Genomic DNA, 72,089 nt, shown 5'->3' with positions numbered 1-72,089 from the left:
GGCCTAGATATGAGAAAGAATGTGATTAATTCCAGGGCCTAGCAGAAAAGTACGTGGCCGAACCCACAGAGGGCAAGGGCAAGCTCAAAATGATGCCGGAGGGGCACAAGGCAACTATCTTAAGAACGTGGAATTTAATTCTAAGGGCAGTGGGAAACTATGGAAGGATTTTAAGTAAGGATGTAAAATGATCAGATTTGCCTTTTAAAAATTTCACTCTAACTTCTACAGATTTTAACTATTGCTCACCTCTTTTTTCCCTAAAACTTTCTCTAATTTTTTTTTTGAAGAAGATTATCCCTGAGCTAACATTTACTGCCAATCCTCCTCTTTTTCCTGAGGAAGACTGGCCCTGAGCTAACATCCGTGCCCATCTTCCTCTACTATATATGTGGGACGCCTACCACAGCATGGTGTGCCAAGCAGTGCCGTGTCTGCACCCGGGATCCGAACCAGCGAACCCCGGGCTGCTGAAGCAGAATGCGCGCACTTAACCGCTGCACCACTGGGCTGGCTCTTTCTTTAACATTTTTAACCCTTTGCTAATTTTTATCTCCACTTAAGTTAAGAATTCCAAAACTTAATTTCTTTCAAAGAAGCAATTTCATATAACTTCTCTCTTGCACACCCTGTGTTCTCTGGAACACAATTTGAGAAACACTGACTTAAATAATTTCCTCTGCCTGGGAGCCTCCTGGCCCTATTGAAATCCAGCGCATCTCACCAGACCCAGATCCAAGTCATCTTTCCAGTCCTGGCACAAATGTCTGGAGCCTCTCCCAGATCCCACTGTCAGCTCTAAGCCAAGGCCCCTTCCAGAGCTTAAAAGGCTACAATTCTAGGGTATTGGAGACCTCTGTCTTTTCTGACCTCCTGTGCTGGGGAGTTGACACATCTCCTGGGCACTCATCAGTGGAGCTTGCATTAGAGCAGAATGTGTGTGTCTCAATCTCCCCTTGAAGGCATGGGTTGCGGTTATTAGTTTCTGCATCTCTCTCACTCTCCCACTACCTTGTCCAGAGGAGGAACTTCATTGCTATTTAATTAATTCTCACCCTGTGAGAAGCCACCCTCCCACTACTCTAGGCCACATATAAATACAGCTCCTGTGTAGCTTTGACAGAACTGCCGTCCTCCCAACCTTGTCGGGGTGTCTGTCAGCGCCTGTGCCTGCAGGCATGCCAGAGGGGAGAGCTCTACAGAGCTCAGTCTGCTGGGATCCTAAAGCCCTGGCAAACTCCTGTCACCCACCCGATATTTTTAGCCCCCAGATTAAGGCTCTGGAATGCTTTCCAGAGGTCCCCAAGGATCTCTGGAATGCACAGACCCAGATGAGTACGTGAAGGGCAAATTCATCTCTCCACTTAATGCTTTCTCAGCTTCCCAGTCGGTGAACCAGGGAAGAGAAGGTCTGCTTCCTGTTGCGTCTTGGCTGTTTCTCAGCCTGCTCCTAAGAACAGGCTCCCTGTGGTCCAAAGGCTATCACAGCTGCGCTTCCCCTTTTGTGATAGCGTGTGTGTGGTGAAGGCAAGTGGGGAGTAATGGCTTTTGTCAAGGAGTCTGTCCTCTCCCGCGTCAGTGTCGGCTCCCCTTGCAGGGGCTTGTTCCTCCGGCTCCTTGTGGGAAGGACTGTCAAAGGATGTCAGGATAAATTCTCTGCTCTTACTTGTGCCTTTTCTCTCACTCTCTCTCCTCTCCCTCCTCTCTTTTGATTCTGTCTTGATGTCATCTCTTCAAAGTATACTACCTGTAAAATATTGATTCACAGCAGGCTGCATCTGCCAGGATCAGATTTCTCTTCTGCTGGCAGCAGTAATAAACTAGCACAGACACTGCAGACCTGGTGCCAGCTTCATCGCCGCTTCACACACATCCGTCTGTCTGTTCCCTGACTCTACATAATGAAACAGCGTCCGGAGACATTTCAGAGATAGAAAAACCAAGTAACGACCAGTGGGGACATAAAAGTGCCAGGGCAGCCTGCAAACAGAGGGGGTAACAAGTATCACCCCAAGCAGTAGATGAAACTGAAGCTCCCTGGTTTTCTTAGAACAGCTGGAAAAATAGCGGTGGGAGACAAGGCCGCCCAGCTAACCACCCATGGGAGCGTCACGGCAATGGTCCCCCACCTCCTTTCCGTCCTTCCTCCTTTCCTCGGTCATCTTTGGAAGCTTTGTGGAATTGCACCTTGGAGCACTGATAACTTATAAACCTGCTGGGAATATCAAACCTAGAAGAAGATCTTGTCTAACAAAGACGTGAATTTTATTTGTGTAGGAAAAGGAGAATTCATGGCTGGGCAGCAGGGCAGGGTAGTGAAGAGCTGGGACTCTGCAGCCTGAACGTGGGTTGGGTACTTGGCTCTGCTACTTACCGTCCATGTGATTTGGAGCAAGTTACTAAATATATGTCCCCATTTCCTTGTTGGTGTAATGGGATTGTTGTTACGATTAAGCGAATTAACAGTTGCAATGCGTTGAGCATAGTGCCTGGCATGTAGCACTATTGAAATGTTTCTTAAATACGTACATACAATTCCTCTTCTCTTTAGAGGTTGTAACTCATCCTCCTGGAAGGTTTCCAGCGCAGCTAGGCGGCTGGCACGACCAAACCCCCGAGGGGAGCCTGAACATTCTCCTCTTGCTTTGTCTGCAGATGTGCACTGGTTCAAAGGTGTCCCACTCTCCGGGAAGGTGACTCTTGATTCAGAAGCCAACAGTTGTGGGAAGGGTTTCCTGAACCTCAGTGGCACTTGTCTGTGTCATTCGCATCCTGGCTGGGGGAGGAAAGTATTAAAAAGAGAAGCGGCCATCCGAAGTCAGTAAATCCGTCATCAGACATGACAGCTGTGGGTTTGCATTCTTGTTTTACTGCGACTTTGAGCAAGTTGGTGAAGGTGGCCATGGCATCCGGCTCCAGCCTGTGAAGAGTTATGATTTTCCACTGTATGAAGCTACTGAAGGGACCCTAGCACTTAGCACCCTCCAGGGAGCCTTCCCTTTTGCAGTGCAGGGAAATTTACCCCTTGTGACCAACTGTTAAGCTTCCTTTGAAGCCCCTTTTAATTCAGATTTGGTTCCAGTCACGATGGCTTCAGAGTCAGTGGGGAAAACGTTTACGATATGACAAACTAGCAACCTGTATTTTTTACGTACTGTTAGAGAAATCATGGGTCTTTTATACTGGCGTTCTTTTACTTTTTGTTAGGAGAGGTGTCCTTTGAGACCCTCAGTTCCTCACTTTATACTCTTTCTCCTCTTCAAGCCTCAAAGCTCTCTGCACAGCAGCAGGTTTCCCTTTGATGAGGTAGGCTGGAGGAAGTTCCACCTGAAGCCTGCCAGAGTCAATGGCTGTGGTCAAAAGGGAGTCTGCTGAGTCCAGAGAAGCAGCCATCCCACAATGAGGGGTCTACTTCCTTCAGAACGAGGAGGCTTATTTCCATTCCCCAAAGGGTCTTGAAGGGCACTATAATCTCATGGGCTTTGTGTGGGCCCAATGTGCCCACCCTGTCGCCCTCACCATGGCATGCTCACAGAACGATCTAGTTCTTAAATTATTGTTTGTGGCCTTTTTCAGATATAGAGCAGAAGATTGGCACTGTGCAAAGCATCCAAAGGTGGGGCTGTGGGAGACAGAATGTCTGAGCATAAAGAGTGGTAAGGGAAGTGCCAGCAGAAAGACTCAAGGGCTAAATCTTGACCTGAGCCAGGTTTTGTCAAAGATGTGATATGGGGAGTGAATGTCCCGTATAAAAAAGGGAGGTGAAGGGAGGGCTACTCGGAAAGCACAGGAAGGGTTAGCTGCCTGGGTTTGGAGAGCAGTTCTGCAGTTGTGTGGCCTTGGGGACAATGACTTCACCTCTCTGTCTCTAGTTCCTCATCTTAAAAATGGGTTGTTATGAGGCTTGAACGTGGTAATCCACGTAAAGTGCTTAGCACAGAGACTGGTGCATAGTAAAACTCAGATTAATGTTAACATGTTAGTATAAAGAAGTGTTAAGAGTAAGGAATTCCTCAGGATAAAACCCCTTGGGAACACAATGGGGAAAACCATGGAAAATAGATTTTTTAAAGGCCAGTTAATAAGGAACTTAAAAGTCACCGTTGTATTTTATCCACCAGCAAAATTGTTCACACTCTTCCTCCTATTTACCTGCTTACTTCCCCGGTAAGCAGTAGGCACTCAATAAATATTTGTTCAATAAGTGAACAGATGTTCAGTCTTATATTTATATCTGTGAGCTCAGTGGTTAGCAGTAGCCTAAAAAATTTCACCATTGGCTCCACTGATCTGATTATAGTTTTATTGTTCTTTTCAACTAAAAGGAAATCTTTCTGTTGTTTGCTTTGTTCTAGGATCTGAAGCTTAAGAGTCCGTGTTAACTTGCATGACTGAGTTAACCTAAACCATGTTAAGTGTTTCTTATGCATTCATTTAACCAAATTACCAAAGAACAAAATAGACTAAACAATATTCCTTGGTAAATATTAAGACAGAGGTAGATGGAAGATCCTATGGAAACACAAAGAAAGAGAGTTTTACCCACCTTGTGAGTGTGTGCCTGTGGGGAAGGAGGAGCTCAGAAAGGTTTTCAAGAGGTGTTGGCATCCAACATTCTGGTGGTGATGTGTTACATTTCAGTGAATAGGTGGATACTATGGCAAGAAAAATGTTTGTAGACTAACTAAACATTTGGCGAAATATTCTCTGGTATAAGGGGATGAAAATCCTAGGACGTGGAAGTGTGACTCAACATCTAGCCTTGCAAAGTATAAAACAAAGAAATATCCTGGCTGAACTTCCCTAGTGTGAGTCTCTTTAACTTTTCTTTCTTCTCTTTCTTTTTTTCCCTCCCTCCTTCCTTCCCTCTCTCCCTCCCTTTCCTCCTTCATTCCTTCCTTCTTTCCTTGCTTCCTTCCTTCCTTCATCCCCGTTTTCTCTCTTTCTCTTTATTTTCCAGCTTTATTGAGATATATACTTGACATCTTTAACTTTTAAAAGCAATTTGGTTCTGTGATTATTCTATGGAAGGTCAATGAGAATTTGGAGAGCAGATTGATGGGGAAGATAAGTCATTTATGACTAGCTAAACTACAATTACAGATTCTGGTGGCAGGAATTAACCAAAGAAGGCAATGGTGTCACGTAGGGCATTTCTCTCATAGTTTCTGTAAGAGAGAGAATGAGCAAGCTTTATTTTATATTGACTGACTAATATCTGTCATAGAAGAACAATGCCAAGAGTTAAATAGAAATATCAGGAGATCACTTTTATTAATAACATTGAGACAGGACACACAGTGCCTGCCATATTACTTAAGAAATTGCTTGGATAACAAAAACCCTTTTACTTCATGAGTAAACACAGACAAGGGTATATGAGTCACAGGGAAGCTAGTTCAGGTAATGGCTTGGCATCTGCAATGGTAAAAAGAAATGATGAAGGGTTGGAAAGCAAAGGGAAAACTCATTTGAAGAGGGAGAATCAATAATCTTAGCTAGCATGTTTGCTCATCTGTAAAATGAGGAGTTTGGGGCTGGAGTGAGTCCAAACTTCTTGCCGTCTATGACACATCATGGAGCTATGGATCCAATAAGAAGCGGACAGGCAGTAGAGGGAATCGACTGTCTCATTTATTAAAACTTATTATGCTTTTCTTCTCAAGAATGGAAAGTTTTGCAAACAATGTTTAAATCCAGGGCATTATGAAAGATAAAAATGAAAATATAACAAATTAAAGGCAAAAATAACAGAGCACAAATAAAAGTAGTGTCACACTGTCAAACTGATGCTTTAAAGCATATGCTATTTTCTCTGGGAGTGAGATATGTGCAAAGTTCACTAAATCTTTGGGATATCAAATAACATTTAGTACACCATCTCTTTGTTGTACTAAAAAGTATGCCCAAAGCTCCAAAGAGTGGGGAATTTCAGAAAACTTCAGCAACTTATAGTCGTGGTGTAGCTTTGGCATTGAGAGAATCTGCTTCAAAATGAAAAATGAGATCAGTGCATGTTACAGGTTCCTAAAGATTTATATGTTCAGTTGAACACTTTGGAAGAGAGAGATGTTCACCAAAATGTGTGCTCTCCAATCACAGAGTTGTAACTGGAAAGTGGTTGCCCAGTCACGGACATCTTTGCCAAGCTCCTTGCCTCTTGGTGGGATTATGTGACTATTCTTGTCAGTGGGCTGTTAGTGGAAGTGATGTACATCATTTCTTGGGCCAGGATGTGAAGAATAGAGCGTGCCTGCATCACAGTCTCTGTTTGCCCTTATGATTGGAGGTAGTAGATTCCCCAGTCCTAGGGGATGTCAGAACCTGAGGATGGAAAAAGCCTAGATCCGTGATGCACTGCATGGAAGAAATCTGCTCATCTAGAAACCCCACATAGTGCTGTTAAATGAACAAGAAATAAACTTCTATTGAACTTTTGGGGTTTACTTGTTATAGCAATTACCTGGTCGATATAGGCACCAAATCCCTTGTTCAGTACAGGATGGCAAATTAGTTCATTGGAGAGATACACACATACTCTAATTTATGGGTGATGGAGCCTGGTGGAAATCCTGACATGTCCTGTGGTCTAAAGTCATAAGGAAATAGAAATTAGTATTCCTTTTTTTGTGGTGTTAAGCTCTTGTAAAGTAACTGGAATGCTCTGGCTTTCTTCTTGTCTAAGCCAAGGCGGGACATTTTGTTTCACCCATTCAGAAGCATCAAAGAGTTGCTTCTTGATAATTGCCAGCTTGATTTCAGAGAAAAAAAACAAATTTCTGATATTTCCTTGGTCATAATTGATGAAAGGGGACAAGTATGACTGGTATGAAGTGGGCAAAAAAAATATGATTAAGACTATAGCAGAAAATGCCATTCATTTTTACCCTTACTCCATGAGTTTAGAAAATGAACCACAGAATCTTCAATAGCCGCATTATATTTCTGCTATTGCTAACATTATAAAAACACAATGGACCGAATAACATGTGCAATAGATACATCTGCTGGTCAAAGGAATTTCCTTTTAAAACCCAAACTTCCCGCTTTTAATGGGCACTCACAGTTTTTGTAGCTGCTTGTGTTCAGAACACTCTTTAAGCCCTGAGCTAAAATAAACCCAAGAGTTAGATAAACAGTCTGATGTAGTCTTAAAGGCAGAACTCTACATACTTGTAAAGTTACAGAAATAGCACAATTGTAGAAATTGATAGAAACTGATCATAACCAAAACCTGGGCAGGGGAAAAAATTGATCACTATAAAAAAAGTGTGATAAAACAGTTTAATTAGTATGATGACAAGATGAAGGAAACAAGCACAATTATGGCCAGGACTGCTATAGTTATGTCAATATATTAAATACACAAGCTAGTTTGGGCAAAACTAATAAGAACCTCTCTGCTAGGGCAAAGCCGGATGTTTCAAGATACCTTTGTGTTTTGAACACCTTGAAGAGTCCTGCTTTCTCTCTTGCATGTCTTTTTGTGTGTGTAATTCACGGAAAGGCTTTATCAGTTTATGCTTACCTCACTTAACACCTTTTGTGTGAAGATTAAATGTTAAATCGCTGTTCTTCGAAACTCTCCAAAGCAGCTCAGTTAACATTTTAGTAGACTCCTAAAAATTTTTCATTTTCTTTTTTAATGATTGGGGATTACTTAGAAATAACAAGTTCCACCAGGGCCAGGACTAGGGTGAGGGAGTTAGATGGCTAGGGTGTAAAATTTAAGAAGGCATTCATGTTTACTCTGCACCTGTGTGACCCTGAGAGTGAGTTCCTCCTTAAATTTTGTGCTCTAGGCACTTCACTCACCTCGCCCTAGTCCCATCACTATATGCCACAGATTAACTAGTGTGAAAAGTGTACATCTAATGTGTGTGGATCAAGCTGAGATTGCTTAAACATAGTTTCTATCTGAGTTTGGATATCTGGTAGTAACTTAATGAAAATTGCAGGGAAATCAGCTCCAATGCCAAGGTGAGTTCCTGCTGAGCAAATGACACCAGGAAAGAAAAGCTCCTCTTTTGGTCTTTGCTTGAATAATAATAATAATAAAAAGACCTGTAATTGGATTTCCGTAAAGACTTGGAGAACTCACATCTTTATAACTTTTCAGATTGAAAGGTAGTCCTTTTGAATTCTATTAAATTTGCAGCCTACATTTTTCAGAAAGCAAGATTATGAAGCTTCTGAAGGAAACCAGGAACAATGAAGTGAGCAATATTTGCATTCACAAGTTATTCTGTGTTGGCAGATTGTCATCTTTTGTAGAAATATCACAATTTTTCAAAAAGGCCACTTTGAAGATAAAGAATTATAATTAATCTTTTTTTGCTGTTAATAAAAAAGTCATTTTGAATTCTCACTTTGACAATCAAAGATCCCATTGCCCTTTGCATGGGGCAGCCCGCTCACTTCAGGTAACCACGTTGCAATCAAGGGCACCAGCCCCCTCTCATCTTCAAATCTGCTGGAGTAATAGCCCACATTCACACCCCTGCCACTGAAGTGTCTAAAGGTTCCTGTTAGCAGAGGAATGAGAACCCTATTACCTAGGAAATTTTAGTAGCCCAAGAGCTAAAGAAATGGGAGCTAATAGCTTTAGTAAAAAAGAGTAAGTAGCAAATTTCATGGATGGATCAGAAAATCGTATATTTATATTCTTACCCTAGTTTAAAATCCTAAGCCTCAGTGACATGTGAGAGGAAATTGGCTACATTAAGTTCACTGAGGAGAAAACAAGACCTCTGAAAAGAATGCCTTTCTTCCCTGATTACTTACAGGAGTTTCGAGGGATCAAGATTGGTAGATTGAATCTTCTGTCTTAGAAAATTGTAGATTTTCACATCACATGAAAGATGGTGGCAGTTTTTGTACATATGCAACTAGACATAGTGACGTCACAGTTAGAGCTCAGAAGGTGGCCATCAATGTAACTGTTATGTGGAACGCATGGCTTCTAGGATACCATAAAACACTACTCTGGGTTTGCTTCTACTGCCCCGTTAAAATTTAGGCAGTGGGGAGAATCTTTCTCTGTCCCTGGATGGAAGATCACATGACTTTCACGCTTATTCTTAGGTGAAAGATTTGTATATGATCCCTTTAAGCCAAAAGCAAAGTCCAGAAATTAGATTTTTTTGGCCCAAATGTTAAACGATTGTTTACATCATCTTTTAAAGGTAAGACTTCTGCCCTGAACGCCTACTGCCATTCTGACACCTGTAGCTGACACTTCATTTTCTGCTTGCTAGCTGCTTTTCATCTCCACCAGCGTCAAAATTGGGGGAAGGAGAAGCGAGGGCATAGGATTCTTCCTTTAGGGTGCTTTCCTCATTCTTTTTTTTTTCCCCCCCAAAGATTGGCACCTGGGCTAACAACTGTTGCCAATCTTTTTTTTTTCTCCCTGCTTTTATCTCCCCAAATCCCCACTGTACACAGTTGTATATCTTAGTTGCATGTCCTTCTAGCTGTGGGATGTGGAACGCTGCCTCAAGGTGGCCTGACGAGCAGTGCCATGTCCGCGCCCAGGATCAGAACCCTGGGCCGTCGCATTGCAGTGCACAAGCTTAACCACTAGGCCATGGAGCCGGCCCCTTTCCTTATTCTTAAGAGAGTGCCATCACCAGGGCTTCTCACCTGTAGTTCCCTCAGTGTAGGTGGCGTTGCATGTGACCCATTCCTGGGCTCCAGGGCAGCGGTGGGTCATCTCCTGCCTCCTCCTGTTGGAGTCTAAGACCCAAGATAATCTTGCTCACTTGTGGACTCCTTCTGGTGCAAGAGAAACACTGGTGCTCTAGGTACAGACTGACCCAGGGAGCTGGTCACTCTGCCACCACGGTTCTCAGGTGTGTTGGGCATGACTCTCAATGGCTCTGTTGCAGAGAATGCTCTCACTAGGCTTGAGCTGAAGGAGTTGCACCCCCACTGAGGATCCTCACACTGCTAGTAGGTCACAGATAATAACTCCCTCCAAATAAATCTCTTCACAAAGTCCCCTCGCCCTTCTTTCCAGCCTTCACCCTTTTCTATCCTTGTATATAGTGGCTCTCTCATGCTCACGTTAGCGCCTCCTGCATTAGTCAAAATTGAGTAAAAAATGTGCTACCTCAATAAAACAGAATAATCAAGAGATTTTCTATTAAACAAACATAACTTAATAAAATGTCTAGTGATTTAATGATTTGTGTCTGCTTAATGTGATCTATGTGGTAAAAGTCCTTTGCTGAAGCCGGCTTAGTCCCGGCTGTGGTACAGCTCACACTCAGCTAGATTGTGTGGAGTGTGTCAATCCTCACCAAGTACTTTCACCCAAACCCCTACCTGCTTGGCCTCTCAAGTGCAGAGATGCATGCTCCCTACTCACCTGGGCCCAGCCAGGACATGGGTATCCCCCACCTGTCGTTCATTCCCTGGCTGATTTTAGGCAACTCTGCCTAGTCCCTCAAAAGATGGAGGTGCTTTCTAAATGTCTATTTCTTTTAAAGGGCAATAAATATTTCCCCCTGTTATATACTATATTAAATCTATAACTCACAAAAAAAAATTTCATAACCTATTGGCCTAATACCCTTTACACATAATTTAACCTCCTCAAGAAGGTGTCTTGTCGAGCATCAGGGGCATGAATACGATTGCTAGTTCTTCCAAAGCAGCCATACGCATGTTCAGAAAAGTAAACTGGATTCCACCCTGGCCACCTGGGGGGCAGGAGCTGAAAGCTGCTCCCTCTTGAGAACCCAGAATGTGTAGAAGGAACTCAGGTGAGTGACACAAGAGGATTATAATCTAGGGAACTTGGAGGAGCTACATTAATCAGTACCCAACACCTAAAGATCTTTCCTCCTTTGTACTTTCCTTCTTTTTTTCTTAGTTTTAGAACTCTACATTGGCAGGTAGGCCTCAGGAAGTATGTTGAGGCTGAGAGAAGAAGCTGGAAGCTGACTGTTTCAGGAGTGTTCCTGGCTGGAGGACTTTAGGAGGCAGTTGGTGTTTCTTACTAAGTTGTTCCCCTCAGCTCACCAGGGTGGGAAGTTGACATATACTGAAATAACACAGGGAGAGAAGGGAGCCTAGCATAGAATAAAATTTTACAGACAATTGTAATTCACTGCATCAGTATTCAAGCCACATACTTTTTGCTCTTGAAAGCTTTAATGTGGGCAAAATCTTACCTAAGCAAAATATTTTCCTCCAAAGAAAAGTGTGAATGACCAAAATGAAGTAATTCTCTATAATTTTCTGTTCTTTACCATAGATGATTCAATTCAATACATCTTATTGAATATCTTCTCTATGCTTGCAATGGAGACATAAATTTAAAGAGGATGCAGCCCTGCCTTCCAGGAGCTTACCGTGAGGAGGATATCGACTGGTGTTTGATAGTTAACCATCCACTGCTTTAAACCAGAATTGGTTTTCAGAGCAGCAATGAAACTACTAGTTTTCTACTATGTGATGATCATGACGAAGGAGGAGATTTCTAATGTCAAAAATTTCTCCTCCACAGAACCCAGAGGATGTTAATAGCGCAATGACATCTACAACCAAAAGCCATATACTCTATTCTTTTATTCATGAGAGAAGACTGAAAATTTACCTGAGATATGCATGTCTCCTCTTGCCAGCACTCTTTTTTATTATTATTATTTTTTATATGACTGTCTTTTTTTTTTAAGATCGGCACCTGAGCTGACAACTGTTGCCAAACTTATTATCTTTTCTGCATTATCTCCCCCAATCCCCCTGGTACATAGTTGTATATCTTAGTTGCAGGTCCTTCTAGTTGTGGTATGTGAGACGCTGCCTCAATGTGGCCTGATGAGTGGTGCCATGTCCGCACCCAGGATCCGAACCAGTGAAACCCGGGGCCACCGCAGTGGAGCGCGCAGACTTAACCACTCAGCCACAGGGCCGGCCCCAACTTTTTTTATTATTATCTTTTAATTCCAATAGGATACCTCCTGTTTCGGTGATTTAAGCAAAAAGTTATTTCTTAAATCTCATCCCCAGGGTTTATTCTTTCATTTACTAGGGAACGCAGTTTCGTGGCCTATTGTGCAACCCCACTATCCATTCTATAACTCAGCATATCGTTTTACTTTCAAGCTTATCAATCTTACATGTTTGGTGTAAAGCAAATTCACCTTTTTCTCCAGCATAAAGTTTTTCTGGAATGAACCAGCATCTTGTGTGCCAGTTAAGTGAGATTCTCCTCTATAATATTGCCTAGTGCTTTCCTACCTTCATGCTTTTTTGTTTCTTCCCTCTTTTCTTTCCATCTCCATTCGTTAAATCCTTCCTGCGTTCTATGGATAATGCAAAGCTGCCTTTCCTAGTTACCCCAAGTAAGTCTCCTCTGATCTCCCAACCAAAAGCAAACTTTTTTGTTGTGAATGCCCATTGTGTTAGTCATTAGTGCTATTCACTGTATTGGGTTCTCTCTCTCATTTGGGGCATGCTGTAAAATTGCTCCTCCCTGGCCCCGAACTCACGCATGGTCGTGGCACATTTTAAGCCAAGAAAATGTGAATGGAAGTAATATGTGTCACCTCTGTGTGGAAGCTTGAAGAGTCACTATATGCTTTGCCATATTCTCTTTTCCTTCTGCCATGGTGTTGAGTGATACTCCAGGTAGTGGCGGCTCCATCAGCCTGGATGTAGAGTGAGAATGATGATGATGTAGAATTGAGCCCCTAGTCAGTCTGCAATAGACGTGTAATATGAGGAAGAAATAAACCTTTGTTGTTTAGGCCGTTGAGATTGTGAGGTTGTTTGTTATTGCAGCAAAACCTAGTTGATTGTGACTGACAATATGGATACAAAATGCTGATATCTTTTTTTACCCAATTCACTTAGAAAATGTGTATTGCTATTCAGTCCCATTGAGCCTTCTGATAACTAGCAAATACCCCAGCTAATGCCTGACTGTAACCACAAGAGGGACTCCAAGGAAGAACTAAGAAGGAAAGCAGAGTTTTTGGTCACGAATTTTCTCAGTGGCTATAGAGATTCTTTTCAAAGGAGTCTTTTATACATAAGGACTGTGTGCAAGTTAGACGTGAATAAGGCAGACCTTCCTTGGCTGACCCTATAAGGCTGGTGTTTCCAAGCTTCTGCCCTTGGCCCTCTCCTTTTCTATGCATATTTCCCTTGAAAAATCCCATACTCCACCATGATTTCAACAACAAACTTTATGTCTATGACTCCAATGTCTGTTTTTCTAGTTCTAAGAAGACTTGCCTAGCTGAGCCCTTCCTAATTTTCTGACCTGCAATGTCATGAGCAAAATAAAATGGTTATTTTAAGCCACTAAGTTATGGAGTAATTTGTTATACAGCAATAGTAATCAGAACTGTGAATTACTTTCAGTGCTCCTTCCCTCACTACTGCTGGTCCTGTAGGGGACCTAGGGGCTGGCAGCCTCCTTTGTCCTTATCCCACAGCCCCTTACGCAGGACCCATCCTGACCTTGACCCATCCTCACATCCCCACACTTCATCGCTTCTGAGATCCTAATTCAGAATAGTCTGGATGGCATGTCAAGTGTGGATGAATCTAACCAGTCCTTTTTGTTCTCAAAGGTGTGTCCAGTAGTAATGTGCAATCTTGCTTTCCCTTTCAGGGTATTGGGATGAAAAGAGAAGAGTGTTGGCATAGGGAAGATTCTATTTATTCTTTGTCTGATTTTCCCTTGATTGTGATGGTAAAAAACTTTTAAAAAGTTTCTAAGAATCCATGTACTGGCTTCTGATGTAGGAACATGGCGGTACACCATTGCTCTGGATAGATTAGCTAGACTTTGTAGAGTATCAATGCTGATGAATAGTGGGAATGATGCTGTCAGGATAGGCTGTGGCCAGGATGTGAAGGACCTTGAAGGCCAGGCTAAAACATTTCAACTTCCTCCTCTGGGTGCTTGGGAGATATCAACATTTTTTAAGCATAGGAAGGCATGATTATAAGAAAGCAGAATTGGAGTCGGTGTGCAGGGGTGGATTCTAAAGGTATCAAGACTGAGATCGGGAGACTATAGCAATAGTCCAAGTAGGTATCCAGAGAAAGGAGAAGGGAACTGCAGTAAGACCTGGCAAGAGGATGGAGAAGAAGGCATAGATATGAGAGACATTGAGAAGGAGAATTGAGAGGAACTGGTGGCCACCTAGATTAATATATGCAACAGGCAGTGGTGGAGAAGGAGACAACATTACATCTCATCAATATGTATAGCTATTCCTATAACTAAGCATTTGTACAGTGTATACTATGTGCTCAGAGCTTTATATAGATACTTTTAGTAATCTTCACATTAACCTTGTGAACAGGTGTTCTCAATATTACCATTTTACAGAAGAAATATTGGAGGCACAGAAGTTACTGCCTAAAGTTATGCAGCTAATAAGTGGTGGAGACAGGATTTGAACCCAGGAACTTCATCTTCAAAGCTGATGCTCTTCACTATTGTTCTTTATCCCCTTTACTTATTTTGGGAACTCCCAGCCTTCTTTCTTTTAGTCTGATCACACTTGGAGGGCTTAATAAAACATTATTTGATGCTGAACTTCATTTTTCAATTGCTAATAAATGACCATCCTTCCCTGACTGAGGAAATAAATTAATTATACTCTGGGTCTGTGGATGCATTTTCTGAAATAGGGTTTGTGTGGGTCAGCCAAGAACATATTAAGTGGTATAACAACATCATTACCATTGTTTCACTGCTGTGGTTCTGTGTTGCCAAATATTTGCAGCAATTATTGCTCTACAAATCCATATGTAAAATCTGCTTTTTTAAAAAAAGAAAGAGATAGAACCTCAAGAAATGTGACTTCCCTAGGGTTCTCCACGTGCAGTGCAAACTTACATTTCAAGGTGACCTACACTGATAATAGAAATATCACTCATGGAAAAGATGATCAAAAGTACAACTACACACAGAAACAACCTGAAAACTACATTGTTAAGTGTCATCTAAAGAAATATATTTCTATTGTTCCCTGAAATTTGTGAGATGTAATCCAATAAACTAAAGCACCTGTGTGATTAAAATGTCTGTTTTTTTGGAGGTGGAAACAAGTAAGCAGTGAATTTTGAAAATGATTATAACTATTTTACATATGCATGGTGCCTTTGCTGCAAGGATCTTCACACACCTTAAGAATGACTTGCCAAACATGCATTAATCCTCCCAATGTCCTCAGAGAATATACAAGAAGTAAACAGTGTTTATCAATAAGTTTCGTTCTCTTGCAAAAAGAAACCCAACTTTGGCAACCGAAAGGTGACAGAAGTTGCTGTGACAATCTCTGTAAGCTCACTGACTGTGGACACAGCTGGAACAGCTGGACTGAACTGCCAGGTTCAGATGGACATTTGAATGAAAAGGACACGGAGGTCTGCTTCCTTCTTCCGTCCTTCCTCCCTCCCCACCCCCCTCTTTTCTTCCCTCTTTTGAAATGGTTTAAATTCTGACTAAGCACTGGAAAGAAATCTAATTCTTGCTTTATGTCTTTTTTCTTCCTTTATACTTAATATGAAAGCGCAATTTCATCATGGTAGTTCCTGATTTACATTTCTGCTCCATTGGTGGATTTCTCCCTTGGTGTTCAGCAACATCTCACTCCTAATGACTATTTATAGCCTCCCAGGGTGTCTGTGGCCCTAAGTATCACCGCTGAATTTATCAGAGTTCTTGCCTGTCCTGATTGCCTAGGCTCACCTGCTGTGGGATTTATAGCCTTGAAAATAAGTACCAAACACCTAGTGGCTTCTAAACTTTTTTTAAAAAAAATCAGTATTTCAAAATAGGTTGCTTCCCACCCTTTCCCTCCTTAGGAGCTCCACAGTAGCTGTTTCTACATGATGTTGAAGCATCTCTAGATGAAAAGTGAAAATTCTGTCAATCTCCTGTTCTCAGCTGTAGTTGAATGTAAGAGGCATTTTTGTGGTTTTTGCGATAAACACAAGGATGGGAGGGGGAAGGAGCTGTATCTCTGCCTCCTGGGCCTTCACATCTCTCCTCCTGAATTACTGGGCCCCTTTCTCCCACCACTGTCACCTTGAGACCAAAAGAGCTGCTGTCTCCTTTCAAGACCAAATTCTGGGTACCAATGTCTTCTGTCCCAGATCTGCCCCTCCTCACCCTGCCCTGTGTACTTGGTCCTACCGCACACCCCCTCTGTAGTCTTTTGCACAAAGCCTGGATATTCGTTACACGAATTTGCTCCTTTTCCTTTCACAGAGAACAAGGATCATTTTCAGCTAAAGATCGTCTGCCTGTATGTGCTCTGCTGCATCTGTCAGTTCAGGGTGGGCAAACGTGAAGGATGAGAGACTTCTGCTGAGAGGTGGATAAAGTGTCTAACCTAGGATTGTCTGCTCCATTTCTAACATGAAGAAATGGGAGACTGAATGCATAAAACCCCCAGACCAAGCCAGTGAGTGGCCCCGAAGTGGTAACTGGATGGTTTAAGAGACACCAATGAGAGCAACTCTGCTTTCCCACACAGCCCCCAGGACCAATAACTCTGAGCATGGGCAAGGGGTGTGGCCAGAATGGTCTGAGAAGAACTCACTTCCGTGCATCATCTGTGTTCCTTTTCAAAGCAGCCACAAGCTTGTGATCTTATTGCTAGGACTGAGAGGAAGGCTCTTCCATTTAACTATTGAGCTGATGTATCCCAATAATGGGGCCTCTTTATTATGAGCTGAGGTCTCAAGAATGCTTGATTTGATAGCCCTGCTGTTGGAAGGGGACCCTAAAACAGTGTGACTGTTGAAATCTGAAGGCCCCCTCCTTCTGTAACTCAGACCTTATAGGGCCTGCTGTTGCACTCAATTTGACATGACTGTCACCCAGTTTATCTTTGTTTAACTCACCTAGTTTGTCTTAAATAGCTAAATTTTGAGATTCTTTCTATCCTCATTGGCCTCCCAGTCCTGTAGCTGCAATCATGTTTCTCTGGACAAGTTCTTGCCATCTCGGGTGTGGGCTCATCTATTTGGCTTCAGGTCACCACGTAGTCCAGTGGAGGTCCAGCCTGGTTCCTGGCACCTGGAAAAGAAGACTTGTCAGTGCCTCCTGGCTCAACAGTGGCAATGCCCTAACTTCACAGTCCGGGATTTCTTTGTCTCTAGTATCTAGGAAAATTTTGTTCTCTCCACTGTCTACCCTCTCCTGGCCCAATATAGGCTCTGCAGTCTCCCTTAATGTTTCCTGTGAGTTGTGCTTTGCTTTCTGTCATTTGAGCTTTTCTACAACACTCAGTGGAACCGATGTCTGACTCTTGCGAATCCCTTTCACCACCCCAAAGCTCTTACCTTCTTCCCCTTTCTCTGCCTGAGCAGTCCTGGCTCATTGCGTGACCCCATGTTCTGCATATAAACCCTTTTGTCCTATTTTGGGAGTCCACACACTTTGAGGCTGGTGTACTCTTTGCCAGTGGCAGCGACCTGCATAGTATCTGTATCATTTGTTAGTCATCATCAACAATTGGAAATGTAGTAAGCAAAGAAACAGACAGACAAATGTACGATTGCAGCTGTGGCTCGTGATAGTAAGGAGAGGCGTGTGGTGCCATGGACCCTGAAGTCAGGAGATTGGGCCTGCATGAGGGACGCTTCCTTGAGAAAGTGACATCGAGATGAGAGCTGGAGGGTAACAGGGAGAGGGAAGCTCATTCCAGGCAGAGGGAACAGAAGCGGGTGTGCATATTCACTTGGAGTATCCAGTGAAATTTCTAGATATTTTTTTCCTTAAACACTTCAAATTTCCCTTCCTGTTGTGAGCACAACTCACAACAAATTTGTTAGTCATCATCAAACAAAAAGGAAATGCTATGCTTTGGACACATTAAAAAGTCATTTACTGTGATTTTGCTTCTTATTTTGGTTTTAATTATATTTCTGAAATTATTGATTCCTGAGGTTTATTTTTTTAGATTGCAAACCCCTCCCACCTGGCTTTGTCTTTCACACTTTCCCTAAAAGATCTGAGACACGAGAGCAAGCAGTTATCACAAGCTGCCCGCCCATCTAGAGAGAGTTGGTGAGAGCTGACACGGATGGCTTTCTGCATTCCAGCTGATCAGCTCATCACGTCCCCTGCCATTTCAGCCAGAGGAGAAGGCTGCTGGATGCCCCAACAACAACGAGGAGGCCAACAAATGGTCTTGAAGCCGGACTCTCCAGGGAATGGGAGTTGCAGGAAGACATACCCTTTCTGTGGTCCCTGAAATACTCTGAGCTCTCTCTCTCTCTTCTTTTCTGTGGCCTTCTTTTCCCCTCAGGGCCACCAGGGTGGGTGGAACTAAGGAGCCTTGTCTAGTGAGAGAAGTGCCACACTTTCCAAACCATTGATATAGCTCTCTGCCTTATACCCAAACCAAGGAAAATACATCTTGGGGGCAGGAAGGGAAATTTGAAGTGTTTAAGGAAAAAAATATCTAGAAATTTCACTGGATACTCCAAGTGAATATGCACACCCGCTTCTGTTCCCTCTGCCTGGAATGAGCTTCCCTCTCCCTGTTACCCTCCAGCTCTCATCTCGATGTCACTTTCTCAAGGAAGCGTCCCTCATGCAGGCCCAATCTCCTGACTTCAGGGTCCATGGCACCACACACCTCTCCTTACTATCACGAGCCACAGCTGCAATCGTACATTTGTCTGTCTGTTTCTTTGCTTACTACATCCTCCTCCCCGCCTCCCCACCACCTACCCCCCGCCAATAGACTGTAAGCTTCATGAGGCCAGGAATAGAGTGAAACTATCATGGCATCCCCAACCCCTAGCACAGTGCCTGGCACATGGTAGTACTCAGTACATATTTGTTGACAGATTTAATGCAATTGGTTGGGTGTATCTTACCCAAAGAAACCAGACTAGAAACCTTCTACTGGGCCTTTGTTGGGAATGTTACTGATAAGCAAAATGTGCAGACTATATGGTGGGGTCTGGCTCCATGCAAGACCAACAGACCTTGGATTTGGGGATCTCTTTGTGGAGCTGCTCAGTCCACATGTGACTAAATTGCTAATTTGGGTGATTTGATTGGTTATTTGGGTGAATTGACCAAATGACCGTTTGGGCTTCAGATAACCATAGTAAACTTTAACCAGTTCCACATACCAACTAATATACTGTCCAACCGTTAAACTTCTGACGTCCCAGTTTTACAGCAAAGTGGTGGAAGTTCTTGACACATGAGGAAAACTTTGGGTCTCCTGGGATATTTCAACACAATGATTAGGCTGTTTGGAATTACTATCCCACTCTTCACCTCGATTTTGTTTTATAAAGTCAGGCAGGTGGAAATGTTGGGACACTTTTTGATCTGTATTGAAGACAGGTAAGATGACACTTTGAACTTTCTGCTCTCCCCAGCAGTTCATTCTTTCTGCTGTTTCTCCCTTTCACTAAACTTTTCTGCCAAACACGTCATACCTTCCTTTGCAAAGCCCGATTCCTGCTCTGTCCTTGAAAGCATTCTTTGATCTTTCTTCTTTTTGTCAGCATTTCATTCTGGTAGAGTTGCTCAATGAATGACTTCATAAATGCTCTTATCAGACTCTAAAATTACATCCCTGGAGATCTTTGTAGTTTTCTGGTTTCAATGAATATTCAAGTACTTGTCGAAGAAGTCTCTTTCCTACTGCTGAGTAGTTTACATTCTTGCTGTATATAACTCAGTTCCAATTATGCACACACATACACACACAGTGTAATTATTAGTGAGAAGAATGCTATTCAGCGGTTAGCTATTGGCTTCATTCACTTATTGACAGAGTCTTAATCCATATGGTCATAATCCAATATAGTGGATGAGCTACTCAAAAGGTGGTTATAGCATCATAATCATTCAATAAATATTTATTGACCAGTCCTTATGTGTCAGGCTCTCATTATTCACTGAGGGTGTAATGTTGATCACACATGATAAATGCCCATACCAAGCTCATAGTATAATAGGAGAGATAGAATTTAATCCAGTAATTACACTGATAAATATAAAGTTGCACTGATGGTAAGAGCTAGAAAGTCAAGGTCAGTGTGATGCTTTGCAAGCCCATGAGAGAAGGTTTAATCTAGACAAGGATGTAGGAGAAGGCTTCACTGTAAAATTGATGGTAGAGGTATTATCTGAAAGAAAAGTGGTTACTAAACAGGTGGACGAGGTGGGATTACATTGTAAGAGGGGAGAAGAGCATGTGCAAAGGCCCTGGGTTAGGAGGAAGTGTGGCACATTTGAAGCCTGAAAAACTGGATAAAATAAAAGTATTTGAATGTATCAGAGAGCCATCAAGGAAGCCAGGATTTGCAGGACCAAGTTCCAACAGGGAAGGAAAGCATCCTCAGATGAGCCTCACTCTTGCACCTATTCTTATCCTCAGGCATTTACCAATACAAGAAATGGAGAAAATAAACTAGGCGGAAAGTGGTGGACTGAAGCGTTCTGCAGTTTCACTGGACTGAAAGATGAAAAGTGGAGTTTAGAGTGCCCAAGGTAGCCAAGACTGGAGGGGCTAGGAGCGGAGGCCCTGGAGAGACGTGATTCAGAAATTCTCTATACAGTTTCTCATTGAGGCATTTGCTGAATTGTAAGCTGTGAAGATGTAAAGAGAGATGACAAGACACTAGACAAAAAGTGGCATCTAGGAAGATAAAGAGCTGAGGAGAGACGTAAGCAGTCCCCTGAGTCTGGGGAAGCAGAGGGTGAGGCTCAGAGCCCACCAAAATGGAGAGACACCGGTAAACAATCCAAGTTTTCAGTTGAGACCCTAGCAAGGCTACACCCTAAGGGTAAATATATCCTAAGAGCAAGCCTAAACCAGAAACATATCAGCACTAACAAACCTTGAAGCTCCACTTTGGATCAAGGTGGTCTGTCTATACTCTGCCTGCCAGAAGAAAATTAAATAATTTCTGGAAAAAAGATATCATCTAGAAGGTCTGTGATTTTAAAAACATATTGCTCAGGATTTTTACTAGGCATGCCAAGAAACTAGACCAAATGCCCAGAAACAAACAAACAAAAAAACATTAGAAAAAGACTTATTGGTGATCCAGATACTAGAATTATCAGATAAGGACTTTAAAAGAGCTGTGGTTAATATATTCAAGGAAGAAGAGATAGATAATTTCACAAGAGAACTGAAATATGTTTTTAAAACTCAAATGGAAATTTACAACTGAAAAATAAAAGAAGTCAAGAACTCAGTAGATGGGTGTATTAGTTTAGGTCCTCTTAGAGGACGACAAGAAGATTAATAGATGTGCAGGAGGTTTGTTGGAAGAAACACTTGTGCAGGAGGAAAGAGGGAGCAGGAGAAGGTAGAAAGGGGCTTCAAATCACAATGCAGGTTGGATTCCTATGGAAGGAGAGAGGAGAATTGAGATAGATAAAGTCACAGAATTCAGAACAGTTCCAAGGTTCATCCAGGCTGATGGGGAGCCCTCAGTCAAAGTTCTCTTTAAAGGAGTCCTGCATTTTGCTGGAATGGGCCTCTTTTAGTGCCCCTCTGCATTCAGTCACTGGGTAAGAGTTCCTTGGGAAAACTTGAAATGGGAATTAGTGGGATAAACTACAGACCTTGTTGCTACAGTTGGTCTGGGGTGTAACTAGTATTTACACTAACCCTTCCACACTATCCATTCTAAATTACCCTCACCCTCAGCTATCACCTCAGTAAGTCCTGGTGGCTAGGTAGCCTCCACCTCTGTCACTTAGTTCACTTCATTTATGCTCACGATGACAGTTTTGGGTTGGCTGATGATGCAGGCTGACTACGGTCATTGTGTCTACTTGGTTGTTCCATGCCTCTTGTGTGGTAGATACTGTCTGGTGGGCATTAATGTGTGATACAACAATTCTCATACTTCATGCCCAGGCCCCTACCTCCACCCACTGCCCTCTGCCCCAGACCTCTCTGTCTCTAAACTTTCAGTCATTCTCCTTCCAGGATCCTACCTGGACATCCAGGCCACCATTCACTGCCCAGATATCTGTGTATATTCTCACCTGGGGCTGCTTCTCCTTTCACACACAGTGAATGACTAGGTACACTGATCATATCTCCCATTTTGAAGACTTTCTCTCTCCACTGTCTTTCCAAATTACTTCTGAATGTAGCTGTAATGCAGTTGCTATGCACATGTAGCTTGTGTCCACACACAGAGGAGACCCACCCACCAACCAAGTTTGGGCCTTCTCCTCTGTCTTCATCTGGTCACACAGGAACTCTCATATGGCTATGTGTGTGAGCTGGGGGATGGGCTCTGGGGCAACTGTGGTGGGTGACATAAGGGTCTGAGCCGTTTGTTCTTGGAGCTCACTCTACTCCTGGGCTTGATCCTGGATGTTCCATTTCCATCTTATGATAGTCTGGTGGTGGGCCCATCCAAAGTTGTGATTTGGTGAGTCTGTCAGAACCCAGCTTATAATTAGCAGTTTAGATACATGGTCATTTGGTGCCTGAATGTTAATCATTCTGTCTCTACAAGACAGGACAAGAGCTACATTCCTAGGTGTGGAGTGTGTTGCCTCCAGAACTCCAAAAGACCCACCGGGTGCTGTGTTTTCTTCTTTGTGGTAGGGAATGCAAGATTCAGCAATTTGTCTTTTATTTTGTAGGGATATTCCAACTTACCCCTGAACCCTTATAAACTTCACCAAAGTGTCAGTTCCCTGAATCTTCATAGAGTTTACTTTCCTACTCTGTGGAGCGCAGGTAACTTACCAAGGCTTCAAGCATACTGGCCATCTCTTTTTCATCCTGTCCCATCAGCATGATGTCATTGATGTAATGGATCAGTGTGGTATTCTATGAGATGTCCAGGCAGTTCAGATCTCCTCAGACAACATGATGCTAGAGAGCAGGAGAATTAACATAGTCCTCAGGCAAAATTGTAAACAAATATTGTCCATCCAATGTTAATGTGAACTGTTTCTGTTCTTCCTTTCTAATTGGCATGCAAAAAGAATACATTTGTCAGATCAGCGGCAGCATTCCATCTCTCTGATACTTTGTTAATCTGCGCTACCAAAAGCACTATGGCACAGCAGATAAAGCCAGGAAAACTATTTGGTTGAGCTAGCAGTAGTCTACAGTCATTCTCCAGGATACACTTGGTTTCTGCATTGGCCATACTGGTGAATTAAATGAGCATATGATGGGACCATCAGCCTTTCATCCTTTAGGTCTTTAATGGTGACTTCCATCTCCTGCCAACACTCCTAAGAAGAGAGATTGTTTTTAGCTTCCCATCTTGGCTGGCATGGCTAGCAGTCTCAGATGTTTCTGTGAGAGCTCTTACTGCACAAGTCAAAGACCCAGCGTGTGAGGTTACTTCAACTACTAAGTATGTCAATTCCAAGTATACACTTAGGCACTGGGAAATAACCACTGAGTGGGTCTTCAGACTCAATGGGCCCACTGGGAACTGGGTTCAGGCAGGACTTCCTTTATTATCTGGTCCCTATTTTCCCCCAAACTAGCAAGAGGACCATGACAACACTTTAGGTCTCTGGATGTCAACATCAATTATGTCTAATAATCCTCAAGATGCCTAGGACAAAACAATAATTTACTACTTAACAGCGATACTTTTAATCTATGGACATAGAAGAGTGTAGAAAAGAATGGAGAGTAACAATAGCAAGATGGTCAAATAAGACCTCTTCCACTTGTATCCTCCATCTCAACAACAATACTTTGGCATCCATCCACAGAAAAAAGCGCCTTTGTGGGAGTTTTTGGTTCCAGGTAGGAAATCGTGAAACTACTGCAGTCCAAGGGTAAGGAGAGCTGTTTCACGAAGGCAGGTTTGCACCCAGGCAACTGATTCACTGACTATAGTCCTGGCTACAAACTCAGAAACAGCTCTGTGCCCCAGAGGACTTGGCTACAGCCTCATTTGGCTCTGGTCCTGCCACCAGCACCATACTCCAAGGGATCTGAGAGGAGTCACGCCCACCTATGTGTTAGGTAATAGGCATTCAGACCTTGGACCTGGCTGTGGATCCTGAAGTGGCCCAGGAACCAGCTCCAGCTCCTCTTGGCTGCAGTCTTGGAGCACCTGGAGGTAAGCATGCTGAACTCATTAAGACTGTGGATTCTGAAAGTGTTCTGTCACTGGGCTTGAGCCTGTCCCAGCCTCAGTCCACGAGCAGACCTGCTGACACAGGGACCTAGCAGGAGACACATCCAACTGCATCGCTGAAGATCCTGAAATGGCCCTATACTTAGCTCCAGCTCCTTCCTGGTCACAGTCTTCCAGCAGTCCTGAGGGTCCAGAGACGCAGCAGGAGGTAGTCCCGTCGGCAACCTCAGAGATTCTGAAAGAGCCCTATGCTGGGCTCCAGACTCTCCAGCCACAGTCAGGGAGCAGTCCAGCGCACCCAAGGACCTTGCAGAAGATACACACATTCATGCCCCCAGAGACAGATCTGCAAACCTCAGTCTTGGCTGTGGAACCTGAAAAAGCTCAGGGGTTTGTTCCAGTCGCCTCAGCCATGATCCAGGTAGGGAGCAGTCTTTATAGACTGCTTTCTGTAGGTAAAGACCTTCTCCTGCTGGTTTTCTGGGCTTACCTCTAGAAGTGCAGTTATGCTGAGTTGAAGCTAGTTATGAGGTTGTCCCTGGGTCTACAATTGGTAGGCTTGTCACCAGGGGCTTGGGTGGATGTAGAACCTGTCTGGTCCCTGGGTGGATGGGATTGCCTCTAGTACCGTATTCAGTATGGTGGTGCTGGGACAAGTTTCCACTTCAGGTTCCACAGCTGGGTCCTCAAACAATGGGCCTTTTACCAGGTCCCTGAGAATGTTCCTGCCTGGCCACCAGATGGTCAAAGTAGAAATCAAAAGGAAAATCAGAAAGTATCTTGAGACAAAGGGGAATGAAAACACATCACACTAAAACTAATGGGATGTAGCAAAAGCAGTTCTAAGAGGGAAGTTTATAGCAATGAATGCCTCTGTTAAGAAAAAAGAATCTCAAATAAACAACCTCACTTTACACCCCAAGGAATTAGGAAAAGAGGAACAAAGCCCAAAGTTAGGAGAAAGAAGGAAATAATAAAAATTAGAGAAGAAATAGAGACTAGAAAGACAACAGAAAAAATCAATGAAACGAAGAGTTGTTTTTGTTGTTGTTGTTGTTGTTGAGGAAGATTCACCCTGAGCTAACATCTGTGCCAATCTTCCTCTATTTTTTGTATATGGGTCACTGCCACAGCATAGCTGATGATTGGTGTAGGTCTGGGCCCAGGATCCAAACCAATGAACCTGGGCCATAGAAGCAGAGTGCCCTGAACCTGTAACTACTCAGCCACGGGGTTAGCTCCAGAGTTGGCTTTTGAAAAGATAAAAGTGACAAACCTTTAGCTAGACTAACAAGGAAAAAAAGAAAGGGGACTCAAATAACAATATTATAAATGATAGGGAGACATTATAATTGACTCCATAGAAACAAACGATCAAAAGAGGCTACTATGAGCAATCATACATGAACAAGTTAGATAACCCAGAAGAAATGGATAAATTCCTAGAAACATACCACCTACCAAGACTGAGTCATGAATAAATAGAAAATCTGAACCAATAACGACCAAGGAGATTGAAGCAATAATCAAAAACCTCTGAACAAAGAAAAGCCCAGGACCAGATGCTTTCACTGGTGAATTCTACCAAACATCTAAGGAAGAATTAACGCTAATCCTTCTCAAACTATTTCAAAAAATTGAAGAGTAGGGAACACTCCCAAACTTACTTTATGAGGCCAGTATTACCCTGATACCAAAGCCAAGTAAGAACATTACAAGAAAAGAAAACTACAGACCAATATCTCTGATGAATATAGATGCAAATATTCTCAACAAAATGCTAGGAAACCAAGTTTGACAGCACATTGAAAGGCTCATACGTCATGATCAAGTGAGATTTACCCCTGGGATGCAAGGATGGTTCAATATATGCAAATCAATAAATGGGATACATCACATTAATATAATGAAGGATAAAAATCATATGATCCTCTTAATATATGCAGAAGAAATTTGACAAAATTCAGTATCCTGTCATGATAATAACTCTCAACAAGTTGGGTAGAGAAGGAATATACCTCAACATAATAAAGGCCATAAATGATAAATCCACAGCTAACATCATGCTCAATGTTGAAAAGCTGAAAGCTTTTCCTCTAAAATCAGAAACAAGACAAGGATGTCCACTCTCACTACTCATATTCAGTATAATACTGAAAGTCCTAACCAGAGCAATTAGGCAAGAAAAAGAAATAAAAGGCATTTGAATTGAAAACAGAAATAAAAGCACCTCGGTTTGCAGATGCCATGATCTTATATATAGAAAACCCTGAGGACCCCACCAAAAAACTGTTAGACCTAGAAAACAAATTCAGTAAAGTCACAGGATAAGAAAAATCAACATATAAAAATCAGTTGCATTTCCATACACTACAATGAAATATCGGAAAGAGAAATTTTTTAAAATCTCATTTACAATAGCATCAAAAACAATAAAATGCTTAAGAATAAATTTAACCAAGGAGGTGAAAGATCTGTATACTGAAAACTGTAGGATATTGATGAAAGAAATTGAAAAAGACAAAAATATATGAAAAGATATCCCGTGTTCATTAATCAGAATTAATATTGTGAAAATGTCCATACTACGCAAACCCATGTATAGATTCAATGCAATCCGATAAAAATCCTAATGGCATTTTTTTCACAGAAATAGAAAAAACAATCCTAAAATTCGTATGGAACCACAAAAGATCCCAAATAGCCAAAGTAACCTTGAGAAAGAAAAACAAAGTTGGCGGGATCATACCTCCTGATTTCAAACTATACTATAAAGCTGTAGTGATCAAAATAGAGTTGGCATAAAACAAACATATTGACCTATGGAACAGAATTGAGAGCTCAGAAATAAATCTATGTATATAAGGTCAACTAATAGTTGACAAGGGAGCCAAGAATACTCAATGGGGAAAAGATAGTCTTTTTAATAAATGGTGTAGGGAAAACTAGATTGTCACATGCAAAATAATAAAATTGGACCCCTATCTTACACCAGTCAAACATTATCTCAAAAGGGATTAAAGGCTTAAATGTAAAACCTGAAACCATACAACTCCTAGAAGAAAATGTAGGGAAAAAGCCCCTTGACATTGGTCTTGGCAATGATTTTTTGAGGATGACATCAAAAAACACAAGCAACAAAAGCAAAAATAAACAAAGGGACTACATCAAACTAAAAATTTCTGTACAGCAAAAGAAAAAATCAACAAAAGGAAGAGGCAACCTACAGAATAGGAAGAAATATTTGCAAACTATATATCAGATAAGGGGTTAATATCCAAAATATATAAGGAACTCATAGAACTCAATAGCAAAACCCAAATAATCTGATTAATAAATGGACAGAGGACCTGAATAGACATTTGCCCAAAGAAGACACACAAAAGACAAACAGGTGCATTAAAAGATCCTCAACATCACTCATCATCAAGGAAATGCAAATCAAAACCACAGTGTGATAGTACCCCACACTTGTTAGAATGGCTAATACAAAAAGACAAAAAATAACAAGTGTTGGTGATGATATAAAGGAAAGGGAGCCCTTGTGCACTGTTGGTGGGGAAGTAAATTGATAAAACCACTTTGGAAAACACTATAGAGGTTCTTCAAAAATTAAAAAATAGAACTATCGTGTGATTGAGCAATTCTACTGGGTATATATCCAAAGGAAATGGAATCACTATCTCTAAGACATATCTGCACCCTCATGTTCTCTGCAGCATTATTCATAATAGCCAAGACATGGAAATACTGTGTCCACTGACAGATAAACCATAAAAAAGAAGGAAATCTTGCCATTCGTGACAACATGGATGGACCTTGAGGGCATTATGCTAAATGAATTAAGTCAGACAGAAAAAGACAAATACTGTATGATCTCACTTATATGTGGAACCTAAAAAAGCCAAACTCATAGAAACAAATTAAAATGGTGGTTGACAGGGGATGCCAGGGGAGGGGGTTTGGGGATGGGGAGATATTATATACTTGAAAGTTGCCAAGAGAGTAGATCTTAATGTTCTGATCACACACAAAAAATTGTAATTATGTGAAGTGACGGATGTGTTAATCAACCTTACTGTGGTAATCTTTTCACAATATATACATGTATCAAATCATCATGTTGTACGCCTTAAACTTACACAATGTCATATGTCAATTATGTCTCAATAAAGCTGGAAAAAAATTAAAAAAATGAAAATAAATAAGAAAAAGAAAAAAAATGGAAAGGATACATCATGCAAAGCTAAACCAAAAGAAAGCTGGTAATAGCTTTTCTAGTGTCAAAGATGGAATTTGACCTATCTTATGCTGAATTCGACACTCAGACAAAACTAAGTTTTCTCACACCGAACTGCCAAAATACATAAATATATGTTTCAAAAATGTCTTGAAGATTATTTTTGACGGATTGTCTAAACACAAGGACATGATTTGAGGCATATTAACTACTTGAAATGCTCTTTGAGTAAACATTGATAATGGTCATGATGTTCAACTTTGAATGGAATGTTTTAAGTCTGGAAGACTTGTGAAAGTTTGATGATTTAATGTCCAAGTGTGCAAATAAAGGTAAAATTATAAAGCATGCTACGTAATTGTTTCCCAAAGCACTTTTTAAATTTTAGTGATAATGTTGTATATAGTGAAACCTCGCATTAATTTGGAAAACAGCAAGAAGCTTTGGAAAGCTCTGAATAAACTAGATTTAGACTATTTGTACTTCAGTAAAGAACAATAGTCCATTTAATTGGATAGGAAATAGCAATTGCTTCAAATTACCCTGTGTTTTAACAAACTGTTATCAGGCTAACAAGGTGTAACTTACCTTATGTGGTGATTAAGCAATCAGTGCTAGTATTTCAGAATCAGTTTCAAAAGGGATAGAAGGTTAATGAATATGACAAAGGAGGTCAGGTCAGTGTTAGCTTGTGATGACCCGCAGCCCTAAAGTGTTTTGCCAGGCACAAGGATATTGGCACATTTTACACATTTATTAACCTTGTGCGAAGGTTATTTTCTGTCATAAAATACTCTTCATTTGAGTAAAATGGGCAAGAGGCACAAATGCTTATGTCAGGTCTTCATTTGCAAAGAGAAACACAAATAAGTCAGAAATGGAGCTTTGTCACTAATGCTTTAGAGTTTGTTAATTAGATGAGACCACATGTACACAGTGGCCGAGAGTATGGGCTCTGGAGTCAGACTGCCTGCCTTCAAATCTCTGTTCTGCTACTTGCTGAGTGGCCTTGGGCAACCTCTGCCTTGGTTTTCCTAATAAAAAGCAGGGATAATAGTACCCAAGAAAGCCTTCCCTGACCAAGCCCTAGGATAGGATTTTAAAGCACAGTGCCTGGCGTTTACTAAGTGTTCAGTAAGTATTAGTTCATTGTTATTAGAAATACCTGGCACATGGCAGACCATTAAATATACATCTATACGCACACACATACACTCATATATATATCAGTATATTAATATATGCATTACATGCATAATATATGCATAAAACATAATATGCAATATATGTATTAATATATTAATATATCAAGTCATATATTATACAATATCTAATATCACATTAGATATATGTTATATTTTACATGTATTAGATTATATATCCAGATGCCTTTAATTCACAGCAAAAATATCAATAGTCAAGGGTATCCACATCTGACAGCCTCTTAACTTGCCAAACTTTGCGTGCCCAATTCGAGGAAAGATTTATTCAAATAGTTTCTTATACTGGAAATCTCTACTAAGAGAAACGCAATTTTCCTAGGAAACTCAGGAATCTAGATGTGCAAATGTTACCTTTCATGCTAACTATTCATGTTGGTTAAAGCTTCTCTATATTGGGAAAAGAAAACTAAGCAAACTCTGCTCATATCGAAGTGAAGCCACAGGCTATGTTGACCCTCACGGAAATCTCTGCGTAGTTCAAGGGAAAAAAAGAGGTAGTCTCAAGTACACATCACGAAATTACATAGGTAACTCCTTCAATTTTCTACCAAATGTTTACTAATGGCACTTTCTAAAGCCTTCCATTATTCCTTAATAGATGGCCATTTGAATAGTGCTTTTGCTGGAGAGATTCGCCTGCAATGAAGTTTCTAACTGTAATATGACTTCACTCCCCAGTTAATAGGACAATAGCACATTTTATTAAGCTATTCTTTGGGTGTTCCCTTGGAGAATCTTCTCATTCAATTTAATCTCCAACTCTTGATGATGCGGCAGGGCAAAGAAGAAAAAAGATTATCCAATTCTATGGGTAATTAAGAATTTATTTAAAAACTTAAATTAGTAATGCGTCTTTTGTGGTATACACATGTGGAAAAGAGGGTTTTCCCTGGAGGAAAATGAAACTGGCCTGATAGAGACAGTCCCATAGAGCTGTCTTTCTGGAGTTAGTACTTTACAAAATGCTTGCACACAGTAAGTGCTGGATAAATGAATCACAGCCCTGGGATTGGAATTTTCAAAAGCATTCTTCTCATCAAACTTTTTAATTCTCTCTTTTCAGGGTCCAGCTTAGTGCCTGGCTAATTTACCTGAGGAATCAATTCAAACAAATATGCTAAGGATTGACGATTCATTTTTTTTTTCTTTCTTAAATGATATGTGTATTGTTGCAGGCTTTTAGTAACAGTGCAGGAGGTAGGATAACTTGGGGCTGAAAAATCCAAGCTCTGGAGTGAGTTCAGATCCTTACCAGAGATGTAAACTTGAGGAAGTCACTTAGTCTGGGGTTCCTCAACTGTACAATGGGGATAGTACAGCCCTAAATGAGACAACCCACATAAAGCACTTAGTTACATCACCCTGACCAAGGGAAAACATGTGAATTGTGGAGATGCAGAAATTCAGATATTTTAGAGCAATGGGATGTTTTTAGATACCACAAATCATGCCTCTTTAGAAATTACCTGGGAAGCCACAGTTAATACTGGCCTCAAAAATACTGTAATACATCACTTCCCACCTGGTTCCCTATTATGATTACATTGGAGATTAAAAACTTGGACATTCATTCACCAATGTTTATTTAGCACTTACTGCGTGTCAAGCATTTTGTAAGGTACTAACTAGAGATATAAAAATGAATAAGACAAGGAACAGATAATTTGCAGTTCAGTGCAAATAATGCTTTGGGATCCTACTTCCTCTTTTCCTGCTCAACCAGCTTTATTCACTGAGAGTCACCTGGAATAATTTACTTGGTCTAACGTAGACAATTTTTCTGTAGTTCCTTTAGGGCTGACTTTACCTTTAAAAAAAAAAACTTTTAGATGCATTTCTTTTCCTCCTTCCAAAGTGGCAGAAGCTTTTTCTCATCTATTTCCAGGTTGCTGCCAGGGTATGACCTCTCACCGCCTGGCAGAAATCCCTAACGAGGGCTGAATTGGCTATGTCTCATTCTGATGAATAATGGGTCTCGTCACCCCTCAGTGCCCTCCAGATTTACTCACAGGTCCCCGGGGACGTCGCCAGCAAATAAATCCCCTGACCTGCTGCAGGATCCTTTCCCCCCGCCGAGGCCCTTCCCGGGGCTCCCCGCCAATTTCTTAGCTGGGCTGCCTCAGCCTCAACCAATCTGGATGCCAAACCCAAAATACCCTCAGTCCGCCAGATGCGTATCTCCACCAGCCAGATTTCTAGATGCCGTGGTCTATCGTTGGCAGAGCTGCTATCCTGTGAGTCTCCCCTTTAAACATCAGTGTGTCCTTAATCTGTGATATATTTATTTGTTAACCTGCAAAAAACAGGTTCAATTCCCACCTGAACTCTCTTTTTTCTTTAACCTATGCCCAGTGGAGTCAACTGTGTCTCCATACACACTGTGTGATCAGCTGAGTCCTCTTGGCTCCTCTGAAGGCATAGCTGGTCAGTTTTGACCCTGAGCTGGTACTCTGCTTCCAGACATAGCCTTGGGTTGGATGTGAAATGGGAAGAAAACCGAGTAAATAATGGCAGCTGGGCTGATAAATGATTTTTCCCCTTGCTTCTGGTTGTCTCAATAGCTCCATAAAGATCAGTTGGTACCAAACTCTGCCAGTGCTACTGTCAGGCCCTTTGCAAGTGAGTATTTTATCCTGTTACTTTGGAAGAGTACTTTTGCATTCAGAGAAGAGGTCTACTGAATAAACCAGAGGTATTCAAAAGAAATCATATCAGGTTGGTTGTTAGGTTTGTTAGTTGTTCTGTGACATATCATCCCGTGCCCCCTTACAGATGATCCGAGAGTGATTTTTGGCTTTCACTACAGTAAGATCAAAGAAACACCCATCAAAGGTTGCCTCTAATCGCTTTAGACAGTTCAAGCTTCTGTAATGCCCCAGTGTTTCAATTTAACATTTACTGTTGTGTGCTGTGTATAAATAGATGCATTCGAAATTTAAGCCCGTTACAATAGGGGGCTGACAGCGTGGAGAAGGGGGAGAAGGATTTTCACCAAAATTTTAGGTGGCCAAATGCCAGCTCCGTATTTCACACTTCTCCTGGGTAACCTCAGGGCACCCGTTTACATTCATTTCCTTCCGCCCCAAGCCCAGAAGCCCATGTTAGCAGTGACTACAGACTGGATATTATCTAAACTCTCAGGGAATCACAGCTGACAGTGCTGCTATTTCTAAGCCACAGAATCACTCTTTGAACAAAATGCAAGTGCTGTGTCTTTTCAACCTGTTCTTCAACAGCGGAAGCAGCAGGATTCCAGCACTGTATAATAACTGTCAGAAACAATTTCTGCTCTGTAAGTGAGGTGAAGCAAAATGTCAAAATATTTGAATACATTTCATTGAGGATATCTTCTTTTAAATTAGTGAAGGCTAGAGAAGGAGAATCCCATTCTCTCACATAATAAATATGCATGGAACCGAGGAGCCACGTGCATTCTAATAAAGCGGAGTCCTGGCTTGTTAATGCGTTATTGGTTCACAACAATAAAACACAATAATTACTAGTTAAAGAGATGCCAGTGCTGGCCTTTTACCAACATCCCTGAACGTATAATTCATAATAAATTTAGTAAGGCTGAAGCCGGCCTGTTAATTAACCTATTTTCTGCGATGACTGAGATGGAGGAAGCAATCCTGTAAATCTACAAGGCACCCTCCCAAATGCACACATCTCACTGTTGCATGGACTCTGCCGTTTGGACTCATGAGCCTCACCACAGGATCCTTGCTTGTGTTAATACAGGTGAGAAAGTTTCAGGAGAAATGGCAAGGGAATATCCTACTGTGCAACTACCATATTTAAGAAAAGAAATTGCAGGACAATGTACACATTGACTGATGGGTTTAGGGGATTTTTTTAAGCCAACAGTTTAGGCAAGGAAGGCTGAGGAGAGAGCTTACAGTCAGGATCAGGATGATGGACTAAAGACATGTGCTTTTCCTCTCTTTTGACTCAAAACCCATTAAAATGACAGAAAAGATACAAACTTGTCACAGTGCTGGTAAACAAGAAAGGGTGTCATTTTCTGCCAGAAATTAAGAAATTTCTGGACTATGGAAAATAGAAGGGATAGAACTGACCAGAGCAGAGAGTGCCACAGTCTAACACAAACCAAGAAGAAAACCCCCCTGAATTTATATTTTTCTGAGTTTGCTATTAACAACCAGTAAACTAATAGAAAGAGGAGAAAGAGGTCTTGGGAAGTTATCAGGACTTTTTTATCTTTTTTAAAAACCTACTTTAGAACATTTAGGCTAGCCCTCCCCCTCCTAGCTCTCTCACACTGAACAACAGGAGGGAAAGGTGCTTGTCACCAAGCTCAGAGTTAGCAACTGCAGTCTAAGGAAAGTGAAGATGCCCCCCAGGGAGTGCTCGAAGTTGGGTGTAGGACCTGAGGGAACACTAATCTCCATGACAGATGTAGGGTGGAAGGGAAATACCTTAATGCCCTCAACTAACTAATATACTTCTTGCTTCACCAATGGAGACGCTGGGTTTGGAGCATGTGGGCATAAAGCAGGCGGGCTGATGGAGACTCCTCTTCCGCTTCCAAGTGGGAGGCAGGGATGATGGAAAAATAGAGGAAACCCATTTCAGTTCTCTACATTGATCAACCTCACTCATTATTCATAAAATGAATGGGCGACCAGGGATCATCAGACATTGGACAAAAATTAACAGCATAATAGAGAAGAACCAAGTGAACTAGCAGAATGGTTGGAAACAGACATAATTTGGAGAACTGAAGAAAGCATTAAATCAGCCCTGATTAGTATCCTCAATGACATTGAAAAGACTATTGATCCATAAAAGAACACACTGCTATGAAAAAGGAGCAATCAGAAAATGAAGAATTCTTGGAAATTAAAATTTTGATCAATGGATTTTAAAAATTAATAGGAGAGCTAAATAATAGAAAGGACATCAATAAAAACATATTAATAATCTAGAAAATAAAGTTGAGGGTCTCTCTTAGAACACAAGGGGCGTTAGAGACAAAAATATTATAAGAACTGAGTTTAGGCCCGTGAAGAATCAATACCTAAGGTCCAACATCCATTTAATTGGTTTCTTTGTAGGAAAGGGTCAGAGAAAAGTGAAGAAGTAATAGAAATCATAGGAAAAAAATGCCCCCAATGTAGGGCACAAACTTCGGATTGAAAGAGTCTATTGAATAGTAAGGGAATTGAATGGAAAAAGACCCATCAATCACATCCAAATGAAATATCTGAGTAAGGATATTTCAACATTAAGACACTTGCTAGTGAAATTCACTGCTTTAATAGTTTGAAAGCTAAAAGCTGTGCTAATAGTCAGAACAATATGTTTGTACACGCTCACCATTACTATTCACATTATATTGGGTGGCTAAGGCAAGAAAAGCAATTGCTAGATATAACTATCAGTAAATAAACTTAAGAAGGGTTCAGCCTTACTGTCAATAGGAAGATGCAAATTAAAACAATTCAGTAAGAATGTGTGTTCTTCCAACCAGCATTTAACACTTTGAGAATGAGGAAATAGGCAAACATTGTTATTGGGAGTATAAAATGGAAAAGCTTTTAGAAAAGGGAACTTGGTGTATTTATCCAAAATTAAAATTCAGAAATTTTTAAAGATAAAGTATCCTTCTAGGTATCTATTGCAGAGAAATACTTGTGGGTGAACATGAATCTTCACTTGGAGAATGTTCATTGCCATATTACTTATCAAAAGAAGAAAAGGATAGCAACCCAGATGTTAAAAATACAGAAATAGGTAAAAGAAATGATGAAGAATATCTACTGAGAAATAGCATATAGTTGTTAAAAAAATTGAAATGCAGTTCTTGGAAATCCTCAGAAGGAAAACAGTGTGATGTTTGGAAGGGAGGTAGAGGGACACTGGGCTGGTGGGTTTTAGAGCTTGTCTTCCTTCTTGGATGTTTGCCTGCAGCTCCTGCGCTGACCTGCAGGGCCCTAGCACCATGCCAAGCCAGAATCATACTCTACTCCCCTGAGCCTGCTTGTTTCTCTAAAGTCGGGGCACAGACGGAGGCCCCACAGCATTCCTAACAGCACCCTTTTCCTGGTGCCATTTTTCTTTTTAATTCGTTCTCCCTCTAACCCAAGACTATGCAGAAAGCAGCATTTCTTTTTCATAATTTCTGTTTCTCAGAGAAACTAAAGCTAAAAGAATTGAGCTTCATTGAAATTTTCTGTAGAAAATCTACATTTTAAGGATTTATATGCTAAATCAATCCAGGGCCTTAGAATTTTCTATGAAGGTCCTGCTGGCAGTGATGAGAGAGTCTAACAGGTATTATTGGGCAGTTGCAAATAAGATTGTATAAGAATAAAATTCTCTATTTTTCTGTTTACAGAACCTAAACTTCTTTTATCTACTTCCTTTTCTACTTGGTTTCAGAAAACTTAATCTTATTATAGCTGGACATTTCTGTATTAAAATTTAGCATCTTTTGGATAGTTAGTCTCGTCCAGAAAATCTTTCCATTCTAGTACAAGTATTATTACAGTATTATTTCACTCTCCATCAAATTCAGAGCTGAATTACTGAGTTTCTTCTTCCTTAGAGATCCAATGGGGCTGGGCCCGTATCCCAAAGTGGTGGGTAGAGAAGGAGCCTGGGTGTGAACAGGTGGTTCACTTTCCCAGCCTTGTCTTGTTCTGTCCAGTTGCTGCTGCCTGCAGTGCGCGATCATGACCAGGACTGTGGCTGATGTTGACTCACTGGGTAGCACATGAGATGTCCTATAGGTACCCTGCCCAGCATCCTAGGGCAAGTAATCCCAGGGAGACATAGCCACTTCTTTCTGCCTCCCTGACCAAGGTCCACTCATAACCTCTGCTGATAGGGTCTCCACATCCCACTGGATGATTTTGGAGTGGAGCCTGGCAGGTTGTCTGTGCTTCAGGCTAATTTCTGTGCTATATTCCAACACAAGATGACCTGTCACGGGGCCAGCCCCATGGCTGAGTCATTACATTCCCACGGTCTGTTTCAGAGGCCCAGGGTTTCGCCTGTTCAGATCCTGGGCATGGACCTGGCACCGCTCATCAAGTCATGCTGAGGTGACATCCCACCCAGCACAACCAGAAGGTCCTACAAATAGAATAACGACTATGCACTAGGGAGCTTTGGGGAGGAGGAGGAGAGGGTGAAAGAGAGGGAGGAGAAAGAGAAAAAAGAAGATTGGCACCAGATGTTAGCTTAGGCGCTAATCTTAAAAAAAAAGAAAACAAAAAATGACCTGTCAGGGAGAATTCAGGAGCCCAGGTCTTTGAAGGTAGGCCACTTCGTGTCCCCTCTGTCTTTTAGTCTTACTCTGGCAACAGGAGATATGTTGTGGGTTTTGCCTGAAAGCAAACACCAAATGAGATGCAGAATCCATTTTCTTTTTTCAGAATCACCCCAAATTCAGAATTTGAGGAGAAATTCTCTTGAGTACTTCCCCGTTCAGCCATCAGCCCTACCTCCCCAACTATAAAGCTCCCTTGAAGAAGGGGCAACACAAGTTGTTCTTACCTTCCTTCTCAAACTGCGTCCCCAGTATTTTTCTGCCCCCCTGCAGTTCTCTCACGCCAACGTGACAGCCCGGGTGCTGTGAATGATACTTGAGAGTGTGTTCTTCCTTGAGCTTAGAATTTAAAGAATTCTAAGTTTTCATCTGTTTTTTTTTTCTTCTAACTATGAACTGTCTACGCAGTAATCTATACTCTTTCTGTTTAAAAATCAGATGGGAGAAGGTCCTGTTGGCAGTCTAGAACAACAGAACAGGGCATCTTTAGTTAATTATTTATATCATCTTTGCGAGTAAGCAGTACTAAGAAAAATTCAGAGAATGAGAAATTCAGAAAAAAATTAAGAAATATAATGAGCAGCTTGACTTGTTAATGGGTTGTTCCTAAATAAAAATCAACAAGAATCTGTATTTTGCAAGTTTCCTAGGTGAGTCCCTTGACCAGCCAGGTTTGGGACAACCCTCCTGTTGATATTGTTCTCCTTGCTAGCAGAGCAATAAGAGATGGAACAATGAGATGTACACTAAAGATTTCAGAGCGTTTGTGAACATCTGGCATTTGGGTGGCTGCCTGCTCAGAGCAAGAGAAGCAGAAAGGAAAAGATGCCTAGAGAATGCTCGGATAAGAGATGATGAAGACAGCTGCTGTGGGAACTGCTTGACAGTTCTTTGGAAGCCTGGCTATGCTTACTGCAACCGGGCTGTGGGACGGTCTCTGAGATCTTTATGATAAGCCCACTTTCCTCATTTTCCTCTAGTTGAATGCGTATCTGAGCCTTAATCTCCCCTCCCCAAAGGAAGGAAAGTTGGTCCTCAGGAGGGGAGTGAAGAGAATCTTAGATTTTACAGTGGTTTGTGGTCCTCCAAAACTCAACTCTGCTCAACAAAGTCTTATTCTTTAGTATTTAGTTCCTCTCATTAGGGAGAAATTTAATTTAACAAACTTTAATTAATTGAAATGATTTAATTTAAGTTCATTGATTAAGATAAGATTTTCTCTTTAGGGAAATGGTAGAGAAAAGAAAGGTTGAGAAACCTGACTGAGGCATATACACTTTTCCCCAAATGCTTCCAAACAAAACAAAACAAAAACAAAAAACCACAAAACACGAAAAAGAAAAGCAAAGAGATTCTTTCTCTCAAAGATTCTGTCATCATATCCATAAAAGTGAATAGTAAATTCTGTGAACCCAGTCCATTCTTAGAGCAGCAGGAAGTAATCCACATTCTTATCATCCTGTCAGAGAAAGAGAACTTAGAACAGTCTTATGTCCAATAATCAATGAGACATCTTGCATAGATGCTACCCAAACATTGATCTCCACTTCTCTGTTTTACACTTAATATATCAGAAGATAAGTAAGCTGATACGACAAGAAATAAAATTTGGCCCTAGAAATAATAAGCCTATCACACAACTGTTTTATAGCTCTTTTTAAAAATTTTTTTAGTTAGGAAAATAATATTCTTACTCTCAACACTGATAAAGCTTTAGAAAAGCAGCCTTATTTCTCCTTGTGTTATCATCATTTTCCATGTCACTCTCCTCTGAAATCTGAAAAAATTATCTGCAGGAGTTTGGAAATTCTGTTAATATGTTGTGTTGCTTTAAGCTAATATAGACTTTTATAAACCCAAACCAAATATAAGCTACCTATAAAAGAAGACAAAAGAAAACTCATACAGTTGGAAAACTCTCTTCTGCATGTGGCAATACTACCGACAAGAATCATTTGAATTGGAAAATAAACCAGGTAATGAAAGCCATTCTTCTGCCTCATTAAAAATCTCCACCACTTGAAGGCATATTGGCCCTACCTACTTCTACATAATCTTAATCATTTGATTGTTGTATCATTAAAACTGTTACCCTCTTATTCATTTCAATAGCTGCAGAAACCTCTTTGATGATATAAATGAGACTCCACTTGGATCCTCGCACATATCTGGGTAATTTTAATTCTAAAGTATAGTGTGGCCTCTTAGTTAATTGGTTAAGAGGCTCTTTTCCCTTGCACTCATCTTTTTAAAAATTACCTTGAGATCTGGAAGCAGTATAAGTGATCTTTCAAGCTGCCTTGTTCACTCCTCTTGAAATAAACTATAAATGTTTACCTAAAAGAAACCTGGACCATGGGATATTTTGAAGTTTGCAGGAGAAACAGTAGGAGCACTAGTAGAGGATAGATTTTTCAATTCATTGGCTCATCCCATTTATCCAAAATAAAAATATCTGACTAACTTCTCTTTAAACCTTTCCCTTTGTCATAGCGTAAAGTCTGAGTCCTATGTGTATTCATCTGTATTAGGTAGCATAAACGTCACAGATATTTATTTATAAATCAATAGGAAATGTTTCCAAGAGACCAAAAAAAAAAAAAAAAAAAAGGAAAGTGTGACTCGATAATAGAAGAAATAAGAATATTGAATATTTAGGGTCTTTCTCTAATATTATAGATCAGCAGTTGCAATTATTATTGATCACCTATGCCATGGGTAGGCATTGTGTTTGTTCATAATAAGATTCCTTTCTCAACAATAACACAAGATAATGATGGAGATCCTAACCCATACTCATCTGACTGATAAGGGTCTCTTTCAGATGCAAGTAACAGAAAATCCCAAAGTGTGAGGAGGATTTATTGGCTCCTGTAAAGCCCAGGTGTGGAACTGGATTTCAGGTACAGTGTTTATAGAAGAAAGTTTGTCTTTGACTCTCGGCTATGCTCTACTCTCTTCTGTGAGTTGGCCTCTTTTTCAGGCTCTACTCTGTGGCAAGACTAGGGAAAAGATTTTGAACAATGGCTGCCTGAACCTATAGGAGTTGTTCCCTGATCCTCCTTGACCTACCTTGGTCCCAAGCAATGTGACTTAGCACTATGCCTGTTCAGACTGGTGGTACTTTCCAGTCCTGCTTAGCTGGGATCCTAGACTATTTCTTATTGACTAACTTATCTTACTGTTTTCTAGACATCAATGTAATGTGCTGTGAACACCAAACATAGGGTTGTTTCAATCTTTAAGGATCCATGGTTCTTGATCTTGGCTGCATAATCGAATACCTAGGGAGCATTTAAAAAATACCATTACCCAGGGCACACCCCCGAACAAATAAATTAGAACATCTAGGAATGGGACCCAAGCCCCGGTATATTTAAAAGCTCCTCGATAATTCTAATATATAGTCTGAGTTGGTGGTGTGTTGGTAAATGTTTAACAACCAGGTCTCTGGAAGGGAGGGGTGGGAAGGAAGAAGCCTTGATTTGTAGTGTTTCTGATTTCCATAGTGTAAATACCCCCACCATGGCCAATTCAAGCTACAAACATGACACCACAGAATTTGGAGATGTGAAGAGACATGCACAACTGGGTCTGGTGAGCTGGTGTGACCCATCTTTACCACACAATACATAGGTTTGGTAGAATCATAGGTTTGGATTAGTAGCTACTTCTCTGCAGCACTTAACACTGTTGACTGATCCTTCTTCCCCAAAAAGCTGTCTCCCCTTGATTTCTGTGACTCATTTTCCTAGTTCTCCTCCTATCTCCTGGATGCTCTTTCTACAATCCCCTTTTCAGAACTACCTTCTTTTAACCAAGCTTTACATGTTGGAGCTCCACAATACTTGCTCTATTCTCCTTATATGAAGTTCTCTTTTATCCTTAAGGTCTGATTCCTGTCCTTGCTTCAACTATTATCTGTATAATTAATGATTCTGAATATTATTCCTTCAACAATGACCTCTCTCCTGGGCAGACTCCAATGTCCAACTGCCTTCGTCTTATCTCCACATGTATGTCTCCCAAAGACCTCAAATTCAACATTATAAAAATGGTACCCATGGCTTTCCCTTCATTCTCCTAAACCCCTTGCCCTCTGGTGTTCTATAGCTCAGTGAATGGCACCACCATTCACACTATTGGACAAGCCTGAATCCAGGGAGTGACTATTGACACCTGCTCACCCTCAGATCAAACATCCTGTGGATCTTTACTTCCTGAAATTGCTCTTGAAGTCATCCACTTCTGCCCATGATCAGTGCGGAAATAAACTCTAGAGGAGAGAGATGCTCTCTTCCCAGAGAGCTGTGTTTGAACTGAGACTTGAAGGGTGAGGAAGAAATTGCAGAAGAAGGGGAAGAATGTATGCTGGGCAGAGAAAGCAGCATATTTACCTTAATCCTGACAGAGTCATAGATGCCATTTGACATCTCTACCTGCCTGTCTACTGGGCATCTCAAGTTTAATACGACTAAAACAGAGACTTGATTCTGCTCACCTCTCTGTATTTTGAATTATTCTTCCCTATCTCAGGAAATGACCCAACTATCCATTCACTAGTTGCTAAATGCAAACAGCTAGGAATCATCATTTTTTCCCTCGCACATCCAGCTCCTCAGCAAGTTTTATATGCTCTACCTAAAAATATGGCCTGAATCTGTCTTCTTTTCACTATCTCTTTTCGCTACTACCCTTGTCCAGCAATCTGAGTATCCTGCTTGAATCATAGAAATACCCTCCTAAGCAGCCTTCCTAAAATCTTTTTTCAACACAGCCAAATGATTTTTATAAAAATAATCAGATCAAAGTTCTCCCCTGCTTAAAGTCTTCCAATTGCTTCCCGTGACACTTAGAATAAATTCTGATTCCTGGCCCTGGCCCGTAAGTCTCAACAGGACCTGTGCCCTGGCCACGTTTCTCACTGCATTCAGTGTCAAGGTCACTCCAATCTGCACTGTCACTGCCTTTCTTTCTGGTTTACAAACACACGAAGCTCTCTTCCCCCTCAACATTTCCCCCCGTCCCAAGTCTTAGGAACCTTCTTACTTGCTGTTCCTTTTCTGGAATGATCTGACACCAAATCTTCATGACTTCAAGAAGGCTTCCCAGTTGAAATACACTTAATCAGCCACCAGCCCACCCACCGTCTTACAGGCCATCATATCTATTCCATTTCCTTTATAGCACCTCTCATTATCTGAAAACATATTCATTTATCTGTTTACTCCCCACCCCATACTAGAATATATTCCCCCCTCCACCCATGATAAGAGTTGCCATGAGTGCAGGGATCTTGTTTGTCTTATTCATGTCTATTTTCCCAGCATGTAGAATTATGCCTAGAACATAGTAAGTGCTCAGTAAATACTTACTATCGACAAATACTTACCGTTGAAAATGTTTTCAAAGACTAGACAACAATAAAGGAATTATTTACTCTATGTATGTCTTATTCAAATGACTTATGGAACATCAGGTAATCAATCATCTCCCTTCTTTATTTTGTTCTTTACTCCGTAAAATACAAAAAAATAATATTTTCTATATATTTGCCAATGTAAAGAGTTTAAAACGTCTGAGAACACAAAGTATTTTTGTAGCACAAATATCTGGTAAATAAATATGCCACAGGGACATCAACTATTAAAGCATGATTGTCTACACCTCCTCTCCACCAGCTTCTCAGGAGCCCAAGTCTTGGCCTGATCATGTAAATCGGAGCAAGGAGCAAGGAGGAAATTGAAGAGAAAGGAAGGTTAATGGGATTCATATTGCAGAGGGAGAGGATTACTCATTGAAGAGAAAAAAAGAAGGCCAGAAAAAGAAGGTGAAAAGCAGAATTTGAGCTAGAAAGATTGTTCTGGGCGAGATGGAGGGCGGATTTTAGAGAGCTGGGCATAAAGAAAGAGCTTTAGGATGAGCTCTGGCACAGGGAGCTGTGCGTGGGCAGGCTGGGGTAGGGCTGTGGAGAGGGAAAGAGGATTTCAAAAAGATTCGCTGTGGTTGATGAGTCCTCTTTTGGCATTTCCAAGAGATGACAGTAAAGACTTAATTTGTTTTTCAATTAATTTTTTGGCTGCCAGTTTGTTTTCTTTACTGCAAACCCATTGCCCCTTTCTGGGGCTGGCCTTGGGGAGAGAGCAAGCAGGCCCGGCTTTGTGAAGGCTACAAAGGGAAATGAAAGTGTCCTCAGCCAGCCCCTGACCATCTTCCACATTATACTTCCCATAGACTTAAATGGGAAATTGTGTCTCAAATGCAGCAACTTGCATGCTGGGAGAATGGGAAGACAGAGACAAAGAAAAGTAAATGAAGTTCTCCAATGTGGAAGGCACAGGGCTAGGAGCTTGGGGAAGTTTATTAACTTGGCTAAGACTATACAGCTGAGCCAGGATTTTACTGGGCTCTATCTGGCTCCAGAAAAGCCTTATGACACAGTGCCTTCCAGCAGCTGATGAAGTGAAAACCTTGGTCTTGGCACTGGCAAGCTGGGTGATAGATCTGGCTGCGGCTCTTACCAGCCATGCAACTTTGGGAACAACATAGAACCACGCCCTCACTTCTAAAATGAAGTGTTGCAACCAGGTCAGTGGCTTCCAGACACCAGTCCGGGAGCCAGCGTCAGTCTGAGAGGACGTTTTTGTTGGTCAGTGGCAAATTAAAAAAAAAAAAAAAGATAATGTTACATCAACATAATCATATATTTGTTACTGGAAGATAGCTAAGTGGCTTTTCTTGGAAATGGCTGTTCTATTTTTTCTTGTAAAAATAACTTTTATGATATCATGGTGATATAGATAGTAGTTACTTTTGAGGGAAAAAAATTGTCTTGGCTTATCAATATTAAAAGTTTGCAACTCTTTCTTGGCCCACCAACATCTGTGAATTCATTGAATTAGATTATTTCTAATGTTCCTCTAGCTTTGAAAATTTCTATGAGGGAGGAGATTTGCAAACTCAAATGCTTGAAAGGTCTGGTCAAGTAGTTAAATACTGAATCAGGCTGGTGTAGGACAGCAGGTACAAGCCGTTTATAACAATGCAACTGTAATATTTACTGTTGCACTGCCTTTTAAAAAACATTGCCTGATGGCCTAGTGGTTAAAGTTTCTTGTGCTCCACTTTGGTGGCCCAGGTTTGGTTCCCAGGTGTGGAACTATGCCACTTATCTGTGAGTAGCTGTGCTGTGGTGGCGGCTCACATAGAAGAACCAGAAAAACTTACAACTACACACAACTATGTACTGGGGCTTTAGGGGTAAAAAGGAAGAAAAAAGGAGGAAGATTGGCAACAGATGTTAGCTTAGGGCAAATCTTCCCCTGCAAAAAAACAAAAGAAACAAAAACATTGCTTATCTCAAAGAGCCAAATAAAGGTGTCTGTGGCTGGTATGTGACTGCTGGCCACCACTTTGCAAGCCCTGCTCAGGTAATTTCTAACAGTTTTCTTGCAGTCCTAATAGTCTGAGTTTCTGTTTTGCATCCCCCACCAAAATATTTAAGCACAGAATTATTTTTACAATTTCATTCATTAGCTAGCATGGCAGTGAAACTATAATATGTTGTGGCCTACAAGTGCTTCACATCATTGTGGAGATTGTTTGACAACAAGAGCATGTCTTTTTATGCTATTCTATGCAGGCTTTTCACTTGGGTAAAAATGTGGAGTCAGGGCCTGTTCAGAGTGTTTGAAAAAACATGCTGAACTTATGTATTGACGACGTCACAGCATATGATCGAACAGAACTACTACGGCTCATTCTTTACACTTTTATTTTATTGTTTCTTCATGAATATGTTAACAGCATTCCCACAAAATTAATAAAATAAACAGTTGGGCTATCGTCTGTATTATAAAATCTCAAATGCAAGAATTGAAGCTTCTCCAACAATTTTGTAATTTCAGGAATAGCAATGCAGGCTTTTCAACATTTTCCAAAAGTTCCAGTTTTGTGGATTTTCAACTTTATGAACCATTGGAAAGTATCCTTTTCTATAATGTTACTTTAATCCATCTTCCTTTCTCAGGGGGAAAGGAAAGAATCAGCTACAAAAGAAATTATCTCCTGGAGGTATGTAGAATGAGAAGACACACCATCAATCTCCCTAAATCTTTGTTTTGATACATGACTGAAGATGGGGCCGCAGTGGAGAGCTTGCAGACGTGATAAGCATCCAGACCCTTTGGTGTTGGTTCCCACAAAAGTCCAATAAGGAAAAAAAATAAAAGCATGATGGGTTTGAGCATGATTTGAAGTAACACTGAGAATTGAGAACAGGAAACTCTGTGAGATAAACGACCCCGAGTCTCTTGTTTAGAGGTGAGGCCCTCCTTGGATAGGGTACCATTGGAGACCCGACAGGGGGCTACAGGCAGAGCGAGTATGAGGGTACATGTCTCCCTAGCATGTTATCACTTTTTCTACTACTCCAGATTAATTACTAAACAGTAGTTGTCTTTAACTATTTTTTGAAAGTCTCATCCTCTAGTCTTTAGTCTCCATTGTGATAAGATTATCCTTAAAATTGCATCTTCAGTTGTATGTCCTTTGATCCATTTTTTAAATTTGAGCTTCTAAGAGAAGCCCTCTGCAGCCATGTCCATCTCCCCCTCCGTCCCTGTGCATCGATACATTTGCAGTAGGATCCATTGATTTATGGATATTTGGGGATTCTCTGTTCTGAACCAACTTTCCATTTGAAGTCTTGAGACATGGGGATCCTTCCTGATTTTCTCTGACCTTTCAGAAGCCAAGTGTACTGACACCTGAGGTCACATTTTCCGAAGTGAGGGCCACATAAAAACAAAGTTCCATGGGATAATTCCACAAGCTTCTGTTATTGCAGGAGGTGAGTAGAAAAACGATTCCAGGCTCAAATACATCTAAGAAACACTGACCCAAATAATTTCAGACACTTTTTCTTGAGTAACTTCTCAGAACGTGAATTTCCAAGAGGTTGATATAGTAGGGCTTCTGGTACCTATTTTACTTTGGGATCCTTTTTTATTCTAGGAATTTCCTGAGGGAAATTCTAGTCTTATGACAATGATAGTCAAATACTACTGCACAGAAAATAACCTGGAGAGCTTAACAAATATTAACGAATACTCTAGGCCTCATCTTCACAGTGAGTGATTCAATCGTTCTAGGAAACTCAGAAAACCGCATTTCAAAAAGCATCCTAGAGCAGTGCTTCTCAAACTTTAACTTGAATTACTTAGGATTTGGTTAAAATGCAGATTCTGATTCCATAGGCAGGCGCAGGGGTTCTAGATTCTGCATTTCCAATATTCCTCAGGGGAAGCTGTTGCTACTGGTCTGAAGCCCACACTTGGAACAGCAAGACCTCAATGATTCTAATCATCCTGTGTTCTCCACTTCTGTTATTATCACAGTTGTCACTGTCTTCCGAGGTTTCTCTCACTTTCCATTCATGAACCCGTGTTGCCTTATTGGTCATAGTTAAGTTCAGAGTCATAATTTCCTTCATTGCTTATTCTACCATCTGAGAGGTAGAATAGTTAGCAAATATGTCAAGATTTATTAGATGCTATTGTTCTAACCTAACACGATGTCCAGAGACTAGCAGTCTTCATAATTCACTATTCTATCACTGTGCTGTGCCAGGCTTTCCATCTGACTCAGATACCACCATCAGGCCTCCAGTCTTACTGAGCATATCTGCTACTTCCTTTTTTGCTATTCTTGTCATACGTCTGACTTCTACATATGTTATAAAGCCCAGAGACATTATTAATGTTTTTGCTTGCAACAGTAAATTGTTTATTGAAGACATTAAGAAAAGAAAAAAATAATATTTTACATGTGCTCACGTGTTTACTATTTATGGTGCTCTTATTTCTGTTGTGTAGATTCATATTTCCATGGGGTATCATTTCCTTTCGCCCAGAAGAACTTTCTTCAGCATTTTTTGTAGTGTGGATCTGCTGCTGTAGAATTCTCTTGGCTTTCATTTATCTGAAAATATCTTTATTTCACCTTCATTTCTTCCCTTTTCTTCTTTTTCTTTTGATATAATTATAGATTCACAGGAAGTTCCAAAATATATATACAAAGCATTCCTGTGAACCCTGCCCCAAAATTCATCTTCATTTTTGAATGTTATGTATATGGATGCATCTGGAACTTGAAGTTCACATATGTTAGTCCATTTGATATCCTAGAAGTGACTGGGGCTCTGCTTATTTTTAAATCTTTTTCTTTTTCGGACTCCCTTTGAATAATTTTTATTAACCTTGCTTCAAGATCACGGGTTTTTTCTTCTGCAGTGTCTAATCTGCTGTTAAGCCTACCCAAAGATTTTTTTTTTTAGATTTCAGATATTGCATTTTTCATTTTGAGTGTTTTAAAAATAGTTTTATTATTCTTCTGCAATAACTCTTAAATTTCTCCATTATACCCATCTTTTCCTGTAAATTCCTTAGTACATTTATAAAAGTTTTTTTAAAAAGTCTTCTCTAATTCGAATATCTGTTTTTATTGAACGTATTTCCCTTTTAATATAGTTCATGTTTTCCTATTTATCCTCAAGTCTCATGAGTTTGTACTGCACTCTGAACATGGTGCGGAATAAATAGCGGGAACCAAGGAGAAGTTTTTTGTTTGGTTTTGTGATTTCCCAACACATTCAAACCCTTTCCTCCATCTGATGGTTAGGCTGAGGCCAGTTAATTCAGATTTCTCCTGGAGTGGAGGTGAGCTGGAGCCAGGCTGTGGCTGTAATAGATAGATATCACCTGGGATTGGCCCAACCCCCAAACTCCTGTGCCACCATGTGGTTTAGAGCTTGTCAGTATGTAAGCAGGGAGGGAGGTGAGCTGTGGTTTCAGATCTTTTGGTTGACTGTTGGATTTATCTCTGGCAGGGCCCAAGAATCCAAAGGCAAGACCATGGGATCTCTCTCTGATTTCCAGGCCCACCTTCACTGAATTTCTTTGCACGGTTCAGGGTAGGGCTAGGTAGGGATGGGAAGAAAAGACTTGTCAAGCAGTTTGCATTTGCGTCTTTTCCAGATTCTAAGCCATTTTGCCAGCTCAGACTGTCAGAATGTCCCTGCAAAGTCTCTTCATCTATGATGAGTCTGTGACAATTTCCCCCTCTATCCTCCACGGATGAAGCATCTGCCTCTGGAGATGGAAGCTTCTACCCTTCTCATCTCACTATGAAGCGTTCATTTCTCTCTGACATTCAGTCCATCAGGGCTTCCTTGCATCCTCTATTCTTTGCCAGTCCCATTGACAAGTGTAATTCTTAATTTTTCCAGGTTTTATTGTTGTTGTTGTTGTTGTTACAGTGGGAACAAAGGTCTTTGCTTTCTTCTTCAGCCTAACCATTTTAAATAATCACAAAACAAGCAAATACTTCCCACTTTTTATTTGAAATAGGTAAACCCAGAGCATATTTAATTAAGTAAAGAATTATTACTTGTAACCTTTTTGAATAAACTCCTGTGACTATGCACGGATGATGGGTACCATCTGATTTTTCTTGATTCCCAGCTGACAGCTGAAGTCCTTGAGGCCTATGAAATCCTCTCTGGCTACACTGAGAGTCTGGGGCCATTGTTGATTTTGTGTGTGCTGGATGGTGCTCCAGCTGAGATAATTTTTGTTAATACCCTCTTAACACCTTTCCAAGGAAAGAATTCCCTCGAGTATTTTCCTCCTTTATCATTCTTCCTTTGCTTTTTCTATATAACCAAAGGAAAAAGAGAAATTATACTTGAGATAGGATCTCACCCCAACTCCACCTCCTGTGACTATCAAAAGCCTTTAATTTCTTCTTGACTTTTGGAGAAAAAGGTAAACATCTCTCTCCTCTTAAGTTTCCCAGCTGGAAATGACTACCATTAACATCATTAAAATTCATTTATAATTGCTTTCATGGCAGATCTTTAGCAATAATTCAGGTAGCCTTAAATTCAAAACTTCCGGGGTTGTTTTCTGAAAGAATTTGTAACTCTTTTAAAGTATACATTGAATGAAATTTAAACCTACTTTTTAAAAGTTAATTTAAAATGGGCTTATGACATTGCTCTTTGAATTATATTCATCATTGTTGTCTTACATTTAAATTGACTATTTATGTTAATATCATTCAATTTATACATAATAGGAAAAAGATTTAAAATGGAAATCAAGGGATATATATTAGTGACTGTCGCTGTAAAGAGCAAACTCGGGGCCGGCCTGGTGGTGCAGCAGTTAAGTTTGCAGTTCAGTGGCAACGGGGTTCACCAGTTTGGATCCCAGGTGCGGACATGGCACCGCTTGGCATAGCCATGCTGTGGTAAGTGCCTTACATATAAAGTAGAGGAAGATGGGCACGAATGTTAGCTCAAGGTCAGTCTTCCTCAGCAAAAAGAGGAAGATTGGCAGCAGTTAGCTCAGGGCTAATCTTCCTCAAAAGAAAAAAAAACAGCAAACTCTGCAAGATCACTATGACCGTGAGGAGATTAGGGCCCCTCTTCCTTTCCTTCTAGCTTGAATCCCCTTCTGATTGTTGAACAATACTTGCAATCATCGCCTCATATGTTTTTCTACAGTCTACGTCTCGTTGTGGGCCAAGGAGAAGGCAAAAAAGGAGAAGGACCAAGACAAGGGAACAAAGGTTTTGTGGCTTCTTAGTACTTGGAGTCAGGGAATAATTAGCATGATTCTCACTCTCTCTTTTGTTTTCTCCTCCATACTTTCTCCTTCCAAATCTTTTTTTCTCATGTATCTTTCATACTCATCGCCTTCTAAGAAATAGTCACACATTTACGTAAGAACAATGAGATGGTGAACATCACCTCATTTCTTCTCTCAGCTTATCTCTTTGACATTCACTTCAACCCCTGTCACTCTTACAACTGAACCATCCAGCTTATGACAGTTCTAAAAGGAATTTGAGTTACTAAAAATGTAGCCGCAGACTCCAGTTTCCAAGCAGACTACCAAATGTATGATAAGCTCTGTGAGTGTTTAGTATATTCCAGGCTAGGACATTAGTTGTATACAAGGTTGTAAGGATTACCACACAAATCAAGAAATTTCTCTCCAAAACAATTAATTATGTATACTTTGATTACATGTACTTTATATGGCTTTCTTCATTGACAAGGTCATTCTTTTTGTCTGCTATGAGTTTGCCATATATTGAGGCAAGATTCTGGTAGGGCAAGGAGTAACTAATAGTTATTCTCTATTAGCACTAGTGGATATGACCCCTGTATGTCAAGCATTGCATGGCGTGATTAGTAATAACTAATTAGTATAACTAATAGTTTTTAGTAAAACTGTTAGAAGAAACCAGAAAAACAGTGACTTAAACAAATTAGAAATTTATTTCTCTCACACCTAAAAGAGGTCTGGAAGCTAGTTAGCTGAGCCCAGGTCTGGAAGGTCCGTGGTGGTTATTAAACAGCTTTCTGTTCTGCTATCCGAGGGCATGACTTCCAAATGCAAGATTTCCTCACAGGCCAAGAGGACTGGTGAGACCTCAGCCACTATGTATTGAAAATAAGAAAAAGAAAGAATAGAAGAGATATTCATGCCAGCTGAGTCAACTTCCATTAAGCTTCCACAGAACACTTCCAGTTACTCCCTATTGGCCAGAATGGAGGTATATGCCCACAGCTAGCAGCCAAGAAGGTTGGGAAATATAGTTTTCTATCTGGTCATAATGCTGTCTTATGTCACTAAGGGGGGAGAGCATGGAGAGTGGGGAAAAACTAGCAATCTCTGCCAAATCCACCCAAGCCTAAAAATAGAAGATGGTCATTTGGATCATTTGGGACATCAGTTGAAATTATGCAACATTTGAAACATATAAAAATATGCAACATCTATGTAACTCCACCTTCCACTTTAAAATGTCTGAAGACAGAAGAAACTATCAGGGAATGCCCAGAGAAGTGTCAACAGGAAGTGAGGAACATAGAAAGCATATTTTTTGAGTAATAGTGACTTTTAGCTCCTATCAAGTACATAAAAAGCTCTAGCCCAAAAGGAGAATTAGACTTGTTCTATGAGAATCAGAAGCAGCTTTTATTTGAATTGAGCCTGTCCAACAATGGAAAAGTTTGTCTTGGGATGTACAAAATTTCCCATCACCAGAAAAATTCAAAAAGAAACTGAGCTTCTAGAAATTTTCTTCAAAGGAATAACTGGAGAAGTTTGAAAAGATATGTGATCATAATTCCACTGTTTTAAATATCAGGAATATGGAATAACATATTTACTTAACAATAAAGGGTCAGTTAAATAACTTATGGTAAATCCACACACTGCAGGCTTTAAAGTGACTACAAAAATATTTATTGACGGAGAAAGAGGTTCATGGTATATTGTAGACTGAACAATGAGTTATGGAACAAACCTTGTAGTATGATTTTATATGTGTCTATAAATAGATAGCATTGAACCAGAGGTTAATCTAGATAGTGAGATTGTGGGGACACTTTTTTCTTCTTTAAGAACAGATATCTATATCTATACATGGACTGGATAAATATTTGGCAATGAATATGGATAGTAATAGCTAATGTATTTAAGGAGAATAAAAGCTAGTTAATCATTAGTCAGGCACAAGGCAGAAGAGATTGAGTAGAAGGTTAGGCTGGCTGACCTTTATAGTTTCTTCCAACTCTAAGATTAGATGACATCAAAATCCTTGTTTATGACTCAAGTGCATGGGATGGTTGCCAGAATGAGTAATCCACATACCCACAGATAATCAAGGAGAGATCCTGTGGGTGTTGCTGGTGGAGCACAGGAGGGCTCAGTACCTGATTTCTGAGCCCATTACAGCCTATGATCTTGGTTGTATGCCTTTCCGCATTTTCTTTTTTTCACCCTAAATTCTTCAACACAGTGAATTCTTTAACAACTGACAGCTGTTGTTTTCTAAGAAAACAATCTACCTTTATTTGTGCATTGTTCGCTTTCTTCCTTCAAAAGCTACAACCCTGCACCTAAAAACATACTGGCTGGAAACTGACATCTTAAAACAGCTCCTTAGCCATGGCTGAAGGGAGCCTGGCAGGAGAGATGGCTATCTAAAACCCTGTTGCTTTGCAAGGGTCAAAAGAACACTAAACAGCCCAAAAACCTGAAAAACTTCTGGAGGATGGACCAAAAGGGTAATTTTGGAAAACTTAATACTATCTTTAGAAAATTTAGTAGTTTGTGATGATAAACAATGTACTACTTGTTTCCTTCTTAAAATCGTGAATGAGTGAATATGCCCATCCTCATGCACCCTGAAGTCCTTTCCTGAGGAGTGTTGATGTGTTTCTGCAGTCAGTTCATCCATACTTTTCTGACCCAGTTCTGCTTTTGACACGTGAACAAAATTACTCACTGGACTTACACCTATATACATATGTAGTTACGGAAAAGATTCATGCTAATTCCGCCTCAGCATCTCATCCACAATCTTGGCTACTAAATCAGATTCTTGATAGCAAATAAGACTGTGCTGTGAATCAACACACATGCACAAAATAGTTAAAACTGGTAAATATCTAAGAAAATATAGGAAATGGCTAATGAGAATATTTTAGCAAGGATTTTTTTTTTAAATGTAAGCTTACTAGCGTAAGTTACTCGTAAGTCAAAACATACATATCACATGGGACTATTTTGAGATGGGGACAGTTGTTATATTATTGAGGAATTTTAATGAATAGTGAGTCCATTTGTTATTTATTTTCTTCCAAATGTTAATAAACAGCTCCAGTTATAATTGCTGATTTTCTATATTTATGGAAAACTGGCATTTCATAAATATCAAATTGTGATATCATCTACTTGTATGCTGGTTTTCTATGAATACATAACTTAGTAATTACCTCCAGAAGTGTGAGTTAATTTTTTTGTGTGGATAAATCGAGAAGGAGAATGACAAATCTGTTAAAATGGTAGAATCTTATACATCCTTTTCATTGTCCTTTATAAAAATTTATCTAAATGATGTCATGGAACAGCAGAGAAAAATCTAGGATACAAGATTTTCTATTAAAGCCACCAAGATGTTCATCAAAACTAAATCAACATGCAGACATTTGACAAGGACAGTACATAGAGTTTTCTCAAAAGACCAAAAGGTTAGGAAGACTTTCTAGGTCCCAAATAATCAATGTTTAAAGGAAAACAATTGTACAGAGGTTATATGAATTCAAACTTGTATAGGATTTCTTCTTAAAAGGCAGTTTTAGCTTATTTTTATTCCAAGGAAAAGAAATTCTCACTTGATATGTTTACTATTATAATGTATTCTCTTGGATAGTATTGGCAGAAACTCTCCATTAATATTTATCTTTAGAACTTTGCTCCATTTCATGGCTCAGTAGAGAATTAATATTTAGCAAATGTGTGATTAGCCTTTTTTTGTCTTATGGCTCAAATTCACCCAAGTCCTTCGTATGTGGATTTATTTTTATTATGAGTTTTATAATGAGTATGGGTTTTACTTCATATTGAGGTAAGATTCTTTGCTATGGGCTGCAAGCTTTCTTTCGAAGTTAAGTCACATCAGAATGGAATGTTTTAGTAGCTAAGAGGAAAAGAGGAGTCTTTGGCTAGAAGAAAACTGATTTCCTATTTATAGGTTTGATGTCCTAAAATACACAAGACTGGCAAATACTGAAATAATAACTGTAAATCATGATAATACATTTAAAAAGGCTTAAAAGAAACTAGACCCTAATTCAAGCAGTATCAAAATTTTCTATAATAGGTAGACCATTTGTCTCATCAGATCACAATTTTAAAGCGGTCTTTAAATCCAATTGGACATTGACATCTGTGCTACAAATGAGAGGGACCGCCTATGGTAAATAAATTCTGTCTGTTAATTGAGAGACCACTAATCTGACAAAAATCCTGCAGTCACGAATCCAGGAAGCAACTTCAAGGTCAAGGTCTCCCTTAATCAGAGAAATGTGTCCTTCTTGCAAATAGTTCATGAGTAACCTGGATGAAGCCTATTTACAATCCAGGTAATGATGACAATATTACCTCCCATAAGCATCTTAATCATGAGGTGGGAGCGCAAACGTGTTTAATAACTTCCTCAGGTTTGAGCCCCACCCAAACAGCTGCCCAGGCTAATCTAGTCACAATCAGAGAATGTCATGCTTTTTCTTATTAGGGAATTAAAAATAGTTATTTGTGAGTTTAAATAAAATCATATATGACCCCAGTGAAACTTGGAATGCTACAGAAGATAAGGTCTTTGAGTCCAGTTTCCTGTGGCAAGAAACTGATCAAAACATTGACTGTGGCTTTGGGCTTCAGAGATTTTAAAAACAAGTCAATTGAGTGGTTTCCTGAGATATAGATATGAACATAAGGTGAACATTGATCATGCCTCTGAGGACCCCTGCATAATACTTTATCATCTCCGTGTTTTCAGTAACAATCAAGCTCAAGTTCTAGAATGTATATAGAACACAACTGAGGCACACCTTTGATGCTCAAAGTGTGTTTGTGCTCAAGACAGGTATAAAATTTTCCTTAAGTGGGTTCCTGAATCCTAACCCATGTGTTGTCACAACAGAGATTTCTTCTCTTTTCTGGTGGTTTCCATTTGCTTAAAATCTTTTAAGTTGCAACTGGCCTTTTAAATTCCTTTTTTGTTTTAGAACTCCTATCTTTTATTTTCTCCATATTTTGGCTTTGATTTTGTTTATGGTATTTTTTGGAGCTTCAGAATTACATAAAATGGTTATCGACAAACTTGTTCATTATTGGCAGAGGTGGCTTCTCCACCTGGAAACTCCACAAGAAGTCCAAACTCCTAAAAATTCATAGAAACTATTCATCATAATTTTACAGGAATTCTCCTTCTATAGACAAAAATTATAGCAAATGCTTTTCCATAGTATGTAAAATGATCCAATAATTATTTTAATCATCCTACTTCTGTGGGCATCTCCATGATTCCACACAAGTGGGCTTGGTTTGTTAAAAATAATCACGGCCTCTAATAAACATATTCTTTGTTGACCATCGTCTTCACGGCCAATAAATAACTGACGCGGATAACTGCCTCACCTAGCCCTCTGGGCACTCCGTAGGGGCCACTTTTTCAGGCTTCACTTTTACTAAAATATTGATTCCCTAGTTGGCATTCTGATGTGAATCCACAAAACTTCTTGAAGGTAATGATGCTGGTTTTTTAATCCTGAAAATTCATGAGGCTGCACGTAAGTGAGATATCAACTTTTGAACCTATATTCATATATGGATTTTTAGCTCAGCTTGCCCTTAAAACTGAATATCACTAGATAACCCAGAGTATTGACTGCATCTAAATGACAAGTTTTCAGGAAGAGATATAAGGCTCATTTCTCTTCATGGACTGTGAATCGATACGGGGACCAGGAGTATGCAGGACCCCGAATAACAATAACAATAATAATAGCTACTAACACTTATCAAGGACTCATTATAGATTAGCTCTTAATCCTCAAATAACCATTATTATTCTCAATTTAGAGATGAGAAAATATTACTCGTGGAGGTAAAGAATCTTGTCCAGGTCTAAAGAACTAGTCAGGGGCAGACCTAGCATCTAAACCCAGGCCCTTAACTCCTCTGTCTTCTTAACAGCTAACCCTGTCTGTGACATGGGTTCTGTCTGGTCTAGAGGCTCTCAAACAGCAACTCACCCACTTAACTAAAGGAGCTTTTAGTCTGTGTCCTTCATGCCCATACAGGAGTCTAGGCTGAGCTTTGTTACAGGAAGTGGAGTCAGCAGACCCTTCTCTTTGGGTCAGGAGGAGGGTTGAGAGTTATTGAGTTGCACTTTCAAAAACCAAAACAGGACAGTGGGGTTTCCAGCTGCCATCTCAGTTTGGCCAGGATATTAGTAATTGTAGTGTGAGGCTCTATTTTATGAACTAAGATTTCTGAAATTCTATAATTTTCCATGTTTCTTGTTTTTAGCATTTCCTGTTTTCCCATGCTGATTGGTAGTAAAATCCTTAAAATTAAGAGGGCCTGTGTATTGTTATTTGGAGGCACCAGGAAACTAGGGCTCTGGGGAGGCAGGATTCTGTTCCTCAACTTCTCTTCTCTTCCTACAAAGAGAATAATCCCAGAGGATAGTGTGGGTGATGGGCAGCTTACAAGAAAAAAGAGGTTGTATATGAAAAGATTAAAAAACATAGTATTGATTGAAAAAAGCAAGATGCAGAATGATACATACAGAATGATCCCATTTATTCAAATATAAATCTATAAAATAGCACTAGAGAGTATTTATGGATTCATTTATATATGGAAGGAACAAAAGATGGAATGGAAAGATATACAACAGTCTCATGATAGAGAGTGCTTCTGGGAGGTGGAAAGGGGACTTCTGGTTGCAATATTGAATTTTTTGTCACAGAAGAAGATGTGATACATGTTATTTTGGGTGTGGAATATGATGTTATATTTTTTGAACTTTTCCATAATTTAAAAAATTTTCAAAGTAAACTAACTTTTAAAAATAAAAAGAAACAAAAATAGAGGAAAAGAAGAACAAAGTCACTGGAAACTTCGAAAGAAAAGATAGAATATGGAGCACGAATCTGGGTTTGACAATTTGTCCTGCTGTTCTCCGGAGCTGACTCTAACCTAGGCTTAAATAACTATGAAAATTCCTAGGCGTGTGTTATATGATTTTAGAGGTTAAAAATGTAGGACTTTTGTTTGCGTGAGGGGGTAGTTTTTGATGAGGAAGGATATTTTTTGGAGGAGGGGCTGGGTCCCATGCACACACAACATTACTAACATTCCAAGTCTTCACTCTTGAAGTAGAAAAGTCAAAAACGCTAGTCTGATCAATGTTTGACTTTAATATATGAACTTTCTTGTTTCCTTTGATTCTTTACAGCCCTTTTTCCTTCCCTAAATGATAATGAACGTGTACCCCAAGGGCTCACTGTGTGGTGTAGGATAGTAAGTTCCCTGAGAGCAAGTGGATTCAATGAATCTCGTGAATTGCCCCGAGTTTCTTTTGCTTCAGTGGATTTATACAATTCCTACTCTGTTTCTATATTCATGCAAAATGCTTTGCCCTTTCATTTAAATCCCGATGAAAGAGCCAGCGGAATCTGAGGAAAGGTCAGGCTGGAAAAATCAGATATGGCAGCGGAGAACTGTGTGATCAAACAAACTGTACAGAATACTGCATTTTCATACTAGGGCCTAATTTGGTAGCATGTGGCAGAAAGTAAAGGGATTTTCTCTTTTATCTTTTTTTCAGCATCTCCTAAAAATATACAACAAATACTTCCCCCAAACCAAGTAAACAAACAAACAAAAACAAAAAATCCCAACATCTGATGAATGCAATGGGAGAATGTTCCCTAATCCTCAACATGTTATATATACAGAGGCCTGCCCAGGAGGAAGAAGCCATCTTGGGTATAAACTAGGATTTTCATTCTAAATATAATAATCCAAGTGAGATGGCCTTAAAAACTTTCAGAGCACCGCAAGAACCAGCAGGCAACCTTTTCTAGCTTTTTGATGTCAATGGCACCAACAAAGGTAAGGCAGAGAATCCAGTGGTAATTTGACTCTCAAAGGAATATAAAGAGAGCTTTGTACTGGCTTCCTCCTGCTTCCTTCCAAGCTGGTCATTTTCACATCTAGGTTGAGCCAGTGTCCCCCAAGGGGCCAAACTAGGCCAGAGTGTTACAACCGAGAACCAGCAGCGCCCCTCGCTAATCTTCTCTCTGGAGTGACTCTCTAGTGAGGGGCCTAAAGCAGGGCTCGGCAAAATATTTCCTGTAGGCCAAATCAACCCACCTTCTGTCTTTGTGTTTGGCCCACCACCAAGTTAAGAATGGGTTTCTACATTTTTAACTGGTTGAAAAAAGAATCGAAATATTTTTGTGACATGTAAACATTATACAAAATTCAAATTTTAGTGACCATAAATAGTCTTATTGAAACTCAGCCAGGTCCGTTCCCATTACATATGATCTCTGACTGCTTTCACCCTACAATGGGGGAGGTGAGTGTAGTTGTGATAGGGACTTGATGTGGCCTGCAAAGCCAAAAATATTTCCTATATGGCCCTTTACAGAAAACAGCTTGCAGATTTATGCCCTAGAACACTATTTGCCAGCCCTGGAAAGGCTTTGAAAAAATTACAGCCAATTAGACTGCCATCTTGAGAACCATCTAGTTTGCTTTGGTACTGTAGGTACAGCCCTGGTTGGAATGCTCCAGAAACTCTCAAGCAGCATACTGTTCTTACTTAGGGAGATACTCATGCTTATTAAAGCTACTTTCTTAAATATACTCTCCCTTCCCAAAACAGGGCTGCTGTGGAAGGCTGTGAGAGTATGTATGGCACAACTTCAGAGTACAGCATTCATGCAGACCATGATGTGAATGGCGCCCCCTTGAGTTGTGCACTACAATGGCTTTCCTCCTAAAATTTGTGAGAAGAAATACGTATAAATTAGGAGTAGGGCAGTGAGTGAATGTGTTAGTTTGGGTCTTCAGAAAAGCAGATACCAAGACATACTTAGATGTGCACCAGATTTAGTGGGGAAAACACCTGTGCAGCACAAAGTTGGGAGGGAGCAGGAGTTGGCGGGGAGACCTTCAGGTTGAGATGAAGGCCTGACACCTGTAATGGAGAAAGGGAAGGAAAGAGGATTGGAAGGGAAGGGCCTCAGACTGCAGTGCAGCTAAGAAGTCTTGACCAGGCTGATGGGGAGCCCCAGAGCAAAGGTTTCCTGTTAGGGGAGTCCCTAACTTATAAGGCCCCAGACTTATTTGCCCTGCTGTGCTCCATTATCAGCTGAGAGCAGCCCAGGAAGAAAATAACCTTGGCACAAACACCACAGTGGATCCAAATGGATCCAAAGTGTTGCAGCTGGACACTGTCACACTCCTCAGGGGAGGTTCTCTCTTGAAGGGAGATCTTGCAGCACAATCCATGGCTGCCACCATGATTGTGAATGAGAGGAGTGTGTCTACGTGAATTGGAGAGGGGAGAGTTGATTGTAGGATAGAGACGTGAAGACAATGTTTGGAGTTACCCTGGTTCTGTTACTCTGCAAGTAGTTTACGTCATCTGCAGTTACAATATAGTGCCTTCCTACTCTAACACTGAAGAAGATCTACCAGCTATAGTCATTGCTAATCAGGAGATATTGATCAGGTCAGCCATACTTCCCATAAAATCCCTAATTATACTAATATTGTTCCTCATTTTCCAAAGGCAATCCTTGATTTCCAAGGTAGATGTCTTTCCCCACAACTCCTGAGGTCTCTTCAAGGCAATCAAGAGGTACCTCCCTTTGTTGGGTCAAGGATGCCTGACCCTGACACCGTCCACATCACACCATACTTTGGAGAGTGTTACTGCTTTCTTAAAGCACAGGCATTTCTATAATAGGATTTTAGCCTTATACAATCTTGATAGAAAAATGGCAGGCATTATTTTACTCATTCTACGAATGAAAACTCTAAGGCTCAAAGATGAAATAATTTTTCCAGAGTCAGAACTCAGGTATTTGACTCCTGGTCTTTTGCTCTTCTCCTGGGATCAAGCAGCCACCTGTTGAAATAAGCCCCTCATCAGGCGATGAAGGCAATGTGTGAAGGTTTGTGCTGAACTATGGTGTCTAATTAGAAAGAGATCCCAATGGAATGCTCTCTGCCTCTCTGAGGAAATCTCATTATATTGATCTTCAAAGTGACCCCAAACTGTAGCAATATGTGTATCACTTAAGAGTTACAAAGATAGAATTCCAAGAAAAGTATTCAGATCACCGAAGAGCAAATATGGTGCCAAAGTATGCCCCCACTCCTAGAAATTTATCCTTCGAAAGAGAAAATAGAGAAAAATATATAATGAAATGGGATGACTGAATAACCATTTAAGGAAAAAATAAAGCTGACTCCTTAAGCAAAATGTATTTTAAAGGGAGGAGAGATTTACGTGTGAAAAATAAAACCATAAAATACCAGATTAAAATATAGGAGAGTAATTTTACAGCCTGGGTGAAGGGGGTTCTGTCTGTGCGTGACAAGTAGCCCAGAAGCAAATACTGAAGCGTAAGATTCTTCGTCAGACCAGTATTTCTCTGATTCCCTGGTCACCAGATAATCTGATCACGATTCATCTTTCCACAGAGCAATAGTAGTAGATACTCATTCAGCATTTACTTATCAGTGTGACGAACATTTTACATGAATTTCTTCATTTAATTCTCACAGCAGCCTCAAGGAAAACACCCTATTACTGTGCCAACTGCATCTCTTTGGACACTATAGCAGAGAGAGTTTAATTGATGGGGATCACGCAGCCAATGAGCGGCAGATAAGATGCGAAGGCCAGGTCCACCTGAGGCCAGGTCTCCTGCTCTTCTCCACCATTTGGATTTTCCTACGGGAAAATGTGCTGAAGAGTTGGGCTGAATTCCGGATCCACTGTGAAGCTGGGCTCCTCATGGCAAATTAATGGACTGGCATTTCCTTTATCATCTTCTCTAACTCAACGTGAGCTCAACTCTTAAACCCAATCAACACTGGGTGCACAGACCAAGATAAAGTCCTGAGGCACAAGACTCAGGATGGTGAGAACAGTTGAAGGAAATGACTGTGGCCCAGAGTGGCTATCTTGCCTCTCCTGCTGACAACCATATGCCCTCTTTTCTGTAATTTCACTGTAGATTAGTACTTCTAAAAGGGCAAAACACATGATAGATAAAACATAACGTAGATAGCAGAGGATAAGGATGCCAATCTGATGTGTAACAGCTCTTTTCGTGGAGTAAATTTCTGTCTTCAGAGGGGGCAGGGCATAATATCAACTAAATGGTCCCCAAGCTTACTGTAACATGGCATTGCACAGAGCGCATGTATAAAATTGGTTATTTACATAGAATACAATTAACATGAGATTAAGCTTGAAGTTTGGTGAGCTTCCAAAGAATCAAGTGAAAGGCAGACTTGGTGTACCCTAAAATCACCTCTTTTGGGTGATTTCACAGCATTGACTTAAGTCAATTGAGAGCTTTAGGTGACACACTATATTCTGACAATTTACTACACATAGTATCATGGTTGTTTGTCACAGCTCTCTGAAATCAATAAATAGCACTGGCAAATTTTCCTGGCAGGGGAATTGTTTTCAGTAAATTCTAGAAGGGCAGCTGCTGAGTGGCAAGGAGAAAGCCAGAACCACAGTGCTGCCATTGACCTTAGCAAAGGGTCGATTTCCAAGCCCTGATCCTGACCACAAAGAATAATTGCTGCACAGTGAATTGATTAATTTGGTGGGAGAAAGGGTGATTTTGAAATAAATAGCTAGGAAGTTCCTAAGATGTCTTAAACAAAACAAGTGTACCTTTATTTTACTACATATGCAACAATTGGGATTCCTGGTTAGTGAGTCTGTGACAAACACGGTTTGTGCTCCCCTGAAGTTTTTCTAGAACATCTGACTTTCTGAAAGAGAAGTCTTCATGCCCCGTCTTCTTCAATAGCCATTCACTTTCTAATCATTTAAAATCTGGCTTCTGCCCACTGTTCTAGTCAGTATTCTGTTATCTTGCCACTGTCATATTCTGCATCCCTTTTTTCTGCTGTTATCCTTGACCTCTCAGCTGCATTTAATAATACTTAACAGTCCGTTTTTGAGTGTCTTTTGCCTCAGGCTTCATGATGTGATACCATACCATTTCTATCTCTCAGTTACCCCTCAGTCTCCCTCACTAATTTTTTACACTTCAGATCTCCTAAATGTGGCTGTCCACCCAGCAGATCTATACTTGGTCCTCTTCTTTTCTCTCTTACACATTTTGCCTCTTGCACCTCATTGTCTCCTGTGGCTGTAATTCATACCAGTGAATGTCTCTCTGGTCTGGGTCTCTAGCCTCCAAAAGTCCTGCCACCCTCTTTAGCACCAACAACCTGGCAGACACCTTCACCAGGACAGTCCACTCTGCTCTGTTATTGGTTTCCCATCTTAGTTTAACTTCCTACCTCCCATGTTAAATGTCTTATTAGTTTATCAACATAACAGCATTTTTATCATTATTCTTTTCCCCAGTCACCTTCCCTATACTATACTTCCCCATGGTGTTTTACTAGTGGTACTGCTTAAGCCTGTTCTGTCAGTTCGCATGCTGTGGCGACTGTGTGTTGCTGTGATGCTGAAATCTCTTCCACTGGGATTTCAAACACCAGCCAGGTCACCCATGGTGGACAGGTTTCAGTGGAGCTTCCAGACTAAGACAGACTAGGAAGAAGGACCTGGCCACTCACTTCCTAAAAATTGCTCATGAAAACCCCATGATTAGCAGTGGTTCATTGTCTGATATGGCGCTGGAAGGTGAGAGGATGGTGTAAAACACTGGGCAGGGTTCCTCTCTGCTGTACACAGGGTCGCTAGGACTCAGAATGGACTTGACAGCACTAACAGCAAACTGCTTCAGCAACTTGTGGTAAAATCAGAGTAACAAATGCCTTGTTTGCCTTTTCAAGTATCATGTGAGCAGATGAAATAGCCAAATAAATGTGGAAACAGCTATATAAAGCCTGGGGGCTGTCAGTTTGCATCCTCTGATTAAATCAAGGGAGTTTTTCTTTATTTTACTTTAATATTTTATTTTATTTTACTGTGCAGGTACTTGGCCAACCCTAATCTGATCTTTGGGCCTAACACCATCCTCTACAAAGTCTCCCCCGTACCAAGGAAGATCCAGAAGTTATGATTGAGATGTATGTTCCCAGGGCCTGGATATTTTAAGTCATCTTCCTTATTTGAAGACTCCTTCATCGGCTCTTCCCATACATAGCTTTTCTGTCAGTTCTTTTTAGTCCTTACGTCATTTGCTTTATTTCTAGTTATCAAATGCCTCTGGAAAGACTCAATCAAAATACTGAGGAGAAGGTAGGCTTGGAGGGGGATTGGTTATCAATGGTAATGACAAAGTGAGAATTGCTCCTTTTTAGCCTGGAGTGGGGCAAGTTTGGGCCAGAGCAGGGGTCTGCCACTGCCCAGAACCCCAGAGGAGGAGCAAAGAGTCTAGACTCTACAGAGAAGATCCTGTGTGCTGGGGAAAGCAGAGGCTGACCAGCTTCAGACATGGCTGCGAGGGCGCTTTCTGCTTCGCGTCTTTCGTGTATCTCAAAATAGCCCTGGATGTAGTTATCAGAAAGGAAGTTTGGGGAAACATGGGGGTTTAGATTAGGTAAATTACCATGGAAATAGTATATTTCCTTAAAATGAAGAAAGAAGAAATGCTGTTAATTAAACTAAGATATCTCATACACTTTATGACACAAATTTCAGAGATGTTCAATTGTTCAGAAAAGGTAAGTCTAAGAATCGATGAAATATGGTAAAAGCATTCCATCAAGCAAGGAAAAAAAAGACTACACTAAAGAGAAAAAAATTTTTTAAACTCCCTGCCACTTCAGGTGGGCAGCGAAGATGAAACAGTCCTGGAGAAAATCTATAATTCATGAAAGGTTCTTTGGTTGACACTGTGAGATTAGAATCCTTTCTTTGCCTGTGATTTTTTTAGGCAACTTCTAATCTTAAAACATAAGATACATTTTTTTCATAGGGAGCACAAAAATGGAATTATATCAAAATACACCTATGTTTTTTGGTTTTTGAAGGAATTTAGATTTTTTAAAAAATTAAGGGGTTGGCCTGGTATGTAGTGGTTAAGTGTGCACACTGCTTGGGCAGCCAGGGTTTGCAGGTTTGGATCCCTGGTGTGGACCTACACATTGCTCATCAAGCCATGCTGTGGCAGTGTCCCACATACAAAATAAAGAACGATTGGCACAGATGTTAGCTCAGGGCCAATCTTCCTCACCAAAAACAACAACAACAAAATTAAGACAGGAGACCTTTTAAAAAATGCAGGCCATATCCCATTGGCTAGCAGCTTGCTTCTTTCTCCAGCTGTTCCCCAACAGATCCTGCTCCATCAGTGGGAAGTGTGATCTCTCCACGGCTCCTGACAAACCTGGATTCACACCAGATGGTGATTTCCATGGTTTTGACTGATTTCAAGCCTAAATGATAGAAATTTCCCACTGGGCCAGGTGAGAGTGAGTGCTGCCACAGACCAGGGGAACATACAAGCAGTCAATAGGCAAAGTCTGCTTCTAAATTGAAAACTGCCAAACACACAAGAGTTTTCCAAGCTGTTTTCCTGACTGGTGTGTCTGCAACTGATTTTCATGGTCTTTGATTATAGCAGCTCTCAGAAAATTCCTTCCACACGCTGCCAATGCAAAGTTGCAGATTATCTGCCTGACTCTTGGTGTTGGTGGCCCGAGTTGAGAACGAGTGCTAAGAAGATCAGAGGCTCACCTTCATTGGGCCACTCTCAGACCCAGCACAGCCCAGGAGTCTCATTTTGAACCATTCCTGGAGTAATCACTAGATTCTTTTTTTTTTCTTTATTTTATTGAGGTCACATTGGTTTATAATGTGTAAATTTCAGGTGTACGTTATTATATTTTGGCTTCTGTGTAGATTGCCTCATGTTCACCACCAATTGTCTAGTTTTTAATCCATCACCATACATATGTGCCCCTCTACCCTTTTTCCCCTTCCCCCAACCCCCAAACAAACAAACACGTAGTTAAAGAGAGTAGATTGGTGGTTATCATTAGATTCTTTAAAAGAGAAGTTTGGGGAACTTTCTACCCAGAGAGCAGTGAGGAATTTGTTATAACTCATATCTTTTCTTCTAACTGCCAGTAAAATTTGGAGGACCCTCGCTGGGTGCAGGCGCATCTTTCCCCAGCAAATCTCTCACCTCACAAGGGAGAGAAGAGCAGAAAATAGGGCTGTGATTTGTTTTGACAAGATCAAAGTAAGCGAAGAAAAAAGTTTCTTTTTTTCTCTAAGTGGCACACATCATAAAATTATAATCTCGTACCTCTTCTTGTTTTGGTGCTATAAGCCCAAGAGAGATGCTTTTATTGAAAATGTAATTCCTGAATACCTGATATCAGATTGAGATATTTTGTTTGATGGCATTTTGCTGAGCTATGACTTCCGGAATCACTTAAGTATATCTTTTCCCGAAATTCAACTGAATAAAATAGAATGTTACAATGCAACATTCAATTCCATTTTTTCACAAGTGTCCTTAATGTCCCTGATACATACCATCGCCATATTTATGTTTGGGGACTGAAAATATAAATGAAACGGAATTCTTAAGAAGCTGCTTTGATCGAATTTTCATACTAAACCAGTAGCGATAAAGCAATACAGCAATTGCAAGACTGTTTCAACCTTCTCCTGTTTACTAATAAAAGCAGTATTTTTATGCAATCAAGCTTTTGTGTTCTGAGGTGAACATGATATAATGATTGCATTTGCATTTTCAAGTATTGATCATGGGAGCATCTTTTGCAGCACACCTGTGAAATTTATACTTGGGAGAAATTGCTTTGCAACGTGAGGAGACTCCATTCTGGCTGCATTGTCTGGGGGAAGCATTAGAGAGCGATGGTTTAGAACACAGCCAGGCTTTGGGGTCAGGCAGAACTGGGCTGGAATCCCAGCTTTGCCACACAAGCTGTGTGACCCTGGACACAGAAATTAACCTTTCTTAAAATCAGTTTTCCCATCTGTGGCATGGGGTTGATAGTAATATCTATTTATAGGTCTGTTTTGTGATTAAATGTGATAATGCACACAAAGCACTTAGCACAGAAATGTTCTCATAATGCTAACTGCCAATGGTTTGTGATATTGGTGCTGTTGAAGGGATTGTCATAACATGACTAGTAAAAAAGTCAGACTAGTTGTCTCTGAGCTGTGGATGGGAGGTTATGTCACCTAACCCCGTGGAGGGAAACTGTCTACAGTTCGGGAGAGGAGAGAGAGTTGGGAAGGAGGTATTTTGCATATGTATACTTAGATTTCTTTGTTCTGCACCATCAGAATAAAAGTTTGTTTCTTGTAAAGGATGGAAAATGGAAGGAATGAGACTGACGCAGGATGCTGCACTGCAAACAAGACTGAGGGTTACGTGGTTTCCAGTCTCAACACACATCTGAGGACGCTGCGCGTGGAAGTCACCCAGGGACTCGTGAAGTTTGATGAAGTTTAAGTGCTCTTTGCCCAGAAAAATGCAAATATACAACCATAAATACGATTTTGTGTGTAATTATAGGAGTCCCAAGTCCTGCTAAAACCCACACATGGGACTTCAGGTTAAGGGCTCTTGATATGGTTATTTCCTAACCTCAGGAATCAAGAAGGAAATGGTTCTGAGAATCCATGACTTTGAGTCTCTTGGCTTCTGGGAACCATTGTAGCTTTCAAATTAGAGCAGGCATCCTGCTCAAAGGTGATACATCAGAACTGTGGTTTTTGACGAGAATTGAAATGACACTGAAGGGGAGACAGTCAGCAAATAATAGACAATTGTGATTGATCAGAGCCTGGAGGAGGGTGAGATGGGTAAGGGAGAATAATTGGACCACAGACATGGGGTAGGAATAAGAAAAGAGATTATATCTTCCTCAAAGGGTGGATGGCTGATGCCTGAATTCACGAGTGAGTTCCATGTTGGTGTCTCAGTTGAGGAGCTCATTACCCTATAAAGTAGAGGCCCATCCAGGCCTGGGTTGTTTTGCTTAGGTATCCTGGAGCCCTGAGGGTGACTAAGCTGTATGTCTGAGGTTACAGAATGGAAGAAACAAATAAAAACAGCAGAGTATTTATATATATTCCTTTCAATATGTGCCCGCTTAGGAAAGAAGGCAGTTCTAATAATGGCTGGGTTGATTTCTCAAGATTGCTCTCCTTCATTTTTTGAGAAATAAGGGAAACCGTTCAAAGGATAGCTTTGTGAGAAACGTAGAAATAAGTTTCTGGAGTCTGCTGAGTAAGAGGGATTCTTTTTCTCTGAGGACTTGGAGATATTACCTCCTAATTTATATTTTTGAATTTAAAAATTATTTCTTCCTCATCATAAAATATTTCTTAATCATTTCTCTTAGGGCACTTTTATAGTCTCATTTCAGATCTTCAGAGCTGGGGTGAGCAGAATGTGTTATCATTGTGAATACATTATTTTTTTCTGCCTAAAATTGGTCTAGTCTTGACTAAGGAGACAAGCACATGGATTTTGCCAGGAAAGGTGAAGATACATTCTGACTGGGCTACAGTGTCAGGTGGCGTGTTCCTGGTGCACACCCTGCCAAGTTCTTCACTTAGTCAGCCTGGGGGAGGCCTGAGATCACCACACAAGAAATATGTGCCCTCAGGACTGGTCTCAGCCACTTACCACTAGACCCAATGAGCCTCTTTTATTTTTTTTTGCCAGGTCGAGGTTCTAGTCTTCCCAATGGGTACCCAAGTTCAGACACATGCAGATTGTCCATAAACAGATCTTTGTGGAATTTGTATACGCTCCTATATCCACCTACTTCACTAAAATTCTTTTTTTTCCAAACTGTACACCCAAATTCCACCTATGTCCTCCCATAGCCCTTTCAGAGAGAGAAAAGCAGTTGCTTGCAAGGATCCACTGTTTTCATGGTAATACTAAAGCTCACAGAACAATATCTCCTAGAGTTTCCACAGCAAACCTCTGGGTAGCACTTTAGAACGCCCATGGGTTCCATATTTTAATTTTATCACAACGGATTTCTTAAAATTTATTTTATGTTTAGACCAAATAGAGATATTCTGTGTTGTTTCTGGTCCATGCTGATGTAGCATTTTTGAAAGCTCGAGAATCCAAATGCTATGGGAGACCTGGGATTCATTTCTCCTCCTTAGGGAAAAGCTTCATCACAGCTCGCGCCCAGGCTTCGCATGCCCCAACCCTTTATGACTACCAAAGCTGCATCTCTTCATCTTGTGTAGCTTGAAAGGGGGCAGGAGAAAGGGAGGGCAGACTAAAGAAAGGGAGATGGGGAGCCTGCAATGCCAAGAAGATACACCACCTCAGACATGGAAAGATTTGTTTTATGGTGTTGTCCCCAGTAGAAAGCCATGTTATCCATGGGGAGAAAGAAACTATCAAAAGAAAGAAACTCTTTAAAGCAAAATTATTCCCCACACACCACACAGGGTGACTATGCATGGATTTAAGAAACTTTTTTTTTTAAGCATTAATATAAAGTGTAAATAATTCTAGACATGAATTAAATTAAATAACAGCCTATGGGCAGGAGTTCTAGCTATGAAATTGGACAGGCTCCTTGTCTTCTTGGCCTTTTTTATTTTCCCCCGGCAGTGAGTTACACAGTAGCCCATATTTCAAAGTGTAAAGCGCTGTTGGGCTCCTCTTATCCACCACTTCTCTTCTCTCGGCCTGTCTCATAGTCCAGTCACTCATGCAGTGACCTCCTCCTCTTCCTAGTGGTCTGCACATCAGGTCTGTGCTATAGGCCTCTTGCTTTTCAGGAGGCCTTGGCAGGGGCCCCACAGGAAGCCACTCAGCATACGTGCACGCACAACCCAGAAATGCCCTGTGGGTGAACCATTTACTAGGTCAAATCATAAATGCTACCTTCTTTCCTCTCTGCTCAGCTGCTTCTGAGACACACTGCAGATGGCTCCTTAGACTGTCTCCAGGATCCAGCAACCAGGTGGCCCGAGCAAGAGGCAGCTCGAGAACAGTTGTTCTCTCTCCTGCCTTGGTTTGCTCCCCAGTCCCTCACTCTTACTCCCTGGACCACAATCCCCAATAAATAGGGTGACCCTAAATAAACAGGTTTGCCCATGGGGGTGCCTGTTTAAATTGTTTTCATGACATAATTGTTAATAGCTTGTCCTTTTACTCTCAAAATTGTCCCTATCAGATGATCAACTGTGATCATCTCATTATGATCATGATAATGTAATTATCTGCTCTATATTTGAACTTTATAAAACTTTAGGCAGGTAAAATTAACCCAGGTGAAATGGACCCCGATTGTGACTGATTACAAAAATGGGCAATAGAGAGAAGGTGCTGAGTGCCAACCATGAGCCAGGTGGGCACCGCAGTAAGCACTTAGGATGAAGCAGCGAACAAAACAAAGATCCCTACCAGGTGCTGACATGCGAGTGAGAGGAAACAGGCAATGTTGAATGTAATAAATAATCACGTTATAGAGAAGGTTTAAAAAGTATTATGGAGGGGGAGGAGAACAAAGACATCTAGAATAATGGAGGAGTTGGTTGCGATTTCAAACAAGACGGTCAGAGGAGGTTCCACTGAGAGGGTAAAATGTGAGCAAAGGCTAGAAGGAGGTAAGGGAGTTACCGTTAGAGTGTGTGGGGAGGAGCACTCCACTGAGAGGGAAGAGCTCATACAAAGACCCTGAGGGCATGTTCAGGAAACGAGGAGGTCAGCATGGCTGGACCTGAGTGAGCAAAGGTGCTGTAGCAGACAAGAGGTCCCAGAGGTTACATGGAAGAGTTAATCTCTGAACAAATCATTCCCTGCCGGTAGACTGAGGCTGGTGCTAATTGGCCCAAGCCTGGATTTCTAAGCCAGTTCCTGGAAAGAGAGATGAGAAAAACACCGCAATCCCACCCTTGGTTTATGTGTCTCAGAACCTGCCCTTGGAGTTAAACTCCCAAACCACGGTGCTGCCATACATCTGGGAAAGGTAGGATGGATGCTGGTACTCAACCACAGTTTCCTCCACTTTCTTAAGGAAAGATTCCCTGGGCAGCCTCTAAAGTTTGACTCCTATTCTTGACCAAACAGCTTCTCTGTATTTGGCGATTATACCACTGGCTGTCATCAAATATTTTTCAACCACAGGAACTGGAAGGGGCATAGATGACATGGGTGTTTGAGGAGATAGATAAGGAAGAACTTACTGGTAGTAGAGAGCTGATTCTGAGCAGGATGTTGAAGACGCCCTCTGGCAGTCTACAGAGGAGGTGCTCACCTGCGTGGGTTAGGTGAGACCCTGCGGAGATGCCTCTGACAGTGGCTCGATGAGCTCTCCAACTTCTTCCCAGCTTTTATTTCTTTGTGACCTGGAACCTGGGGATGGGGATTCAGAGGAATTACAGAAGCCAGCTTTATTCTTGCTGGCCCCCTGTCGCCTCTACATTCACAGCTTTCCTTTAGATCTCAGCCTGAACAAACAGACTCATAAAATGTGAGAGTTTAGAGATGATCTAATGCTAATCTAATGCCCTTGGATTTCGAATGTGAAAACTGAGCTCAGGGAAGGGCAGTGACTTGCCCAAATGTACACTCTTGGGGATTCATTTTCCACCCTCTTAATCCAGTTATGTGTCTATAATACCACTAAACTACCAGTTATTCAATTTCTTAAAGTTGTCTATTACTACAGATTTTTTTGAATCCTAGTTATAAGTGTCAAGGATAATCTTAAAGTTATTTCAATGATGACAGATGACTCCTGTAGACAGAAGGGATTATCTAAGACTCAAGGTAGATTATGTGGTTATTACCTACTTAAAAGCCAGACAGAAGACACAAGAAAGTGTGTAGGATATACCCCATTATGAACATTTACTTCCAGGAATAAAAATGAATGAAGGTGAAATTCTACCTTAAGTAACATCGTAATAGTAATATACACTAGATTTAGATTTTGAGACAGAAAACTTGCATTTTAGGTGTCATGTCTGCCATTTCTGTATGACCTTAAGCCAAGGTACTTCATCTCTCGGAACTGCAATGTACTCATCCGTAAATGGGGACAGTGGGGATAAATTCACAGAGTTTTTGTGAAAAATTAAGTTAAAAATAGATATGGGAGCACTATGTAACTTTGCAAGCTCCTCAAAAATGAAAAATACTATTATTTCCAAGTGTAAACTGACAGCACGTTGCTCTGGTGGAGGTAGAAAGGCAATACAGTCCCCATTAACTTAGGTTGGAGACAAAATAAATTACTGTAAATACTTTATTATTGTAACCTATGAGTCTGATGACATGATAGTTTACCAAGTAATCCATCCACTTTAAATCCATTTAAAGACATTTGGCGTGATGTGCTTCTCTGCAAGGCTTGCAGCTCCCTCTCTGAGAGGTGTTGTGATATGGTCCCAACTGTCTTAACCTCAGGAGCCATTGGTGAGACCTCTATGTCTACTCTGATGCAAAAGCCTCAGGACCTGTGCCCATGAGACAAGACATATGGTGGAAGGTGGGAAATTGGAGGGTGATCGGGCAACAGCAAAAGCCCATTTAGTTGGGGAAGAGGAACTGATACCTCACGAGTCAAAGGCTTGCCCACCATTTTTATAGGAGCCTAGAAGCTGGTGCCAGAGAAAACTGTCTTTATTCTTGGAAGGCAGTATGCATAATGGTTAAGAGTGTACGCTTAAATCAGATTGTTTAAATTCTAATCCTGATCCTATTTTTAGTGGTGCAACCTTGTGCAAATTATTACATACCTCTAAGATTTAGTTTTCCCATCTGTAAAACAGGGATAATAATAGTCCTAAGGCTTATTTTGAGGATTAACTGAAATAACTCACAAAAAGTTCAGTACCTGGCATGTAGCAAGTAAACTGTCAATGTCCCTATCAAAACCATTCAAGTAGGTTTCTTTCTCTCCCTGTAGCAAAAGAGAAGAGTACTATATATTTTAAAATCATAAGCATTATTCCTTCTTATATTTGAATATTTAGTGTTAAAAAAAAGATTGACCCTAGGGATAAATTTTTAAATCTCTCCTATAACAGAAGAAGAAGAAATGATAAGAAGAAGACTACTTTTTTAAAAATGAGTTGTTAGCTCAGCATGGCTTTTAGCTAGACTGACACTTGATCATGTAATCATAACTATCTTTTGCTTCTGTTTTTCCTTCTGTTGACCTTAGTTGTGAAGTCCCATTTTGAAGAATGTAGACTCTATTTTCTGAGAATTTTAGCCAGGCCCCACCATCTCTCCCATCAAGACTCCTGAGGGTCTGTGGAGGCCAATCAGAGAGGAATTCAGAGCAAGAGCTTTTCCAGGAGAGGTGCACTGTGTGTCATTCAAGAAAACATCAGCTACAGCCTCGATTAAAGAGGTTTATAGCAAGTGCCAACCCCAGGGCTGGGGGCACTGTGTCTTGAGATTTCAATCCTCCTTCTACCCAGTACTAGGATTTTTGGAGGCGAAGAATCATAATCTCTCCCTTTCACCCCAGCAGGGTTCTCAGCCTGTGAACCACCTGTGTAAATAATCTGCATACCTTCCGCAAACACCACAAGATGCTTTTCCTTCCCCAGAGCTTTCCATGTG

At 40.7% G+C, this 72,089-nt stretch overlaps 2 long non-coding RNA genes across 3 annotated transcripts in view; one reads left to right on the top strand and one right to left on the bottom strand.

Moving 5' to 3' along the window:
- The window catches only part of LOC111775324 (uncharacterized), a 12,346-nt gene extending 3,452 nt beyond the window's left edge, over positions 1-8,894 (bottom strand). Inside the window, exons 1-4 of one of the 2 annotated variants that reach the window (XR_011422684.1) lie at positions 8,785-8,894; positions 7,065-7,109; positions 6,464-6,589; positions 4,546-4,655 (exon numbers count right to left, since the gene is read on the bottom strand). This is a non-coding gene — a long non-coding RNA (uncharacterized lncRNA). Of the gene's footprint in view, positions 1-4,545; positions 4,656-6,463; positions 6,590-7,064; positions 7,110-8,784 lie in introns of those variants that run through there. The other variant, XR_002810890.2, reaches the window with a different exon arrangement.
- Positions 8,895-31,624: 22,730 nt separating this feature from the next.
- On the top strand, positions 31,625-68,074 carry LOC138915803 (uncharacterized). Its single transcript, XR_011422107.1, has 3 exons — positions 31,625-31,796; positions 62,513-62,779; positions 65,834-68,074. It is a non-coding gene; the product is annotated as an uncharacterized lncRNA (long non-coding RNA).
- The last annotated feature ends 4,015 nt before the right edge of the window (positions 68,075-72,089 follow it).

Source organism: Equus caballus, chromosome 10 (genome assembly GCF_041296265.1).
Source record: "Equus caballus isolate H_3958 breed thoroughbred chromosome 10, TB-T2T, whole genome shotgun sequence".
NCBI classification, from domain to species: domain Eukaryota; kingdom Metazoa; phylum Chordata; class Mammalia; order Perissodactyla; family Equidae; genus Equus; species Equus caballus.
This window is presented reverse-complemented; position numbering and strand designations above follow the sequence as displayed.